Source organism: Papaver somniferum, unplaced genomic scaffold (genome assembly GCF_003573695.1).
Source record: "Papaver somniferum cultivar HN1 unplaced genomic scaffold, ASM357369v1 unplaced-scaffold_117, whole genome shotgun sequence".
Classification (NCBI taxonomy): domain Eukaryota; kingdom Viridiplantae; phylum Streptophyta; class Magnoliopsida; order Ranunculales; family Papaveraceae; genus Papaver; species Papaver somniferum.
This window is the reverse complement of record NW_020620714.1, coordinates 9985145-10057233: the sequence shown is the minus strand read 5'-3', so window position 1 is coordinate 10057233 and position 72089 is coordinate 9985145. Positions and strand designations below refer to the sequence as shown.

Here is a 72089-nt window from a genome sequence, read left to right as displayed (position 1 = left end):
TTGGTTGTCTTATTTTAGTGAATCAAAACTCATGTTAAGAGTCGCTTGATTATGTACTAGAGTTAAACTTCGTATAGGTTAGCTTGAAAGTATTAGGATATGAGAAATTACAAGTATTGAGAAGTCTTGAAGATGTGAAGAAGCAAGGAGCTACAACGACAACAATCATCCTTCCACTTGAGGTTAGTGATATTTTACTTGAACTGTTTCATTCCCTAACGTATCTTTCAAGTCGTGCATATTGTAAACATAAATGCGAAGCATATATGAACTCTAGATAGACATAGTATTAAGGAATACAATACGAGGTTTATTGCTTAACCATTAAACTTTATAGATTAGACATCGCCATAATCATTCGAATGCTATTGTGATTATGTATGGGATGAGGTGAGGATTTCATCCTAGGGAACAATGTTTACATGTGTTCTAAGAAAGTAAGTTCATAAACTTGTTTGTGAACTGGAAAGGAAATTGCCAGGAGTTATTGGTTTTTTTATTCATTGCATATCTTATGAACAACCAATATGTGTGATAGAGTATAACCTCTCACAACTTGTTGTGTTCTTGGTAGAACTATTCACAAAGTCCTGACTTATGTATTGGTATAACTTTTATTAGTAAAACCAATCTTAAGTAATCACTTATGGTATGATCAGATTATGTCTGACCTTGGGGAAAGGGAACAGATCCTATTAAGGGAAAGGGAACCGATCCTTATAAGGGGTGTTGTACATCAAGGGGAACCGATCCTTGTATGGGATGCAGCAAGGTTTATAGCAGAAAGGGGAACCGATCTTATGGACATGTGCAACACATATAAGTTAAATACCATATATATGTGTGGAACCGATCCTAGTACCTAGTCAACCGAATCTTTGGGAAGATAGTGTGACTATGCGTAGTACTCACACGGAGGTAGAACCGAAACTTGTTTTGGTAGAACCGTTAAACCCATGATTGTGATTGAATGTTGGTTTGATCAATCACATAGTTCTTGAAAGTCAGATGAACCAATTCTAAACTTGTTTGGAAGTGTGGAAAATCGGTGTCAAGATTGTAAGTGTGTAAGAGAACTTACAAAGTAAAGATGTCGAAAAACTTTGAACACGTGTGACTGTTTATTTCTATAATTGTTCAAAGATATTCCTTAACGACTAAGGGAAGAGAATCCCAGGATCGACATAAGTAAGTTAAGAATCTTTAATTAAGGTTATTAATTTTATTTTGTAGGGAAATTACAGAATTAGTAATGTGCATTTACTAATTAGATTTTCCGAGAGATTTCGATCGTTATTTTTGGATAGAGCATTTCCATGAATTATGGAAACCGAATTTGTGCTTTAATGAATATCTTGAGAATATTTTCGGTTTTGGAAATTCCTTGGTGTCCAAACTTCCTTGTCTATAAATACACGAAGTTTGCCTTTCTAGCAAACTAATCCTTCGTAACAACAGATTTACTCTTTTGTTGTTGTTACTGGTGTAGCCGCCTATCGGAGAGGAGAGCAATCTAATTAGGTGAAATCTCTTACGGCCGCTCAGTTTAAAGTCTTCTTTGGGATTGAGAAGCTCTAGCATGACCCGTTGGTGGGAAACTAGATAATTGGGGTTTATCTTTGTTTTCGATTGATTTGATTGACTAACGGTGGTTGAAATCTTATTGCACCTAGTTTGTTTATTCTTGAGATTCTTCTCTTCTGATATAATATTCACTCAAACTAGTTCAGAGTTTCGACAGGGATCTTTAGACTGTTGTTAGTTCTAAAGACGATCTTGTGATAATCCATTGTTAACAGACTCCGTTCTGGGCGTGATTGATCACAAGAGATTCAAGTGATTGTGTGCAGGTTTGTATTGAAGATTTAAGAAGATTTGAAGACAAAGAAGATATTGAAGATCTGACTTGGGTTTTACAATCTTTGGTGTGCACAATACTTGTTTCGGTAAAAAATGATCCAATTAATAATCGGTTTATCCTTGTGGTAGATTGGACTGATTAATTGAGTAGATCGGCATCAACACGGTTCTTCGTATCAAAAGTGTTATTGGCTTAATCTTAATCGATTACCTTTGGATGATTGAACATAAGATAGATTTAAACTTGACGAAGGAGTTTATGTTGAGATAAACGGAAGAGCCTTTGTCCGACTCATATCACTTGGTTGAATAGAGTTGATACCTTATTCCTTTACTGTTTGTAATATGAACCAAAGGGGATTGATCCAAGTACGTGACTTATTTATAAGTTGGAGGCGTTGGAATACAGACGGAACTAGGTGAACTATAGGTTTAGTTACTTGGTCTCAACTATACGAAGTTAGTGTAATTTTGTGTAGCGGATTAATCCTGTGAGTATTCAATTCTGGACAAGGTCCCGGGGTTTTTCTGCATTTGCATTTTTCCTCGTCAACAAAATCTTGTTGTGTCTTTTACTTTTATTTTCCGCATTATAATTGTTTTATTATAATTAAAGTAAATTACACAAACGTTAATTCCTTTTTACTTGATAAGCAATCCTATTGTGTTTGGTTAAATCCGAACCTTTGTATCAAGTAAACATACTTCGTTGTTGTATTGTCTCGATCTCGGTATCCACAGACGATCACAGGAAGTGTGAACCGATTAGTTATATTGTCTCGACTCAGTCCATAGACAATCACTTTCGGAAAAAGGACTTATAGGTAGGAAAAGTTTTAGCTTGAGGTATATAAGGTACCCTCACCTTTTCACACCATCTTAGAAGTTCCCCAGTCACCCCTTGTCGTGTGATAACTAGTAACTGAGTCGTTTGGTGACTGAGCCATTGATCCCCGAGCGGGTCGTTTGTTTTCACCATCTTAGAAGTCCCAGTCACCCCTTGTCGTGTGATAACTGGTAACTGAGCCTTTTGGTGACTGAGCCATTGATCCCCGAGCGGATCGTTTGCTTTCACTATCTTAGAATATGGGTTGAAGAATGAAATCGAGAATTGGAAATTGATACTGTAACCGAGAGATTAATCTCCCACGTTGGGCGCCAATTGTTTGAGGGTGAAAACAGTTTCTGCTGATTTTGGTAATTTCGAGTGTGTGGGTGAGAAACGAGTCTAAACCGTAAACAATGTACTGCAAGGGAGTACTTTGATTCGAAAGACCAATCTGTAAATATCCATCCTAAACCAAGAAATGGTCGTTCCAGACTTGCTTCGGTCACAAAGTGAAGGAGAAGGGTTGGTCTAGGGAGGGAAGCGAAGAGAGTGTTGAGACCAGAATAGTTGATTCGGGAAGATTAGTTGTTTAACGACTTGTATCAAAAAGTGGAAAGCTAACAGATGGGAAAGCTAACAAGTGATTCCCGAGTGTTGTATTCTCCTGACCAAAACTTGTCTTTGGTGGAAATAGGTGAGGCCTATTTATACAACTCGCAACGAAACGTACCCTGGTCTCGTAAGAAGTGGAAACGGTTGAGTAAATGGAAGAAAGCGGTAACGGGTAACACCTGGAATTGAGGTTTCCATAATGAAGGAAATATTTCACCATTACTCCTTGTATTTACTAACCGCCTCACTCTTATGACACTTTCTTGTAACGGGCGTAGCATACACCGTACGCTGTAAACCGCCAGACCAATACCCTGATGAGCATCCCCCAGTTTGTAACATGTTTTGATGTATCGAGTGTTTTCATGGAAAACGTGTAGCATGTTTCTATTGTTTGGAAAGTTAAGATTGATAGGCTTGCCGGTTCGGTGGTGACCTTCGACGGCCGATAATTTGCATCTTGAGAGGAAGGTTAGCCGTTGATTGTGGTTACCTTCCGTTGGTAGCCAGTGGCGCGACCACGGTGCTGGCATGGCTTGCGAATGCTCTTGGCATGGCTAATTAGGGTTTGGTGACGTGACCAAAGAATTGGCATACCTAAGTGTGTGTCGTGGCCAAAGAGTTGGCAGCGTAGCCAAAGGTTGCCACAAGTCGTTTGGTTTAGTGGCGAGCTTGTACGGCTGAGATTTGCATCTCAGAAGGAAGGATAGTCGTTGATTATTGCAACCTTCCGTTTGGCATCCAGCGACATGGAGGCATGGCCGACATGGCTTTGGCGTGTCCAAATTAGGGTTTTGGCACCGTGGCCAAGAGTTGGCACCGTAGCCAAGAGATTGCCACAAGTCGTTTGGTGGAAAATTTGTACGGCTGAGATCTGCATCTCAGGAGGAAGGATAACCGTTGATTGTTGCAACCTTCCGTTTGGCATCCAGCGGCATGGTTGCATGGCCGTCATGGCTTTGGCGTAAAGTGGAGCCGCTGGCAGTGTGCGGCTTGGAAGAGAGACGTTGGCAGCGTGAAGCTTGGAAAGGAGTCGTTTGCGGCTTGGAAGGTAATCGCTTGCGGCTTGGAAGGGAGCCGCTGGCAGTGTGCGGCTTTGTCTAAATTAGGGTTTGACATGTTGAACCCCTAATTAGTGCCCTTTACTATAATCGTTGTAGATTTCCCCTACGGACTCGGATTTTGACGGTCTGCTCTGATCGGAAAAGAATTCTATATCTCCCCGCGCGGGAATATTTAGGTTTTGGGCTCGTTTAGGTGGTGAAAACAGCCCGACATTAAAACTCAGGAAGAATCAGGAGGGATGGCGGTATGGCCAAAGTTAGGTTTTGGTGGCACAAGCCAAAGAATTTGGCGTTGTGGCCAAAAAAGTCGTCACAAGTCTTTTAGTTCGGTGGCGGACTTGGACGGCTGAGATTTGCATCTCAGGAGGAAGGGTAGCCGCTGATTGTGGCTACTTTCTGTTTGGCATCCAGCGGCATGGAGGCGTGCCCGGTATGGATTTGGCATGTTTTAGGCGCGTCCAATTTAGGATTTTGGCATAAACCGTGGAATTTGGCATTGTGCCAGAATTTTCCACGCGTTTGGTGGCGAACTTGTACGGCTGAGATTTGCATCTCAGAGGGAAGGGTAGTCGTTGATTGTTGCAACCCTCCGTTTGGCAGCCAGAGGCATGGCCGGCATGGCTTTGGCATGTTTTAGGCTCGGCCAAATTAAGGTTTTGGCATAAACCATGGAATTTGGCATTGGGCTACAAGTTGCCACGCGTTTGGTGGCAAACTTGTACGGCTGATATTTGCATCTCAGAGGGAAGGGTAGCCTTTGATTTTTGCAACCCTCCATTTGGCAGCCAGAGGCATGGTCGTCATGGTCGTCATGGCTTTGGCATGTTTTAGGCGCGGCCAAATTAGGGTTTTGGCATAAACCTTGGAATTCGGCATTGGGCCAAAAGTTGCCACGCGTTTGGTGGCGAACTTGTACGGCTGAGATTTGCATCTCAGAGGAAAGGGTAGTCGTTGATTGTTGCAACCCTCCGTTTTGGCAGCCAGCGGCATGGAGGCATGGCCGGCATGGCTTTGGCATGCCGTTGGCACGGCGGTGCGGCTGGCATGGTTGGGCTTTTGGCGCATGAGGTGTGGCTGGCATGGTTGGCATGCCGTCGGCACGGTGGTGCGGCTGGGATAGTTGGCATGCCTTTGGGGCGGAGGTGTGGCTGGCATGGTTGGCATGTCGTTGGCACGGTGGTGCGGATGGCATGGTTGGCATGCCTTTGGCACGGAGGTGCGACTGACATGGTTGGCATGTCGTTGGAACGGTGGTGCGGATGGCATGGTTGGCACGCCTTTGGCGCAGTGATGCGGCTGGCATGGTTGGCATGCCTTGGGCGCGGAGATGTGGCTGGCATGGCATGCCATCGGCACGGTGGTGCGGCTGGCATGCCTTTGGCGCGGAGATGTGGCTGGTATGACATGCCATTGGAACTGTGGTGCGGCTGGCATGGTTGGCATGTCTTGGGCGCGGAGATGTGGCTGGCATGGCATGCCATTGGCACGGGGGTGCGGCTGGCATGGTTGGCATGACTTTGGCGCGGAGATATGGCTATTAAGGTTTTGCGTGTCGAAACCCTAGTTTAAAATATGTGGCACGCGTGATTTGCACGTTTGGCTAGCATGCGCGGTTGGCATGTGCAGAGATGATGCGAGTCAGTACCGAGGACTCTGCCATGGAGCATGGCATATAAAAAAGGTACCCCGATAATTTTACTCAGACATGTTGAATGGTTCAATAAATGTGCGGATGGAGACATTATTACTCAAGTGTGACGTCACTGTCTGACTAAGGTTTCACGATTTTAAACTTAAGCTAAAAACCACCATCAACAGCAGGAAAATACAAGTAATTAGCAATTTTCATCCCAATTACAAAATCAGCATACTTAAAGCGTAACCTTCGAAGATTTTAGTTGGTAAAGCCCAATTATAAAAAGTACATTTAACTGAGGTGATAAATTGGCATGAATTTCTCTTTTATCTCCATAAAGCCTTGTATTCTTTTCGCATCATGTTGTCCACCAACCTATAAAAGGAATAAGTCTTCACATTTTCTTTTTCAAAACAGTACTCTGTTTGTTAAGCCATTCCCAAAAACTGGATTTAAGACTATCTTCAAAAGCCAGTCATAGCCAAAAGAAGACAAAAAGTAATTCCAGAGCTTGGAAGTTTCCGAACAACGGAGATCTAGATGAACATTTATCTCTTATGCAACATTACAACACAGGCATCTATCAGAGTTTACTTTACCATCTTTGAATAACAAGTCCAATGTAGGAGGACCTTTATAACAAAGAACCATACTCGGAAAGAGACTTTTAGAGGAATCTTGATGAGGAAACACAGAATATCCATCAACATCTAGACATTTATATAACAATTAGCAACATTAGAATCCCCCTCATGCATCAATTTCCTATCATCCTCTAGATTTGAATCACCTAATATAGAAATGGGATCTTCAAGAGCTTGAAGTAATAAAAACACTCTTCCCAATTCGTTCTCAATTAGATTCCTTTTGAAATCAAAATCCCAAACATAATCTGATGAAATACAATCTCTTACGGTTGCTGGTTTCTTTTTGGAAAGCATGAAGAGGGAAGGAAAAGTAGTTTGCAATCTATTGTTCTCTATCCATCTATCTTTCCACGATTGCACCTTACATACATTATTTAGTTTAAATATAGTATTTTGAATAATATGATTCTTGGATTTCGGAATGTCTGCCCATAAACTATAAATCACAGATATAAAAGTAGAATTAGGTAAAAAGAATTATAATTACCTCCAAATTTCTCAAAGACGATCTGCCTCCAAAGAAATTTCTTCTCAGCCCCATGCCTCCAAATCTATTTGCAGTGTAAAGCTTTATTGACAAGTTTTAGTTTGTTAATACCAATATCGCCTCTACTTTTTGGTAAACAAGCTTTAGCCCCAAAAAACAATTTTTTTTGTAGATGTCGAAGATCACGCATAAAATATTTAATGATCTTCTCAATGTCTTGTAGAACTGCAATACGCATTTGGATGTGGGTTAATTTTTAAATTGGTAGTTTTTACGAGGTGGACGCGCGTGGAACATCACCCATCCGTTGGACACCTAATCCTGGCGATAATGTTAGTATTATACATATATGAAAGTTATTACAGATACTTGGTAGATAATATATATAGTTTCCTATTGAAATGCATTGAAGTTCCTTATAGATATTTCAAAAGTATCACTTTTGGATTGATCAGAAGCCTCCATATCAATAATTTTTTTAACTTTGGTTGTTGAAAAGGCGTAGCATTGCTCTTGTTATGGTGTAATTACTTAGATTTTAAAAACCTAAGTTTTAAAACCAAGTTATATTACTCATATTCAATATTTACTTGTTCTCATTTACTTGTATTCTTAAATCCGCAAATCACTCATATCGGATTAGATGTGGCGAAATATCAAATTTACTATTTAGATGGATTGGACATGGATGATATCAAATCCGTGTTATACCCCTCCTTGCTCACCCCTAGTCATATGGATGAACATATTTGATTCACCAATATGATAATATTTAAGTGTCTACTTTTTATTTTTAGGAGCTTGTGGCTATGGATTAATTAGTGTATTAGCATTGTCATGTTTGTCTAAATCAATCTTCTTCTCAAGTGGGGATTTAGAGTTTCTTCACGAGCATGGTGGTGGCGGCATGGAAACTATCGTAATCTTTTGTGGGCTGAGTCGTCATATAATCTTGGGCTACTACCTGTCGGGATACTATCGGTTTAGTGATGGCTAACCGCAAAAATCAGACTAAGAAGTATACTGTAGTAAAAAAAAAATCTAACCAAATTAAGGGTCGGGCAAGAACCTCAGTTAGTCCTTCACTAAGACCATAAATTCAACCGTAAATTTATTGGGCGATAATGATAATGAGCTATAAAAAAGTAAGTACGATTTTTTTCTTTTGTTGAATGAAGCAAAAAAAAAGTATGATTTTCTTCATGATCCAAAGGTTGTTGGACGAGCATAATACCCACATAGTCATTTAATACAATTTGGCACAGAAAAATGAACACAAAATTGGTTAAAAAGATCAAAATCAACAATTTCTGGGTGAAAAAGACATCTAGATTTTGATACTGTTTAAATGGACAAAAATGTAAAAATAGCCAGGATGTAAACAGTTCCATCCTACCCATTTTCAAATACTTTTTCTTATTTTTAATTTACATCAGGATGCATCCAGTTTCATCCTCGCTATTTTTTAAGTTTAAGCCATGATGAATCCAATTTCATCCTTGCTATTTTTTTGGTGTCCATTTCACCCATACTTATTTTTACTCGTCCATTATAATCATGTTTTAAAAAGATTTGGATAAATGACCCATTCTCCGAAAAATGAAGCAGGCATATATATACCTAAATCTGTTGGCGTGTATATCTCATGTTAGCTTGTGTCTATCTCATAGTTTGCTAATCCTTCTGTTAGCTTTTGTCTACCTCATAGTTTGCTAATCTTGATGTTATTGTCTAATTTCCTTCCCTATAAATACAATTGATTGTATTTCGCGTAATTATTTGCTAAAAGTTGGTAATTTCTAAAATCATAGCCATAAAGAGGCACGCTCTTTTTATACGCATTAGGTTATCAGTATCAACAACATCCACAAAATCGGTAATGTAATGTGGCACTTGCATAATGTTTATGAACTATGATTTTAGGCATACCAAAAACTTTCAAGGCATACAAAATAGTTTTCCCATCCTAGGTGACCTTATAAGGGGTGTCTATTGGATAGTTCAATTACCTATATACCCTTAAACCTAAAATCAAAATATAAACTATCCTAAACATTTCTTCTTCTTCCTCCAGCCAAACCACCGTCCTTTTCTCTCAGATTTTTTTTCATCACTGTAATTAATTATCGATTCGTGAAAATTCGATCATCGGTTAAATTGAACTATATAATGGATCGTGTAAAGAAAAAAGCAAACGTCAGGTGTTCTAAATCCTCTTCCAATCCATGAATTAAAGAAGAAGAACCAATTGAAGATGAAGGTGTAAAAACTATAATTGAACCAGAAATTGAATCGGAAATTCAACCATTTGAAGCTCCAAATATTGAAATGAGGATAAGAAGGTATTCCCTACAAACTCAATCTTTTATTTGTTGTTTTTCATGGATTGAATGGGTTAAATTGCTAAAAACTTAGGGTTTTTGACGGTTACAGTAGCGGGTTCGGCTGATAATTAAGTTGAGTTTTGAGCCGAACTATTCTTGAAATTTCACCCTGAAAGTGTCTATGAACAGTTCCGCTAAACCGTAAATGTCAATTTTTATCCGAACCCCAAAACGTGTATTGAATATGTCCCAGAACAGTGTCAGGTTCGGCTAATACCTTGCAAACCTTCCCGGCCGAACCTAAGAAGTGAAATTTACCCCAGGTGGTTGTCAGGTTCGGATGACTCGATTAGATCACTTTCAAGCCGAACCTCTCTCTGTAAACACTTCGAAAATATTGATTTGCAGGCTCTAGGTTCGGATAGCTCGTGTTGTTGAGTTATCAGGCGAACCTTCTCTTTGCACACTCAAATTTTTCGATCTTGTTTTGGCCATAACTTTTTCGTCCGATGTCAGAATGACATCATTCTTTTTGCGTTGTGTTTGTCTTTTCATTCTCTTGAAGTTGAAGATAAGATCTAATTGATTTTAATAAGTTTAATATAGACCTTGGTATTCTCTATCATTAGACTTCACTTTCTTAACACTTTTAGTAATTTTCACTTTTTTTTGTTTGGTTCATCCTATGAAAAGGCTGCACAATAGAAAACATATGTAATAAAAAGCATAACCCCTAAATGTGTATGAATTTAAGTGTTTCATGGAAAATCAGTATCATGTTCGGCTGATGTGATTTCTTGAATATGAGCCGAACTTGGAAAAATATATAGTTCGGCTAATACGATATTTAGAGTGAGAACCGAACCTAAGTCTCAGGAATAAGTTCGTCTTGTTATTAGACTTTAATATAAGCCGAACTAGGATCTTGCAAATAGGTTGGAAGTTGTAAAATGAAGGTTCGGCGTATAACATTAACAAACTCAGCTAGCCGAACTGTTCATCACTTTAGTGGGTTCGGCTTATATTTTTAAGCCGAACACAGTCCTGGTTCGCCGAACCATGATGAAAAATACAATTTTTTAATGATTTCAAGCTACAAAAGTAAGATTAAACATAAAATAGAAGTGTACATGTGTGTTAGAAGCATTGGGTTCCTCATCTATGTATTCATCATCTGGATTTGGCTCATAAAAATCATCATCTTGAGTTTGAGTTTGAGTTTGTGTAAAATCATTCTCATAATCTAAGAAATCAGCCATTTCTGGATCATTGTTGTAGTTGATATGTATTTTCCTAGGTTTTTTAGATGAAGAATGACCCTCCTCATCCTCCATTGAATCAAGAAGAAAAATTTTCTCACTTTCTCCTTCTCCTTCTCAATAAAACTTTGATTTTTTTTTCCCCAAAATTTTCATCTAAACAAACCTTTATAATTCTGAAAATTATCTTAATCACTAAACAAAAATTTTAATCACTAATCCAGATTACTAACACTAATACGTAAAGGGTAGATTGGCTATTAAAAAAAATTGGTTAAGGAGATTTCTGATTTTATTATTTCATATCCTTTTTTGTTTTTATTCAGTATGCCCAAAATTATAGTCCATGTTTTTTTACGTTGCTGATGCTGACTGATGTTATCTTCTTACATTAAAGCCCAAGCCCGAAAGATGACATGGATTAGATATGATTTTGTGTTAAGCTAGTGTACCACACTATACATTTACATGATGGGGTTTGACAAGGACATAAGCACCTTTATGAGACGAGATGGCTCCATATTGGTCCTTATAGCACGTTCCTTATACTGTATGTAATATGGCATATCTGCTTCTGACTCCCTGCATAAGTTTATCTATTTTAGATTTATTTAATGAAACACAAAAGCAGATTTTTATGATTTTAAAATGTGCACTAGGAAGGAGCTATACCGAGTACCGAGACACGATATTGCTGTTGAATATCTGTCGAGTACTGAGACACGATATTTCGGTGAATACCGGTGAAATATCGGACAATATCGACGAAATATCGGCCAATACCGGTAATATCGGTATCTCGGTGAAACACCGAAACCGGTATCATTGGCAATATCTCGGCCATCTCGGTCGAAATTGACTACATTGATTGAAATACTGTGTTTCCCACAAAATCCACATTTATTTATATGATGCCGTGTTAAGACTACTAACCAGGAGTATCCACTTCGTACTAAGCAAAAGTAAGCAACCAGGCATGTGTGGGAATTGAACCAGCTGCGAAAATGATAAAACCCCGTTTCATATCAAACTAGTCTCGTACCCACAGATGCTCACCGCCACACAATCTCAATCTCACGACAGCAATAATATCACCAAATATTAACTTGGGCCCCATCTGTACCTCTAGGTGTCTCAATGGTCATCACCTTTGACCGGGTCAACTCAGTCCGCCCACAGATCCAGAAGAGGGGTTGTTTTGATACTACATAAAACGAAAATGATTAATCGACAAAAGAAAGCAACCGAATTCTATACCGTGTGAGAGGGGTGGATGAGTTGGATACCTAACAGAGATATATAGTTCAAACCCTTCTTAATGTACAAGATTTAAATCCTGTGATGGTTCAAGATCTCATAACAGAAAAAAATAAATGGGATCAGGAAAAATTATCAAAATTTTTCCATCCAAAGGATTATAGAAAAAATCAAAGCCATAAACCCAAGGAAACAGGAACAAGACATAATAAGATGGCAATATCATCATTCAGGAAAATTTTCGAAGAATATGTACAATTATCTAATTAAACAAGATCAAGATTATGAAAACCAATTGGACTTTCCTTTGAACAAAATTTGGAAGATTCAGGAAATTCCAAGAATTAGGCTTTTCATATGGAAACTAGTTCAAAAGGCTCTCCCTACTTCCTCCATACTTGGAGCACATAATTCAAGCATTGACACATAATTCAAGCATTGACACTCATTTTCAGATGTCTAATGGGCAATTACAAGAAACAGAGCATCATGTATTCCGAGCCTGCCCGTTTGAGAAAGCAATTTGGTTCGGTCTTGATCTAAATAATATTAATACAAGAAACGGTACATACTTGATCACCTCTTGGGTTAAAAACTGGCTATCAGACCCAGAATTAATGCAAATTATAGGGAAAATATCTACCATTCTTTGGTTTATCTGGAAATATAAATGCTCTGTGGTCTTCGAGAAAATTTCCCAAAATCCAGTAAATCTTATTGATCAGATAAATAGATATCTGCAAACAATTCCCATCACTATTACTCAAAAGGAGCGGAAATTAATAGGTGGGGCCAGAAAATCCTTCTTGGTCTGGTCTAATATCGGAGTGGATAATTTTTATAGACGTCTCCTATAATAAAGAAGATCTCTCAATGGGTTACACTTTTATCCTTTATTCAGTGGACCATGAGTCCATTATGCACGTTTCAGCAGGTTCGGAGTGGGCTTCTTCATCTTTTCACGCAGAAACAAAAGCTCTTCTGAAAGCGGTTACTTGGTTAAAAGATAACATTTTTTCTAGCATTTCAATAGTCACTGATTGCAAAGAGTTAGTAGACAACATAAACCAGGTAAATACAGAATATGCTTGGACAACGGAAAACAATCTAATGGAAGCGAAGTTTATTCTAAAAGATCTTCTTTAAGCTCAGATTAAATTTATAAAAAGAAAATATAACTCGGCAGCGGATTTCATTGCTAAGGAGCAAGAATAAAAAAGTTACAACATATGTCCAACCAATTGCAACAAAAAGTTCCAACTACTAGCATTTCTTCAAATGTTTTTGATAAAATTGATATTATAAATCTTATGTACTACATATGCTAGTTATATAAGGTATTTTCTCGGTGCAATCTTCGATGCACCTCTTTGGTCAACCTAGAGTCATTTTACATAAAAAGTAACTTTTCAGCTTAACGACGCCAATAATAATTGAAAAAAAAATGTTAGAACTTTTCTCAGAATAACTTTCATCAGCAGAACAAATAAATAAAAATAAATTAATTAATGCTTTGTAAAAGTAGAAAGGTAAGCAAACATATTTTTCTCTTGACTTTTGAAAAGTTGTTTTTTTCATGGTTATCAAATTTATAAGCAAAAAGAAAAAAAATTACTTGTTGGAAGATAGTGTTGGATATCATAAACACATGTCATCCCGTAAATCCGATGCAAAGAGATTTTGCTTCGCAAAATTAAAATTATAAAATGAACTATTTTATTTCTAGAAGTTTTTTTTTTTAAACGAAAAAGTTTAGCCTTATTAAGATAGATATCCGAAAATTACAAGTTGAGCCCTCATCAGAAAATGAGGAGAGAAATAATATAAAATTACAGAGTTCTGCTATTGACAATGGTTTTCCTATGTAGTAATAGCGCGTTCGGATACTAGAAGAAGAAGTCAGAAGCAAAGATATTTCGCTTCACAAAAAAATCAACCTTTTTGCTTCTAAAAGTCATTCTCAAATTTCACACCCAAACTAACTTTATACTTTTTGAAAGTTACTTTTGGATATGTATCTAAACGCGCTAAAAGTCTCTAAACGAAATAGTCCTAAATCATTTTGGTTCATGTTCCCAAATTAAAAGGGAGCTTTTCAATTCATTAATTAAGGTTTTTGCATTTCTTTCTTACGTGATGTTAAACTTTTGTTCCTTCCCCCAAATCACCCAAACAATAGTGAAGCGAATAACATACCATAAAAGTAAAACAACGAAGGATGAACTCCCGAGACCTCGTTCGTTTCTAAATTTCCATGATAATAGATATTTCTTGAGGGAACCAGCATGTATCCATCTCTTATATCACCAAATAATCATGTAATGACCCGTCGTTTCCACCGATATTGTCCCCACTTAGCCACTGTTGCGACTATCCGATGGTGTGGGTTTTCAACGGGCATCGCTATGATAATCCAACAGAAGCTTCCCGGATGGTCGTACCTATATTACTCCCACCCGAGCACGATTAACTGCAGAGTTTTCTGCCAACTCTGGAGCCAATTATGCTGAAAAGTCCTCGTTGTTAAGAAAGGACAAACCATTACTTATATTCCATTCGGCCAACCACTGTTGAATATCGGGCTATTATACTACCACCTTAAATCCGGGTCTTCCTCAACTTTGGAATATATCCAAGCCCAGATCTCTGATGTTCCCTGCCCTTCATGAGACAAGCACCTAGAGCAACCCCGTCCAGCGTACCTTCCCACTCTCGACAGGTGAACCCTCGTCGATTCTGATACCATTTGTAAGGACCCCTACTTAGACACTGCGGTTATCCAGTAATAACTTTCCGGGAGGTCACCTATCCCTAGATTGCTCTCGCCCGAGTACGCTTAACTGCAGAGTTTTCTGCCAACTCTGAAGCCAATTGTGTTGAAAAAGCCTCGGTATTAAGAAAGGACAAAACATTACTTATATTCCATTCGGTCAACCACTGCCAAATATCGGGGAATTAAAAATCCTGTATTGAGTATTAATATTAACATCGGAAAAGTAAATGGTTGACTTATTCTTTTTCAACTGTACATGTGTAGCACATCTATATATATTTGTATGTTACATATGCTTATATTAAGATTATCTATTGTAGGTATCGCATTTTAAGCTGTTCTTCAAACAAACAAATAAACTTAACGGGGAACATGCTTAATCCAGACCCTTTATGTGGAAAGGGGTCTTGATTTTGTGTTTCCTGTGAGCTGAACTAGTCATTGACCACTTTAACTACGAATTTGTCACCTGCATTCGGAATTATCGTATCTTCACTATAGTTCAAACTTGGAGGATCATCTACAACAACATTACTTATCATATCCTCGATGAAAGCTTTCTTATTGCTAGATAATTCCTATGCTATTGAGAATTGAATCTTCAGTTCTAATCCATCTTTTTATTTGTCCCACCAGAACATGATTGAGAAGCCATTGCGGATGTTATTTGGAGACATTTCCTCGAGTGTTTCTTCTTTTGTATTCCTTTTCACAACCCCCAATTTGCCATTAACGCTTTATTTGTGAATCTCAAACTTTTAATAACAAGACCACCATACTCCTTTGGTCAGCAAATTCTCTTCAATGTCACCCATAAAATCTTCTTCACCTCTCTTTTTGATTCGCATAAAATTTTTCTCATTAATTGAGAAACTTTCTTTTCAACATTTGTAGATATATGATACAGGGACATGTTGTTAGTAAATTTTTTGCTGTGGAGCCAGTCTTTTTTGAAACCTTTGTATATATATCTCCTAAATTACACCTAGCTCCAATAAGCATTCCAAGATATTTCATAGGTAGCTTTGACAACCCAAAATGTTTGTTATATCTTGTATCTTTCTATCATCCCCAATACTAACTACCGGATATTTGTTAATGTTAATTTGTAAACTAGTAATAACTTCGTATATCTGCAATAAGATAACTAGATCATCTTCCTGCATCCAACTAAGAATATACTATTGTATCATTGAAAAATTGAAGGTATGAAACTAGCACTCTATTGCTAGTGGTGAAACCTTTAAATATGTTTGACTCCATATATAGTTCAACTCCTAAGTTTAGTGAAAATTTCGGCTACCATTATATACAGGAATGGTGAGAGTTCCAGAGTCACCTTGACATATGGCTTTTTAAGGGTGGGATTTTCTTGCTGAGCTACCATTGGTCAGAAGAGAACGATGTGTGGAAGAAACACACAAAGATATCCACTTTTTCCATTTAGACCTAAAATCAGATGTAGCTAAAACATAGTCAATTGTGCACCAAATCACATTATTGAAGGCATTATGTACATCTAATTTGCATAACACACCCAAAATACCTGATTTGGTCCGTTTGTCCACCAATTTTCCAACAATAATAAATCCGTCTAATATTTGGTTTTAGAAGTCATTTTGAAATTGTGTCGCCAAACTAAGCACTTCTTACTTTAGTCGAAAAGTAACTTTTCAAGGTGTATCCCAACACCCTCTAAGAACAAGTGCTATGAGTTGAGAACTCTTATTCAAGATGAATGAGTTTGATCAAATTAGGTGGTACTATGGGTAGTGGAGATGTCCCCTTTGACCCAAACTTTTTCACACACTCATTTAATTGAAGGGGTATCAAAGAGTCTAGACTAAGAAGCACATGATCAACCGTTTGAGAAAAAACTTATGTTGAGTGACACATATAATCAGCCTCCTGACTATATGTATATATATAAATTATTTAATGAATTTGGGAGACACATGATCAACCGTTTGAGTGAGATTTTCATCCAAGAAGGCACAAGATCAACCACTTGAGTGAACTTCTTATCCAAGGAGGCACATGATCTCTTGGATGAATTTTTCTTCCCAAACGACACATAATCAACCTTTTGGGTGGAAAACACTCCTTCGTTCAGTCTCTCCCTCGCTGAAAATAAAAATGTTAATTCACTCAGTGCCCACACCCGATTTGGTAGTGAATGTCACTCATTCTATAACCCTTCCTAGCTCTAAGAACAACCTCAGCTGTTTCTGGAGGAGTCGAAAAATAATTTTTCAAGATGTATCCCAACACCCTCTAAAAAAAGCTCTAACAACGTCTTGCGTTGCCTCTCGAGGAGCCGGTTGCCAAACATGCTCTTAACCAGAAAAGGAAACAAAAAGATCTTCTCCTATATGAATCCAACGCGTGTTACATAGTAATCTCCAAAAACTAACGGTAGGTAACAGTCTAAACCGAGTTCCCACTTGCTAGGTAGGCCACTGCCTCGTCACTTAGCCTCACAACAACAAAACCCCAGACCCACACAGAAGTTAGGGTTTTAAAACACAACATCTCTCACTAAACAAACCCCTTTTTTCTTTCTTCCTCTCTGGAATTCCATTTACATGTTGCGGCGCCGACAAATCTAAACCTAATTCACACATTTCATCAAAAACTTGTTATGCATCATATCGAATTCCAACCTTAGATTGATCGATTGATTGAAGCTAAGATTTAATCGATTGATCTGGTGAAGATGGCGGAAGGCGGTGTAATTTGCACTGAGCTGATGCAAATCGATGGCGGGGGTGGTGGAGAAACTGTGACTTTTTCACAGAGGAAGCTTGAGTTTCATCTAGCTAGAAAACCGTGTAATGTTTTGAGTTCTTCTACGAGTGGGAGTGATTTTCATCTGGAGACATTGAATCCGGGTGTGGATTGTTCTGCGAAAGGGAGTGGTGGTGCTGGGAGTAAGAGTTTGGTTTTGGTTGAGAAGAGATCTGATGGCGGTGCTGGAGATGGTGCTGCTGAACATGGGTTGGATTTGGAGCTGTTTTCTGGGATTACGTTTCGGAGAATTGTGAGTTAGGGTTTAATTTTGATGGGGTTATTTATTTATTTATTTAGGGTTTATAATTGTATTTGATTTGGTTAAGATTTCGTGGTTGATCTGTTTGTTTTATGCATACATTTGATGATCTTACCTAAAAAATTGATTTTTTTGAGCTGCAGTAGTTTTTGTGACTAACCCCTGAATCGGTTTTATGGGTCTTAGTGTAATTTTGATTTGATTTTAGGTTTATGGATGATTTTTCCAAATGTGGGTTGTTCTTAATTTGATTAGGATTTTGCTATTAGGGTTTATGGAAGGTTTTCCAGTGAGGGTTGGTTTTGTTTTTAATCTGCTATTGATTGTTTTGTTGTGAGTCTAACAGTGGATGCATTTACAGGGTGCTGGTTTGCAGAATCTGGGGAATACATGTTTTCTCAATTCCGTATTGCAGTGCTTGACATACACTCAGCCCTTTGCTGCTTACTTGCAAAGTGGGAAGCATAAATCATCTTGTGAGTGTTAATCTTTTGTCAATTTTTTTGATTGTGTATTTTACATATCAAGGGGGTAGCGGTATGGGCTGTGTTAAAATTGATGGTATACTAATTGTGGTTCACTATTTCATGTGCAGGCCATATCGCTGGTTTTTGTGCTATGTGTGCCATTCAGAACCATGTTAGCCGTGCTTTACAATCGACCGGAAGAATATTGGCACCCAAAGATCTTGTTATGAATTTAAGATGTATCCTTTTAATGTGTGCCGATATTCACTTTTTAATATGTCATGTTAAATCATTTTATGACGGTGGTACTTTGGTGGAAACTGATTCACTCGGTAAGCCCAGAATCTACAGTTTAATACTACATTGTCAAACCCAAAATGTTTGATTATGACCCGCCCATCATGTAATATAAGCACATCATTCTAATTCATACATGAGACCTTGTACTTCTTAACCCGGTATCAGGCATATCTCGAAATTTCCGCAATTCTAGGCAGGAAGATGCACATGAATACATGGTTAACTTGCTGGAGTCGATGCACAAATGCTCCTTGCCTTCTGGGGTGCCGAGCCAGTCATCTGGTGCTTATGAGAAGAGCTTGGTACATAAGATCTTTGGTGGTCGCCTAAGGAGTCAGGTAACTGATCCAAGGATTTCTGATGAACATTTCTCTGTTCTGAGGCTTAGACCACCTTTTTAACTCTTATGTACCTGCTCAGGTGAAATGTACGCAGTGCAACTATTGCTCAAATACATTTGATCCATTTTTGGATTTAAGCCTTGAAATCAATAGAGCCGATTCACTGCGCAGAGCACTCCAACACTTCACTGCCACAGAGCAGTTAGATGGAGGGGAAAAGCACTACCAGTGTCAGCGCTGCAAGCAGAAAGTTAGGGCACTCAAACAGCTCACAGTCGACAAAGCTCCTTATGTTCTTTCTGTTCATCTGAAGAGGTTTGGTTCACATGTTCAGGGGCAAAAGATAAACAAGAATGTCGAATTTGGTCCCACTATGGACTTGAGACCATATTACAGTGGTCCTCATGTAAGTGGAATATTTGTTGTTTGTTATTGTTGCAGTAAATTAATATTTACTTTCGTTGGATGTTGATTACCAATTTATTTTGGATTGATTATTCATACCTTGATGTTGCAGCAAGGTGATTTAAAATACACTCTATACGGTGTTCTGGTTCATGCCGGCTGGAGTACGCGTTCAGGCCATTATTACTGCTTTGTTCGCACATCTACTGGGATGTGGCATTCTCTTGATGATAACACGGTATAGAAATTGACTCATTAGAATAACCATTCTTAATCCTCTTTGTTACCACAGTACCTGTTGTTAATGTTCATTTCTTAATACCATTTTCTGATTATATTTTTGAAAATGTACAGGTTCGTCAAGTTAGTGAAGAAGTGGTGTTACAGCAGAAGGCTTATATGCTATTTTATGTCCGTGATGTAAAAAGCCTCGCTCCCATGAAGCCAAATAATGCTATGCGCAAAGAGAACATGATGTCAAGTGTGGTTGGAACGAGAGATAACCTTGTCCCCAAAGCAGGTCTAAAAGAGAATATATCAAATGGACCTAGCATGAACCAAGCTTCTTTACATCAAAATAAAATTCAAGAAATGGCAAAAAGTTCTCCCTCGTTGAAGGACCCTCTGAGACAAGTCTCAAATAAGGAACTGCCAAATGGGCCTTCTACTTCACACTCCACTGGTGTCAACAATGTAACAAATTGCTTACTGGGATCTGCTCTATCAGGAGATAAAAAGATCGCTTCTCCAGAAGACAAAATTATTGCTAGCACTCTTGAGCATAAGGTTGCTAATAGTGGGGCTGAGGTCATCTGTGAAAGTTTGTCTCAAGGATCTGATAAGAATTCCGGTTTATCAAATGCTGCACCACTTAACTGCAATGGACTTCAAAAATCTTCTGTCACAAGGGAGGTAAGAAACCATCTCGTTTGCCTCTCTCTCTCTCTCTTGTGGACATGTTATATGTACATTATATCTTACATACTCATGTTATTTTGTGTCTAGGTTGGTGTTGATGGAAAGCTTGCTACAGGAAATTCGTGCACGAGGGTCAGTAGTCTCGAAACTGAGAATGCTAAACTGGTTGCGCCTTCACCTCAAGTAGGGGATAAGAGCAATCAGGTATGTAATTTTTTTGTTTGTGTTTAAAGATTGATGGGAGGGCCTACTCTACTAAATCTGAGACTGCTTGTATTTCAGGACAAGGGTATTGTATTAGAGATGAGTTCCAAAGATAAACTGTTCCCGAAGCAAACAGAACCTGCTCTCAAAGTAAAGGAAAATGGGTCAATGAAATTGGGCGGCCAGTTATCCATGGCAAATGGGTGTGATCCAAAGAAATCTGTTGACAGCAAACATCGCCCAAACAATACCCTGAAGCCAAAGAAGAAGCTTATGAAATCTAGGCCGCTGAGCTTACATCTTGGCTCAAAACTAATGCTGAAGGCATCTCTAAAAAAGAAGAAACTCAAAAAGAAATCCAGGAAAACCAGTGAAGTTGATCTCAGTTCAGTTCGCTCTGAAAAACAGAAAGATAACTCTTCTCTGGGTTCTTGGATCAGTGATTTAAAGATTGAAAAAGTAGTAAAAGATAGCAATGGTGATTCTAATATCAGTAAAGATGGTGAAGTTAGGGAGAGAGCTTTTGTGAACGCGTCGGTGGGCTTACATCTTGACTCAAAACCAATGCTTGAGGCATCTGTAAAGAAAAAGAAACTCAAAAAGAAATCCAGGAAAACCAGTGAAGTTGATCTAAGTTCAGTTCTCTCTGGAATACAGAAAGACAACTCTTCTTTGGGTTCTTGGGTCAGTGGTTCAAAACTTGAAAAAATAGGAAAAGATTGCAATGGAGATTTTAATATTACTAAAGATGGTGAAATTAGAGAAAGAGCTTTTGTGAATTCTGCTGTTCTTGCGACTGAAAATTCATCAAAACAGACTTCTAACTTAACCCATGAAGGTACTAAGTGTGATGCCAGAGAACCTGATTCTTCACATGAGAAGACTAACAATAAATCTCAACAAGACTTGGAGAATATGCTTACAAGAGGTCGCAGCGGTGAGCTTCTTTTTTCTTTTTCAGTTCTTCCTTTCATTTTTATGCAATCTTGCCTGTATGTACACAAGGATTCGAATCTTGATTTGAAAAACAATCGTTCTAGACGAACCGTGTTTTGGACAAGCCAAAAACCGCACGCTCACAGAATGTGAGCCCCGCCCTTCAGAGACTTGCAGGGGGTGCTGGTTTTTGGAGCCCACCTGTGTGTGAGCGGTTTTTGGCTTGTCCAAAAGGCGCAGTACTTAGAGAATTTTTGTTTGAATAATACCTGTGCATAAATTAATTACAGGAATCGGACAAGTGTTTGCTTATTTAGGAGATTTTTGGTGCTTTTTAATCTAGAGTTTTCATGGCTTGTAATTATTGGTGTCTAGTAGGGAGCAGTATATGTCAATCAGACCAAATTCCACAGATATTGTTTAGATAAACCCAGGTGTTGTTATTACATGGATAGGATAAGATAAAATCAACTAATAAGGATAGGTTCTAGAGCAGTTATTACGTGGATAGTATAAGATAAAATCAACTAATATCTTGAAGGTTCCTTTTTTGAACGAATTATTTTATCTCTGAAAATTGTAAAGATCTGAATATCTTACTGCTTATTATTGCAGTGGATCCCTGGGATAAGGCAGCACCCCGATCATCTTATGCTCCGAGATGTAAGACTGAAGAGTCCATTGGTTATGTCCTCGACGAACGGTAAGTTACTTCACACCTTTAATATAGTATATCTGTTGTATAGTAGAGTTGTTTGTGGCAGCAGCATAAGCCATATTATTACTTTAACTAGACAGACCATTTTAGTAGCTTCTGACGTGCTGTTAATATCCACTACATTGCTTAAACTAGATAGTTTTTAATACCTGAAGTAGTATTTCGTGGAACCTAATGGCTTGCACCTTAATTGATGATTGGTTAAATCTCGACAGGATGAGGTCGACATGAATAATTTTACTTCACTCGATTATTATCTGATCAAAAGGGGATAGCGTACTTAATCTTTGAAACTGTTTTTGTTTTCATCACATTGAATATCCAGTTTACTTAGGGGTGCACAAGATCCCGGTGAAAAAGTGGTAATGTTAAGACTTTTGCACTTGAGGCGATGGCCCTTCAAAGACCAATAAATCTTTCCTACAGTATTGTAAATAGGGAAGAAATATCTCATATTTCCCCTAAATATACTTACATGGATGAAAATAGGGCAGAAATATCACATTTATTTCTCTAATTACAGCAGGCTTGAAAATAGTGTAAGAATGCATACACGTGGATGCATTTACAAACTTGAAAATAGCGATGAATCTTCTAATTTTGTTTCTGTGAAATTACTTGTGCAGGGATCGAGAATATTATCAGGGAAAGAGGAAGAAGGTAAGGGAGAAGAAGAATGTATTTGATGGAACAAATGTATTTCAGCAGCATGCATCTGAAAATGGCCACCCCAATAAAAAAGCAAGAGGGATGGACAAAAATAGCTCTGCTAGCCGACCTTACAGGATACCAGCAAAAAATAAATAGTGGTGATGTAGAGCAACATCTATTGGTTATTTGCCTACAGAGGTGCAATAATATCCAAAAGATTCTTTTTGTCTTACTGTAACACTTGTCCGAGATTTTCAGACCTAGCTACTTCTAAACAGATGAGGAATTAGGGGAAGTGAAATTGAGGATATGTCTCTGTTTGTGAGAATGTATTTTTAGTATCTAAAAACAGAGACATTCTTTTGTTTCGTTGGTCCTTTTTATTTATTTTCTTTTCTTTTCCGCGGTAATTGATAATGTCTCTGTGAGTTTTTAAACAGAACAATGAGTGAAAAGTGGAATAATTGCTTTTTGCAAAGTTGTATTAACTAATAGATAATCTTAATCTCTACAAACTGGATAACAAAAGTAATGCTGTTAACTGATTGGAGTAAGGAAAGCTGTTCCAGCAGGCTGAGATCCAAATCCATTAATCCATTCATGCAGCATTCTAGTGCTGGATTTTTATGCTTCTGTTCAGATCTCAGGTGAACCTCAAATTTTGGACCTTCCATGTTGCACTTACGCACGTGGGATCCAAAACATTAACTATTCCTTGTTTGACTTCGAAATGCAATTGTAGTGCGTGGAAGGTGACAAGCCACCTGTTCTGTGTTATTGTAGTACTTTATTTGATTTATGCAGGCTTTGGTGTTAAAGTCTATGCGATGCAACGCTGGAATTCCTCGTGAACAGCTTTAACTATTTCGTACACAATAATACAATGTGGGGTATGCACTATAAAGTGAGTTGAATCCACTGGATAACTTCAGAACTCAGGCAAGAAATTCAGTTTGAGATTAGATCTTGAATCCATAAAAATGTCATCTGGATTTGGCAAAGAAGCTTGGGAACCATTAGCTGAAGCAGCAACTGCCTCTACAGAGAAAAATGGTGAGACTAATTTCTAAAATCTACCTGCATCTTTTCATTTCTTTTGTGACATGCACATGTATACTTATCAGCTCATTATGATCTGTTTACTAGGGAGATGTAATATGATGATGATAGCAGCAGGATCAACTGCAATAGCAAATTTGAATGAAGTTATAGAACCTGATAAAGTTCTAACTCAGAGCCAATTTCAAAATTGGAAAGTCTACGTGAAAAATGTTTTGGTTAGCCGGTGTCTTTAGGATGTTGGGGGTGCAAGTGATCCCATCCGGACTCGTGATTACCTGTGTATAAATTGTTCAGCGTAAGTAAGGCGATAAGAATGTCCTGCAGACGAGAGATGTTGCCTTACACTCGTATCGCGATTTCTAGATGAGAAAAATGGATGAAGGACACATCCCAAGCACCTGCGATAGCTATGTTTGCAGCAGCTTTTAAACTACCTGGTGGCAATGATAGAGATTAAGACTTCAATCGGCTTTCATTTTCTTTATGGATTCAGATGCAATTTCACTCTTTGATTCGTGCACATCTATCTTGAAGTATGATTGTCACAACTCTTATAGCCACAGTTATGTTTGCAACAACCTTTACAATACCAGATGACATCAATAGAGATACTGGCCTTCCGGTGGTGTTATTGCATTTATAGGATCGGATGCAACTTCAATCTTAGCTTTTGGTGCACATCTGCGTTGGTGTATGCGTGTCTCAACACTTATTGACACGGTGATGTTTGCACTCAACTCTTGTTGCCACAGTTATGTTTGCAGCAACTTCTACAATACTTGGTGGCAGCAATTGAGATATAGGCCTTCCAAGGTCTTTATAATGCAGTTTCACTCTTCGCTTTGTGCAAAAGTGTCTTGGCGTATGATTGTCTCAACTCTTAGCACCACAGTTATGTTTGCAGCAGCTTTTATGTGGCAACAATTGAGATAGATGACCTCAAATGCAATTTCCTTTTTTGATTTTGTAGATTGTAGTTAGCAATGTTTCATTATATGTGAAACGAATCATGTTTCTATCAATTGATGAAATTTGGTCCATGTTGAAAATGTTAGAAATCTTTATGGAACAAATACAACTTGGATTCAGTTATGCTTTTCCAGCTTCATTAAAAATGCAAGAAAGTAAGAATACACCCTTTTACTGCTTATAGTGTTAGCTGGGTTAAGTAAATACTCCTTCTGTTTCTGGAAAAGAGATACTATCACTTTTACAGTTCGGCTTGGTTTTATTTTTAGATCCGTTGAGCATCACGTTTCTCACTGTAATATCTTGCACCCTTCATAATATCACTTCCCAAACTCTAAATGCCACTTTCATGATATTGAAAAAGCACAATGTTTTTTTTTTCTTTTTTTTTTCTTTTTCTTTGAGAACTTGCAATAGCATTTCATTGCCGGATTCTTATGCAGTTATGCTTTTGGTTAGAACTCAGGTCAACCGTTAATCTAGAACCTAGTGCCTAAACTGGATATTTCTTGGATATTCATGGTGCGCTAATCACGTACATAGGATCCAAAAGACAAACTATTTATTGTTTGACTTCTGCTAATCAATTTCACATAGATCGATGATATCACGACAACGCCACGTTCAAGAAAGGCAAGCGCGAGGAAGGTGATAGAGGGGACATGTTTTTCGTTTGCTGGAAAGTGCGAGGAAGGTGTTTAATTACTGTAGTATCATTTCTGCTAGTGCTAAGCATGTGAGGAATGCACTATAAACAGAACTCAGTTTTAGACTAGATGCATCTTGAATCCATAAAAGTGTCATGTGGATCAGAATACGGCGGAGAAGCTTGGGAACCATTTGCTGAAGCAGAAACTGCCACTAACAGAGAAAAACGGTGAGACTGATCTTTAGATTTACCTTTTATTTCCTTTATGCAAATATGTATATACTAATGTATTATGGTTCCTTCACCAGAGGGATATGATACAATGATGATAGCCGCAGAAGCAACTGCACGAGCAAATTTGGATGATGTTATGATAAAATTAGAAGCAATTTTGGAAATTGGAAAGTCTACATGAAAAATGTTTTGTTAAACTAGTATTTTTGTGATGTTCGGGGGTGGAGGTGATCAGATCCGGATCCGCGACTATGTTCTTAACGATTGTCATGGTTATGATAACCGTAAGAATGTCATGTAGACCAGAAATTTTATCTTGCATTTGTGTCATGACTTCTACCTGTGGATACAGACTCACGCAAGAACATAACCAATCAAGGAGAATGGAGAGACATGGATGAAAGACATGTCCGAGCTTCTTTGGTGACAAGACCGAACCATTATCAACCTATAATGGTGTTAGTCTTATTGCCACAGTTATGTTTGCAGCAGCTTTTACAGTATCTGGTGGGATACAAAGGACTTTAATGGTTTTCATTGTCTTTATGGATTCAGATGCAATTTCCATCTACACTTCGTGTACATGCTGCGTCTTTGTTTATTTTTCTATTACAGATAAGTTATAGATTGTGGTTACAAATGTGTTCATTAGATGTGAACGGAATCTTATTTCTATCTTCACCGAAATGCGAGAAATAGATAATATCCCCTTTTACTTCTTATAGAGTTTTGGCTGAGAAGAGTGAATGCCATACAAGGGTACTGCTGCTAACCCGGTTGGGCTCAATGTTTTAAAGCCTCAAATCGTGTCAACTGTCAAGCCCTGGAATCATATACAAAAATAAGATTACAAACAGCTTCTTGGACTGACTAATCCTAGAGCTGTTCCACCAGCATTTAAACACACAGATTGCGCCGGTTTATGATCAAAGTTGGTGAGCTTTACGTTCTGCAACTTGATCCCGCTGCATGGGGTTGTAGAGCTGCATCCGAATTTTATAGCAACAGGTGATGCTGATGTTCCTCGAATATTTTGGTATGTCACTCCACTGATTTTGACACCCGAGTTCTAAGACCATCAAAGCAAAAGTGAAAGAAAAATTAGTCTAAAAAATATGTTTGAGAACTCACAATAAGCAATTGATATGTATATATGTTGTTGATGCTTATTACCTGATTGGGGCACCCTTTATCTCCAGGACAGTAGTTTTGATCAATGATAATAGGGTTCAGGACATCATTCATTACAATATTCTGATAAAGAACGTTTTTTACAAAACCATTGCTTGGTCTTGCCCATGTTTTGATCCTTAAACCGTTTTGTGATTTGTTGAATGTTACGTTTTTCACTGTAATATCTTGCACCCCTTCTTCGTTCAAGTCCCTCGCCAAACTCCCAATACTGCATTAAAGATATTGAAAAGAGCTCAATAATTTTTGTTCTGCAAATTTGTAATGCAAGTTTCAATGTTCATTCCAAACTAGAATGAGGCACCCATATGACTTACCTTATACCATGGCCAGGTCCACATTCTATGCGTTTGATCAGTATGGTTTTAGTCCCTGGACCGATTGATACACAATCATCACCAGTTTGGATACTAGAATCTGTGATGGTTACATCATTCGACATTTGTACGTGGATACCGTCTGTGTTTGGGCTATCTTCAGGTGCGATAATCTTCAAATTTTTCATCATCACATTGTCGCACCCATTGAAGGAGAGGTGAGCTTGCTGGCTGTCAATTGATGTTAAACCATTGATTACGATATTTTTTGAACCAGTAAACAACATCGACTGCACGTATGAACATAAGCCAAATTAGAACCATTAGTTGTAATTTGTAAGGCACTACGAATTCCGAATTTTCCGAAGGATACCCATTTGCATACTTAAAACTGAAATGAGATGAACTTACCCTAGCACCTTGGGGGCAATTCCGGCCAGAACGTTTACATGCCCAGTATCCAGAACCATGAGCGTCAGTAGTCCCACCGAGAACTGTCAGCCCGGTGACAGAATTGAAAAGTATCCAGCTACCAGTGTTACCGACACCGTAATAATTCGTTGGTGCAACTAGTGTACCATCAATTTGAAATGTGATTTTACTTTTACATGGACCACGGAATACTACTTGGTTAATCAAATACGTTCCAGGAGGAACGTAAATCGTTGAAGGTTTGACTGATTTACAAGCAATATCCCATGCTTTGAGTAGTGATTTCGTGGATGATGTTTTTCCTCCATCAGGTTTCGCTCCAAAATTTTGGACATTGTAAGTGACTGCATTTGTTGGTAATGGGTGAAGGATGAAAATGTTGAACATGAAGAGATTCAAGCCGAGTCGAAGAAGAATAGAAGTACTCACGAACTGGTTAGACATTTTTGTTCGGTACTTGGAAGAGTGAGAAAGAATTGAGTTAGTTATGATCGTTTTGGAAGAACTATATATATAGCATCATAGTTTTCTTAATTTCCAGAATATTGTACCTTATTTCATGCAAAAACAAAAAACAAAAAAGATTGAAAACAAGTTTTTACAAATACGTGTATGCTTGTTAGGGATAACTTAAAATTTTCATGATTTGGTTAATGAATTTAAAATATATTACGAATCATGAAATCTTGATATTTGTTTTTGTTTGCTTCAGAATCTACAAATATTTTGGATTCTTCTCAAATTTTCGTAGAGAAACAAAATTAAAGTTTGAAGCGGCCATGATAATGGGACCCACTGAGTTACTAGGTATCCAATATATTCTTGATATCAAAACCAGTATCATGTATTACTGGGGAAAGAATCTTGCATCAAAATGGTTGAAGCCTTCAATGAGCTAACATTAAGACCTAGCCGCATGGGCTTACTTCCATATATCATTATAGACTGGCACAGTGGGCACTACACCGACTGGGGAAGCCTCCGAGAGTAATCTCGCCACCTGTGAATTCTTTTTGGGCATAATCGGACATTTCTATTTTTGTATCAACGAAGGATTTGATACTGACCAGTTTCGAACTCATTTCAAATTAAAACAATGATATATACGATTTTATCTCTAAGTTTGATATTAACGAGTTTCGAACTCATTTCAAATTAAAACATTGATATCATCACCCTACGATTTTATCTCTAAGCTACGATTACATCTGCGATCGAATTTGTCACCATTTCATCAAAGTATATTTTGAGTTCAGAGTTGCGGCGGAAAAATACTACAGTTAATAACCCCAGAAAAAACAATATTCTAACACTATACCTTTTTTTTCTTTGCCTGACTTTTGTACGATGGCGTACCACTACAAACTACCGTTTTCACTCCTTGAATGCTGGGATTCTCTATCGATCAACGCAACGCGCGGAGCAAAACAGTGGCGAGGATTTGTGGCATCAATTACGGCAATAATCATTAGTGTGTCCCACATAAAATACTGAAGAAGCTTTTAACCTCTAATCATATTTTCAAATCTAGTAATTTGGCGTCTTCTTATCTAGACGTCACCTTAATCCGCTGCAATTGATTTGCTTAATTAAGTCAATAGTGATCAGTTTCATCTGCTGATCTGCACCTTAGAAAGATTAGGCAAGAAGAATCTGCTACCTATAACCTATGGACATACGCATGTTACTCTGGTCGAAAAAATGGGGAGAGATCAAGTATAAATTAACAAGCCAACATGATATCAGTCTAGAATTTTTTGTTCTGCCATGTGAAAAATTGCAATTCTTACTCAAAACAAGGATGCAATGAAATAATCTCGTACATGAACAATTCAAAAGGAATACTCGGATATTCTTTTCTAGATTAAAAAAGATATAGGTTTCTCTGGCCAAAGGTTGAAGGCACACACCATCCATATATATCCGAATATCCTAAAAGTGGGTTTGTTTGCATAATTCACGATTTCAAGGATTTATATATAATTCTATGGATTACAAATTCCGGAATTTGTGTAAATCTCCCGTGTGTTTGATAACTTATTTAAAAAATTCTAGGATTCATAGATTTTTTTTGTTTTAAAGTCCATATATTTTTTGGTATTATTCTCAGAATTTTAAAATTGTACATATATGAGATTTAAAGTTAAAAAGTGTTGGTCCATAAATCCCTTGATAAGTTTCCTAACAATCTTAGGGAGAGGGGGTCGACTCCATATGAAGAATTTGCTGGAAAACTAATTCCCGTGAGAAACATGATTTCAAGAATTTGGGCAACCTAACATACCGAAGAAAACGTAATTCTACCAAAAATCTCATGGACCCAAAAACCCCACCTTTGAAATTTTGCATCCAAACCCACCGTAAGCTACCTGAAATCAAGTTCCACGGAAATTGGTATTTATTAGACTGAAATGTACTAAAGAAAAACACCAAAAAGGAATTTTCCCAGTGGTTCATAAATTACTAGGTTACCATTTTTTAGTAATTATCTTCTCTATACACACAATGGGTTGAATAACCTTTAAAAAAATTTTCTTAAGTCAAATGTACATGTAAAAGAAGATATTGTTCAAATATCCTAGACTCAAAAATACTTTTCAAATATCCTATTTGGTTATTTCACCCAAATTTAATAATTAATTTTTATAGCCACGTACTAAAATACAATTGTATTCATCTTTCGATCGACAATCCCTTGTTTATATCCCACATGCAAATATATCTTGCGATATCCTAGTAAATTTGAGTATTTGAACGGAACCAACATGATGCCTTATCGATCAAAGCGAACCAATAACTGATGGGATATGACCAAGCAAAGTAGACACCACAGAGTTAGCCTGCACAAGAGGAAGTTTAGATAATTTGAAAAGAACACAATCAATACAGTCCAAACAAGTGCCTATAACACCTACTTCAGTGAAACGAAAAATGTCATCAATAAAGAGAATCACATCCCGACCCGAAGCATCTCTGAAATGCTCAATAACAGTCAGACCAGTAAGTCCAACACGAGCACGAGTACCAGGGGGCACGTTCATTTACAAGAGCGCACTTGCTTTCAGCCTAGAAAACAGAAGAACATGGTTCAGAAACAACCACAAGAACATAAACTAACATAGAACAAGATTACAGGTTATGGTGTAAAAAAACCATACCTGCTTGTCTGTTAGCCTAATGGAACCACTCTCAATCATTTCTCTATAAAGATTTTTTCCCCGTCGAGTACGTTTTGTCATGTCCCAACCTAAGCTTAAGGGATACCCCTGTTAAGGACTATCCACTGCCGGCTGCCTTAACATCTAGTTTAACTTTACTGTTTTCTATCGTTGGTAATTATTAGGAGGCGTGTGTGAGATTGGTGCGTGTGCCAATCATGTTTATCTCCTGAGTCTCTCTCTGTAGAAGAACATTATTGAATATTGAATCTGAAAATACTTTTCATTCTCCCTCTTAGCTCTTGGGTTGTTCTTGAGACCAGTTTGTATTGTGGATCACTACAATTGATATCAGAGCACTCGATCCGAGGACCTGATACAATGGTGAATCAAAAAGACTTTGAGTATCTTCAAAAAAAAATTACTACTCTCATCAAAAGTCAGGAAGAATCGCAAGATAAAGCAGAGGCACTTATAAAACGACTGGAAGATGTTCAAGAGCAAAACTCCGCAAATATAGCTCAACTGATAAAGACAATGAGTGGTACGGGAGCTATTATAACACATGAGGTAGAAAAAGCTGTGAATAAAGCTAGATCGGAAACAGATTCCGGTCAAACTCTAATAAAAGATCCAATATGGGAGGTACTAATAATAACTTTCTTTTTTCAAATCAGTTTTCACATCATCATAAGCCTCAGGTTGATTTTCCTAGATTTGGAGGGGTTAATTGGCAGGCCCAGAAAGGTGTGTAAATGAACGTGATAAAACGGGGCCTACAGTAATACCGCAAGTGCACGGTCGTCGGTTGTAGCTCGTGCAAGTACGGGTCGATCCACAGAGATCGGGTGTGTTTTGGAAATGTTTTAGCTATTTGGGTTCCTAGATTTTGCTTTGGGCTTAAAAGCCTTTTGGCTTAAATTGGGCTTTGAGTGCTAATGGGTTTGTTCACAATAAAATGAACTGAGCTTGGGCTCAGTTGGTCTTTTGAAGTACAAATGGGCTTTGGCCTTAAACTTAGGCTTTTGATTAAGCCTGAATTGGATTGGGCCTTAATGAATTTGGGCTTTGGTCTTAAACAACTGGGCTTTGGTTAAGCCCACAGTTGACTGAATTGGGTTTCAGTTTGATGGGCCTTTGGGATGAAATGTATTGGGCTTAGCTATTGAACTAGACCTTTGGCCTTCACTGAATTGGACTTTGGCTCAGTTGGATGGGATCTGAGCTTGGCTGCAGGAACTGGACTTGGCTTGGCAGGAGAAGAAGTGGCAGCAGCAGCAGCCTGGCAGCAACCTTGGCAGAAGCAATAGCAGCAGCAACCTTGGCAGCAATAGCAGCAGTACTGCAGCTACACAGCAGGTAGTAGCAGCAGCAGGAGCAAGAGAGGCAAACAATGCAAAGCAGCAGTGCAATGCAGTGAAAGAAAAGTGCTGCACAGCAATAGAATGCAGCAGTGCAATAGAATGTACAAGATGAGAAATCAATGCAGCAGCAATAGAAAATGCACAGCAGTGCAGCAGCAACAGAGTTGCAGCAGCAGCTGCAGCTGCTCAAGCAGTGAAGAAAATGCAAAACAGAAAAGCAACAGAGTTGCAGGGCAGGGAAGAAATAACAAGGCAAAAGCAATGGAAGAACTAAACAGCAGAAAACAAAACAATGCACAAAAGCAAAACAAAATAAGATGAACCAAGGCCTAAGGCCAAGGGCAGGGATGTGGTGAAGAAACTGAAATGAAGCAAGGCTAGGCAGAAAACAGGCAAACAAATAGAATGGGAAGAAAACTAGCTTGCTATGAGCACTAGTTTCTCCCAATGCTCAATCAAAGTGCAACCTAAGCATACACAGGGAATGGCAAGAAAATCAGTTTGCTTTAAGCACTGATTTCTTCCATTACACAATCAGTTCATTGCTTCAAATGTATCTAGCCTAGCATTCCTTCAAATGACAGTGAATTAAACATGACATTACACAAACATTACATGGCAGTGAGCAACACTAACAGGGACTGAAAACAAGAAATTGAACATACACATTTAACATATGCAGTGAAACAAACATTAACATTTTAACATTAACATCAACATTTTAACATAAACAAACTAACAAACACAGCAACAAACAAACATGGAAACTGAGCTGAAACTCAACTTTGAGCTGAAATTGACATTTAACAGAAATTAACAGTTAACAGGACATGAGAGTCCTGGATGTAGGCTAGTCCAAACATACATTTTACATCATACCCACAGTCTATTTATAGTCCCAAATTCCTAAATTATACAATTAGGGTTCTTCCCCAAAATTTTCCCCAAAGTCAGTGAAATTAGGGCTTTTAGAAATTGGAGAAATCTCACCTAATTCTCTGAAATTGTTGTCGACCCATCCTTTCTCTGACTCTCCTGTATCACCTCCATGCATCAATTGCTTCTCTAGGTTACCTAATTCATCAATTTTTCACGCCTAGGGTTTCAGGCAGAGAAGTGTGAAAAAGTGAGGAAATAGGGAACTAGAGGGCTAGGGAACAGATGGTATTGGTTGTTGGGTGATAGGGTGATGATGGTGGAGGTGTGGTGGTGGCAGTGGAGTTGGTGGTGATGATGGTGGTGCGGCAGTTGCAGGGTGATGATTCTGCAGAGGGGGGTGGTGGAGAAGAAAGGGTTCGATGGTTTGGGAGAGAAGGGTGTTTGGTTAGGTGGATGGGTTCGGTCGCTAGGGTGTGAGGCGGCTTCATCCAATCTTGATGTTCTGTGACGCTGAGTCACTGGATGCGAAGCTGGTAGGTAGATCGGACGGTGATGTGAAGTGAACCTTGTAGCGACCGTCAGATTTTTTGATACAACGAAATCAACGATGCCAGATGGAGTTAGGTGTTGTAGTGTTAGGCGGAGATATCAAACTTTGATGCACAGCAAGGGAGAGACCGTTGGATTCAACTACCATCTAATCTGAAGGCTTGGAATTTCAGCGCTGTGGTGCTCGGCAGAGACATCAGATTTTGATGCTCTATGAAGGAGCGACCGTCGGATGCTTCTGAGTACTGATCTGATGGCTGAGAACGGAGGCGCTTTTGTGTGTAGAAAATGAGGTTGTGCGCACCATTCTTCGCGGTTTCCTTGCGTAATTTCTCCCGGCTTTTTACTACTTTTCTGCTCTTTTCGCTCCGCGACTCATCCGAACTTTATTTACTACCTAAAAATGCAAAATTAATTAATAAAAATATTTATTCTTGAAAACAATGAAAATACAGAATATGGGATAAAATGTAGAATTAATGCATAAAAGATGAGTTAAAATGCCAACAAAAAGGGATAAATATATACAATATTTGGCACTCATCAAATACCCCCAAACCTGAATTTTACTTGTCCTCAAGTAAAACAAAACTAAGGAAATCCTAACTATACCACTGTCGCTGGTCTCTCGAATGCATTTAGCGTATGCACTAAGCCTTTTAAACCACTAAGTGTCCCTAGTGGACGAGTTGAAGTCTCGTGAAGGTTTACCAGAGGTGTGCCTACAAAACCTAAGGACAAAATATAAGCTCATATTCCATCAAACGTGACATGTGCAAAACAGTTAAGCTCACAGCAAAAATGGAGATGTCAATCTAGCTATCGAAGGCACAATCCTAGCACTGATAACAATTAAGGACATGTGATAAGAGTGTAAAGTGTATCTACACATGTGTAAAGAAAGATCTGAAGTCATGACTACTAATCACCAAGAGATAGTTTCTCAGGCTAAGAACTGAGGTCGAAATCTAGCTAGCTGTCCGGACTTTACGAGAATTGTGAATGAGTTGGAGGTATTTCACAATTTCTCGCGTTGTACATCAATGGCATACACCCTCCTTGCTTATTACAACGAAATAACAAAAGATGACTATTTACATGACTCTTATTTACATTGACAAATCTCTTTTTATTTTTGGAACAAGAGATGATGGAATTGATAAATACTTGAATTTTTTTGTATTTTTCTGATTTTTTTTTTTTCTGAATATATACATCGTTTTTTTTTTTTTTTTTTTTTTTTTTTTTTTGAACAAAGAAACACTTTTGATACATACAAAAGGAAAAAAAGATTACATGACACTTTGCAAGAGGTAGCCCTTTTTGATGCACCCAGTTAAATTCGATGGTTGTCTTTCTTAATGTAACCTCCACCTTCTATCCCAACCAACCAAAGAACAAGCTAGTCCAGTTTCGTTCAGTATTCTAAAGTGATTGGCAATCGTAACTTCCTATCCAACACCTTGAAGATCGAGGCCATACATGTATTGGTAGATCGTGCGCGTGCAAATTTCTTATCACTATGTGAATTGTGCTAGAATCAGGGTGCCTAAATATCTAGACTAAGACTCCTAATAAAAATACATATTTGCACAAGAGTCAGCATTTCAAGGTAAATGAGCTCCATTTTTATGATTTTTTTCAATTTTTCAATTTTTTTGAATTTTGAATTTTTAATTTTTTTGGAATTTTTCAATTTTTTCAAAAAGAAGAAGGAGTTCGTTTTTAATTATAGCATATTATCGTGGCATCTACTCTATACCCCCAAACCTAAACTAAACATTGTCCTCAATGTTTCAAAACATGGAAAGAATTATAAAACAATATATGGAAAGGGACATGATGAGTAGAGTAAAAGGAGAGAGAATACCCGATTTCGGCGAAAGCAGAATTAAAACTCGGTTTATTCAAGGCAAAAATCCAACATATTTCAGCCGAGATCATATTGGATTAGAAAAATATATACAAAAGGAACAAAAGGGTTTTAAAGAAATTTTTATCTACTGGATTATATACAAAAAAATTCACCATACACTAACAATCTAAAGAGTTGAGGATCAACCCAAAAGACGAAGTGTAGACATTTCAACAGCTTCACACAATAATAACAGGAAAGAAACGCAAGTGAAACTGTGAAACAAAATGAGCTACCCCCAAACCTGGATTTTACAGAAGATATAGTTTTGAAAACAAAATCGCGCAGTTTCGGGGGTTCATCATGCAAAAGGTCTAGCTCAAAATGAACTGTGCTAGGGACGGGCAAACATGCTAATTCCAACTGTGGTTCCTCAAATGTATTATATTTGGAAGCAAAATAGTCCAAAAGGACTTGGGAAGCACACAGTTCCAAACCTAGGTTAGGCATTTTCAGAAAAATTGGTTTTACAATGTTGGTACAAACCAAATCTAGGTTGGGTGGAAGGCCAACAGATTGTGACTCATGTAGGAGAATAGGCATATCATTATCAATCAAATCAAAATCTTCTAACTCATCTACACATGTCACATCATGCTCACAATCATCAATCAAATGGGCAAGATTACAATCAGAATCATCAACATCATCAACAAATTTATTCTCATGCATCGGCAAATCAGGATAAATATCACAATGTGACCTAGGTAGAGAATCAGACACATCAAATATATTTTCATGCATATTAGTGTCTACAGAAGATTCAACTATTCCTTTGTCATGCTCATCTTCAGAGAATAATTGTACGAATCCCATGTCAATATCAAAATCATATGAATTACAATGAGTATTAGAAAGAACAACATTCATGAAGGTCGAGGGCGAGAAGCCATATGTTATTGAACCAACAGGTTCCACAATATTTTCATGTTCTTCTAGCATATCATCATAATCATCATAATCATCATCATGGTAGCATGCATATTGGTCCTCATTAACAGTGGTGGTGTCATTAGTCGATTCATGTTCCTCTAAATTAGGTTCATATTCAACATTATTTACATGATTGGGACTAGACACTTCATTAGGGACAACATACATTTCCTCATGAATTTCCTCCTTTTGTGGGTGAAGCAAAATCTGATCTAAATGTGCATGAATTCGTGCTGTAGATCTATCATAATCTTGCTTACAGAGTCTTAAAGCTTCTGTGGTGGAGTCTAAATTCATGGGAGTACAAAATTCTTCATGTTCAAATTGTGGTGAATGGTACATGTGTGCATGGTCACTAGGGTTTTCAAAATATTGATCGCAACCCTCAAAGGATTGATTATGGTCCCAATGACTACCATTCTCACAATTCATGGGCATTTCATACATTGGATTTTCTCTTGATGGCCTAAAATTATGCAAAATATGACAATGCTCAACAGGGTGGTCTAAACTACCACATGCGGGACATGCATAGATTTCAGGTTGCCTAAGAAAATTAGATGTGACAGATTCCTCATGCGATTGCATTTCTAAAGCTGTGATTCGAGCTTCTAGTTGATCCATAAGTGATCATTGGGTGAGTGAGGCACTAGCAAAATGTTCATTTTCACGTTGCGATGAATGATGCATGTATGAATAGTCATTAAGGTTCATGTATTGAGGCTCGGGACTTTGAAAATGTCCATAATAATTCCTATGACTATTGACATCATGGTCCGTGGAAGGTTCATAACGTGAAGTTTGTCCATAAGCAAGTTCTCTAAGAGTTTTATTTCCATCTCCAGGAGCAGACCAAAATCCAGACATGATTGGCTCAAAAGCTAAGCAACTATGTTACAAAGCCCAAAATTTGGTTTTTAAAGGGTTTGGATTTTTGGGAAAATTTTGGTTTTGGTGGGAGACATTTGGTTCAAAATGGGAGCAAAAGATTTTTTTTTTTTTTTTTTTTTTTTTAAGAAAATAAAATTTGGGTTTTTTTGAAATTGGGAGCAAGCCCACTGTGCAAGCCTCTAATGAAATGAAGGCTGCGGCCTACGAAAATCCAAGTTTTAATTTTTGAAAGTTTAATTTGGCCCAGTTGGTTAAGGCCCGACGTTTGTTTTAAAACTCTGGTTTCGATGTCCACTTACAAGTCCACAATCAGTTATAAGCTCAGCTGGGTTTAAACCCAGAGTCCAAAATGCAAGTCCAATGGAAGAATTTAAACAAGCCCACACAAAATAAATACAAGCCCACAAATTAAACAACAAGCCCACAAATAAATTATTACAAACCCAAAATAGAAAAATAAAAAGCCCAAAAAAATTGGGTTAATTATTACAAGCCCACAATTAAATATTTGGAAGCCCACAGGTTGGGTTCTCTCAATGAATGGGTTTAGGCTTACCTTTTTAGCACAGCCCAGCTGCTCTGATATTGTTGCAAAAACCCAGTTGGGTTTTGGTTCTTTTCCTTGGTGGCGTCCCAGCAGAGGAAAAACAGGTTCAGAATCAGCAGGTCCAACAGCAAATGAAATGAAACAGATGCAAATGCTATGAAATGAAATACAAAATAGCTAAGAAAAACACAGATAAAACACAGCACCAATCCCCGGCAGCGGCGCCAAAAACTTGGCAGGCCCAGAAAGGTGTGTAAATGAACGTGATAAAACGGGGCCTACAGTAATACCGCAAGTGCACGGTCGTCGGTTGTAGCTCGTGCAAGTACGGGTCGATCCACAGAGATCGGGTGTGTTTTGGAAATGTTTTAGCTATTTGGGTTCCTAGATTTTGCTTTGGGCTTAAAAGCCTTTTGGCTTAAATTGGGCTTTGAGTGCTAATGGGTTTGTTCACAATAAAATGAACTGAGCTTGGGCTCAGTTGGTCTTTTGAAGTACAAATGAGTTTTGGCCTTAAACTTAGGCTTTTGATTAAGCCTGAATTGGATTGGGCCTTAATGAATTTGGGCTTTGGTCTTAAACAACTGGGCTTTGGTTAAGCCCACAGTTGACTGAATTGGGTTTCAGTTTGATGGGCCTTTGGGATGAAATGTATTGGGCTTAGCTATTGAACTAGACCTTTGGCCTTCACTGAATTGGACTTTGGCTCAGTTGGATGGGATCTGAGCTTGGCTGCAGGAACTGGACTTGGCTTGGCAGGAGAAGAAGTGGCAGCAGCAGCAGCCTGGCAGCAACCTTGGCAGAAGCAATAGCAGCAGCAACCTTGGCAGCAATAGCAGCAGCAACCTTGGCAGCAATAGCAGCAGTACTGCAGCTACACAGCAGGTAGTAGCAGCAGCAGGAGCAAGAGAGGCAAACAATGCAAAGCAGCAGTGCAATGCAGTGAAAGAAAAGTGCTGCACAACAATAGAATGCAGCAGTGCAATAGAATGTACAAGATGAGAAAGCAATGCAGCAGCAATAGAAAATGCACAGCAGTGCAGCAGCAACAGAGTTGCAGCAGCAGCTGCAGCTGCTCAAGCAGTGAAGAAAATGCAAAACAGAAAAGCAACAGAGTTGCAGGGCAGGGAAGAAATAACAAGGCAAAAGCAATGGAAGAACTAAACAGCAGAAAACAAAACAATGCACAAAAGCAAAACAAAATAAGATGAACCAAGGCCTAAGGCCAAGGGCAGGGATGTGGTGAAGAAACTGAAATGAAGCAAGGCTAGGCAGAAAACAGGCAAACAAATAGAATGGGAAGAAAACTAGCTTGCTATGAGCACTAGTTTCTCCCAATGCTCAATCAAAGTGCAACCTAAGCATACACAGGGAATGGCAAGAAAATCAGTTGGCTTTAAGCACTGATTTCTTCCATTACACAATCAGTTCATTGCTTCAAATGTATCTAGCCTAGCATTCCTTCAAATGACAGTGAATTAAACATGACATTACACAAACATTACATGGCAGTGAGCAACACTAACAGGGACTGAAAACAAGAAATTGAACATACACATTTAACATATGCAGTGAAACAAACATTAACATTTTAACATTAACATCAACATTTTAACATAAACAAACTAACAAACACAGCAACAAACAAACATGGAAACTGAGCTGAAACTCAACTTTGAGCTGAAATTGACATTTAACAGAAATTAACAGTTAACAGGACATGAGAGTCCTGGATGTAGGCTAGTCCAAACATACATTTTACATCATACCCACAGTCTATTTATAGTCCCAAATTCCTAAATTATACAATTAGGGTTCTTCCCCAAAATTTTCCCCAAAGTCAGTGAAATTAGGGCTTTTAGAAATTGGAGAAATCTCACCTAATTCTCTGAAATTGTTGTCGACCCATCCTTTCTCTGACTCTCCTGTATCACCTCCATGCATCAATTGCTTCTCTAGGTTACCTAATTCATCAATTTTTCACGCCTAGGGTTTCAGGCAGAGAAGTGTGAAAAAGTGAGGAAATAGGGAACTAGAGGGCTAGGGAACAGATGGTATTGGTTGTTGGGTGATAGGGTGATGATGGTGGAGGTGTGGTGGTGGCAGTGGAGTTGGTGGTGATGATGGTGGTGCGGCAGTTGCAGGGTGATGGTTCTGCAGAGGGGGGTGGTGGAGAAGAAAGGGTTCGATGGTTTGGGAGAGAAGGGTGTTTGGTTAGGTGGATGGGTTCGGTCGCTAGGGTGTGAGGCGGCTTCATCCAATCTTGATGTTCTGTGACGCTGAGTCACTGGATGCGAAGCTGGTAGGTAGATCGGACGGTGATGTGAAGTGAACCTTGTAGCGACCGTCAGATTTTTTGATACAACGAAATCAACGATGCCAGATGGAGTTAGGTGTTGTAGTGTTAGGCGGAGATATCAAACTTTGATGCACAGCAAGGGAGCGACCGTTGGATTCAACTACCATCTAATCTGAAGGCTTGGAATTTCAGCGCTGTGGTGCTCGGCAGAGACATCAGATTTTGATGCTCTATGAAGGAGCGACCGTCGGATGCTTCTGAGTACTGATCTGATGGCTGAGAACGGAGGCGCTTTTGTGTGTAGAAAATGAGGTTGTGCGCACCATTCTTCGCGGTTTCCTTGCGTAATTTCTCCCGGCTTTTTACTACTTTTCTGCTCTTTTCGCTCCGCGACTCATCCGAACTTTATTTACTACCTAAAAATGCAAAATTAATTAATAAAAATATTTATTCTTGAAAACAATGAAAATACAGAATATGGGATAAAATGTAGAATTAATGCATAAAAGATGAGTTAAAATGCCAACAAAAAGGGATAAATATATACAATATTTGGCACTCATCATTAATCGTAGATCTTGGATTAGAAAGTGTAAAAAGTATTTCCAGCTCCATCCCATGGATGAAGAAAAAAAAGTACACATGAATTCCTTGTACTTAGAAGATAAAGCTGATGTGTGGTTCCAAGATTATCAAGAGGGTAAGGAAAAAATAATATGGGAGGATTTCATTCTAGGCATCACCTCTAGATTTCAAGAGTTGGGTTATGATGACATTGTAGGTGAATTCAATAAACTGAGCCAATCTGGTACAGTACTGGAGTATCAAGAGATATTTGAAGAACTGAAGGATTTAATGATTGCCAAGAACAAATACCTCACTGAGGAATATTTTACTTCCAGCTGGATCAGTGGGTTGAAGGAAGAGCTAAGGATAGCTGTACAGATGTTTAGCCCTACTGTATTGAGGCAAGACATTCACTTATCCAGAATGCAAGAAGCACTCTTAGAAACTACTACAAGGAGAAGCAAAGTAAACCCCAAATTACCTCATATACACATACCCAGCGGTAATAGAGCTATTGTGATTTCTCCAAGGTCCAGTACACCCTCACCAAGACAAGGGAACACAACTAGTTCCAAATTACCCCCCATTAGAAAGCTGACATATGCTGAAATGAGGTCCAGAAGGTAAAGGGGTTTATGTTATAACTGTGATGAGGTCTTCAGCAAAGGGCATACATGTTTGAAGCAACAACTGTTTATGTTAGCAGCTGATGATGAGGATTTTACACAATATGAAGAAGAGTCACCTGAGAGCACACCATTAATTCAGGAGCTAGCTGAGGAAGATGTAGAGATATCATTACATGATCTCTCAGGTAATATCTCTCATAATACCATCAAGATTAAGGGTAAGTCTAGAAACAGGAAGTCACTCACTATACTCATAGATAGTAGAAGTACCTATAGCTTTGATGAGCGATTAATTCTTACATATTTACTACCCAAAATATATATTGTTGGTGCTTATTTTGGTATTTATTGTGTTTTTGTAGGTAAATAAATAAAATGGGCTCTTCCAAGAAAATCGGCTAAACCTAGGATACCAAGAAGAAAATATGGACTACGGAGTACAGGGGTCGTGGATACTTTTGGATCTAAATGGGATAGGCCCAATTTAAGTTAGTGAAGGAGATGATGTGCTGAAGTTGGTTTAAGAAATTAACATGCTCGGGCATTTTGGTCTCGTGGATTTTAGGATGACGGACTTGGTGATTAGTTCTCGAAGGATTTAGGAGGTATCACGTAAAATGAAAAATCCTACTCAATAATTAATGTACGAGGTATGTCGATATGGTGGAGGAAGAAAGGAAACTAAATATCTTTTGCAACTAAAGAAGATTGATTTTGAGCATAAGATCAGTATGTGCTCATATAATATTTTCTTTCCCATGAAAATAAAAGCAAGTGGTCGGACATGTGGCGAGTCTTTATTAGATGATATTGCGTATTCTTAGACAAGTGGCACACTCCCATTGGACATGACATGTGGAAGAGAATTAAAAGAGGAAGGTTAGATTTTGTTGAAATATATATATTGATGTCGAGAACAAGAAACCAGGGGAGTTATGGGAGAGCCGGTGAGCCGGTAGCCAGTTTCACAATTTTCTTTTATGTCTTCTATTTAGTTTCCTTTATAATAATCAGGAACTAGAATCACATGCTGGGATTATGGAGGAAGCGTTGTTCCAATAATAAAGTGGTATTTTCTTATTAATTTATTATTGCAATTTCTTTATGATTATTTGCACTGAACTATAATTGATTATAATATTTTGATTAATTAGTCGTGTTCTCTCTTGATGCTGCATGTTTAGCTTAAAGCTCTTGATGTTCCATACTTGCGATTAACAATTAATATTTTGGAAATCTAATATTGGCAATATCTTAGAATCAAATTGAACGTATGAATTGCATAAATATTGTTGTTAACTGAATCACTTAAAAATTAATCAATGGTGGAATCCATAGTCTCAATTCTTTCCATAATCTTAAATAAATCAATCTTCACAAGTCCGAGAGAACGAAAACCTTATTTACCACTATTTAAAATTACATAAATTTTTGGCGCCGCCGACACAAATTTGTTTATAGATTTGTTTTTAGGTTTGATTTTATTTGTTTTTTTTACGCGTTTTGGTATTTTTGTTTGCTTTCAAATTTGGAGCTAAGCTAAAGGAAAAGAGAAAGTGCTGAAAAGAAGGGAAAAGCCCAAAAAGGAAAGAAAAGAGAAATCCAAAAGGAGTGAAGAAGAAGATTTTGTAAAGAATTTTATTTTTATTTTTTTAGAAACTGTAATTAAGGTTTTTATTTTTGGGCATTTTTTTTTCTTCTTTTCTTTTGGACATTAAAAATTGGACTTTATTTTTAAAACCCTACGGAAGGGTAGTTTTGAATAAACTGTTTGCAGAGAAGGACGACGATTACGATATCACCTCGGCCCCTCGGGTTCGTACATGACATAGGAGTCGTGGCCCGAGTCGACTTCAACGGTTCACCGCCCGTGTGGAACGGGAGGTAAGAATTCTAAACACCCGCGAATCCCCTGTCAACGGTTTACTGGATGATTTCGTATGCATATATGTTGAGGACCTGAAATCGGATTTAATTTTCTAGTAAAGGAAAAGGCCTGGCCAAATCAAGATAAGGACTCGTATTTCATCACCTTTTCCTTCTTGCCCTCCTTAGGAACACGTAACCTACGCGAACGTAAGCCTTAAAATTTGGACTAGAACGAGACCGATAGGGTAGCGAGCTTATTAGGAAAGTCGTTCTGAAAATATTGGTTACTCTTTTGAGAATACTTTGAAGTTCATGATGGTTTCTGTGAGTTGAATACGCCGCCTTGTAACGCCGGTGAGGCCTTGGGTATCAAAGCTCCACTAAGATTCCCTCGTCTCTATTCAACTTACTTTAACTCGGATTGATCCCAGAGAGGTTTGCTCAGATTGTAACGAATTCCTTTTCGAAAGAATAAAAGTTGGTCTAGAAATAATCTAAGGGAGCCATCATGATTTTGGTTTGCTAGATAAAATAGGCTTGTCGTGGTCGAGTCAGCCTTCTTTGTGTTTGTTTAGAATTCCATTGCAGTTAGGATGTCGAACTGGTATAGCTAATACAATCAAGGGGTTAGTCGTGGGAGAGTTCGAGAGATTTTAATGTATTTAGGATTTCTCCTGTTAGTCCTGAGGGAGTTTGAGGGAGTCTCTCCAAATCTCTGTTAGTCGTGGGGGAGTTTAGAGGAGTCTCCTAAACTCTCTAGAAAACACCTGTTAGTCGCTGGGGAGTTTAAAAAAAGCTCTTGAACTCCCTGTTAGTCATAAAACCCTATAATACTAGGGAGTTGGTTGCTTTGGGGAGTTCAAAGGAGTTTTTAGTGTATTTTGGTCTCACAACAAATCTCTCAAAAGAGTAGAGATTTGGGAAGGAGTTTGGTGCGTAGAAAACCATAGGAGAAAGAAGAGGAAACGTTTTTTTCCAGGTATGTTTTTTTTCTTCTTTGATCTCCATGATTGTTTATAATAGTTTGATTTGTGTACTATTTTGATTGTTTTTCATATCTTTGATCTCCATGATTGTTTATTTTGATTGTGTGTATAGTTTTTTTTTGTGGGTACTCTCTCTCTGTCAAAACCCTAATTTGTGGTTCAAAAGATCTTGGTAAGAAATTGCATGATTTGATTATAATGATATCTTTAAATTCAACCGTTGGAATATGATGAAATTTGAGTATGTCGTAGTTTACCTTGTTATAGAAGTATAGTAAAATATTCACGCGGATCAGGTCACGTTTGCTACTGCAAAGCTTGCACAATATATGACTATGGTCTGCTGAGTTTAAATCCCGAATAGGGGACTGATTCCTATTTATCTCATTCTCCGCTTATCGGAAAAAGTTGAAATTTTAGTATGATGTTTGTATATATGAAGGTTACCGACTTTAGAAATTTCATGAAGTTCTGATCAATTTAGGTACACCAAAGTGTGAGAAATCCGGAACTGAATTCTGTATGCACGTATTGAAAGTAGTCGGGTTCTGAGTAATGTATCTTTTTAATGAACCGTTGGAATGCTATGATTTTTGAGTGTGTTGTGGAATATTGAGTTGTAAGTGTACCGTAAAAATGTAAAGAGGATCAGGTAAGTATTAGTACTGCAAAGATTGGACAATATGAAACTGTGTTTCGGTGAAACAGAATTCCTTTACAGCTATCTTCATAATTTGTTATGTCATCATGCATTAATTGGCTTGCTACTTTGCATGGGTGTCATTCAGAATCACTATCACTTGTTAAGTCCTCTTATTTAGACACATATTTCTCTTATATTCTATATGCGAAAGTTCAATACAGTGGCGTACTTCATTCCGTATTGGCGTATTTTAGCCAATCCATACGGTGCTTTTGTTGCAAGGAGTTGCTAAGGGATTTTCTTTGATTAACAATTTGTCTAAGTAGCTCTGCGTGTTAGTACTTGTAAATGACGATGAAATTTTGACACAACAAACTCAAGAACAACAACGTCAAGAAGCTAATGCATGGAGAAAGAGTATAGCGGATGATATGTGGGAAAATGTTCGTGAACAAAGGGAGTTAGAATTGTATGGATACCGTTAAATTGAAGGGAAAATTTTTTATCTCGTTGCACAAAATAACATACTATTGATACAGAGATATGATCATTTTCATTTATTTATTTTTTTTGATTAAAGATCAATGTTATTTGCAAATAAGGGTTTATTGTTTCTTAAAATAGAATGAGTTATGAGTGAACTCTCTCAAACTCCCCCAAACTCCCTCTAATAAACTCTCTCAAACTCCCTACACTCCCCCAAATTCCTTGAACTCAAAAACACAAAACTCTCTCAAACTCCCTACACTCTCTCAAACTCTCTCAAAATCCCTGAGATTTAAAATACACTCAACTCCCCCGAAATCACTCGAGGATTAACCCCCTGAATGATTATTCGACTGAGCAACATGAACATTATTCTTTTTATGACCATAGTGTGAATAGTGGTTGGGAACACCAAACTTTTGAAGGTTATGGGTTATACCATGGTGAGCCCAATTGCTATTCACATGAGGCACGTAAGATACTTGAGTCAACTCGTAAGTTACATGAGTCGACACATAAGTCAGCGGACACAGATGACTTAGTTATAGACGAAAGAACTGTAACAATGGGTGAACCTTGTTTAGAAGATAACCTCAGGAAGTTAGCTGAGTCAACATGTAAGTTAACTGAGTCAACACGTGAGTTTGCTGATTCAACACGTAGGCTTGAATTAGAGACGGAAGAAAGAGAAGCTCGAATTACTCGTGATTGCCAATACATTCTTTCTTATATCACCCGTGAAAATGAGGATAATTTTTATCATAATCAAGATGAAGAGGTTAGAATTGGTAACACTACTTGTTTAGATGAGGTTTGATCATTTTCATGTTATTATAATGATGATTATGATGAGGATAGTATTGATGAAGAACATGAAATATGTAGGCATAGTGATCAGGAATTTGTTCTTCCGATTGAGCTTTATAATGATAGTTTTGTTTCTAGTACAAATCCAAATAATTTTAATAATTATTCACCTATTCAAAAGGACGAGGATTTGACTAGGGATACCACCGTTTTAGACGATGTAGTTCATGATCCTTTAGCCTGCAGTGTGTTGGATAATCCATTATTACATGTGCCTATCAGTGAATCGGAGGAAGTAACTTTGATTAACACCTTAGTTAATGAGCCTTTACTAGAAGCTTTCTCTGATAATCCTTTATATGATTGTGATGATGGTTTAGAGGAACAAGTTTATTTTGAGTCTAGCGATTTAGAAACAACAGTCTTAAACAAAGAAAGTGAACTCGTAAAAATGAGTGAGGATGCACCTGATTACAACTTAAAATAATCAATTTACCATTTTCAGGAATCTAATGATTTAGAAATTAGGGAAATTGTGACTAGTCTACCTAGAGACACTGAAAACTCTAAGTTTGAGGGTGATTATCACTTTCCTGGTGCCTTACCTTTAACTCTTAGAAAGTTCCCTCGTGTAGGACTTGATATTTGTGCCTCAACCATCTTACAAGATTATCTTCATACACTTTCTCCTGAACCTAGTTGTGTCCATAAGAGATCTCAGTTGTTAGAAACCCAACCTCTGGTTGATGTGGTTAACCCAGGCTATGATACCAAAATTGACTTTGTTTTCCCACCAAAAACTTTTCTTCCAATTGTGGGAACATATGATTTTCAGATGTGTCGGTTATTAAGTTTTGAGACTAAACTTAATTACTTTAGGAAAATAGATCGACACATTTTCTTAAGGAAGACCACCTCTTTTATTGTGGTCAGCTGTGTGAGTCAAATCTGATTGACTTAGAGGATCCCCAATTATTCAGGCTTTTGTTATGCGCTTCTAAGTTCTTAGTTGAGTATTTCCAGACTCTCCAGCCTGATCTTCAGAATTCCTTTGAGGAAATCCAACCGATGAAATCTTTTTATTTAGAACCTTTTATAGAGCCTAAACCTGAACCACAACTAGATGTAGTTGTCTTAAACAAGGGTATGTTCGATATATTCTTGGTTTGTTGTAGTTTCCTCTTCTTGTGGTTAGCACTTTTTGATCCAGATGACCCACAATTATTCCGGCTGCTGCTTTATGATTGTACGAGGTGATTAATTCCTTCCGATGTCTGGCTGAAGACTTTAAACTTAGCACTTCTTCGGAGGTAACCCAATCTAATGCAACACGGTAATATCCTTTCTTAACTCTTTTGCTTCGAGTGGTAACAGTTTCTCATTGTTCATGCTTTTAATTTTATCTTTAGAAGGACAATGTTAGATTTAAGTTTGGGGGCATGGGAGAAACTTTTTAGTTGCAATAAAGAAACTCCAAATCCTAGAAATTTATGTTTATTAAGGATGGCACTAACCAATCTAAGTGGATGGGAACATCTTGGTTGTAGGAGTTGAGGAACCAATCTGATTAGATGGAAACATATAAAGAGTCTATTCATAAAAGCACAGAGCTCAGGTGTTAAAATTAAAAAAAAAATGGGAGTTTCGCCATATCTCGTTGAATCCTAATATTTCTGTTTTTATTTTTTAAAGTGATTTGGTGGCGCACACGATTCAAGTTGTTACCATTTCTAGGGTGAAATAGAGTGATCGAGATACCACAAAAAAAAAAAAAAAATTGAGACCAGACCATTAAACTAACCGGAATAAATTCAATAAATTCGACCACTGGTGCCCTTGTATATGCCACTTGTGTTGACCTAGAGTTAGGTTTATCGGCCACTGGTTCCCTTGTATTTGATAGTTGTGTTGATATTAGTCATACCGGTATCTCAGTCCATTAGGATAGGTTCATCTTGGCAGAGGTCTTCAGACAGATATGGGAAACACCGTTCACTTTAAACCATCTATTTTTCTCTTTATTCATCTTCTTAATCTTTCCATGTGATTGGTTGACTCCGGTTATGATGTCTAGAAACTATCTGAGTAGAGCTCTATCACTTATATATGAATTATAGTATGCTGAGTGCAAACTCGTGTACAACAATTGGAATTTCGCATCAGGGTACTTCCTCCTATAGTCAATGTTTGTATGCCAACCAAGGAGATTATTTAGTGCCTTTCAAGGTTCTGCGTAGATAGCTAGGGTCTGGAATAAAGGTTTTGTGGGTACACCTCTGGTAAACCCTCCCGAGACTATAACTCGGTCACTAGGGCCACCTAGTGAGTTTTTATTTTCTAGAATAAATTTTCTCGAGGACTAGCAAAATATAAGTTTGGGGGTGTGATGAGCGATTAATTCTTATATACTTACTACCCAAAATATATATTGTTGGTGCTTATTTTGGTATTTATTGTGTTTTTGTAGGTAAATGAATAAAATGGGCTCTTCCAAGAAAATCAGCTAGGATTCCAAGAAGAAAATATGGACTACAGAGTACAGGGGTCGTGAATACTTTTGGATCTAAATGGGATAAGCTCAATTTAAGTTAGTGAAGGAGATGATGGGATGAATTTGGTTTAATAAATTAATATGCTCGGGCATTTTGGTCTCGTGGATTTTAGGAAGAAGGACTTGGTGATTAGTTCTCGAAGGATTTAGGAGGTATCACGTAAAATGAAAAATCCTACTCAATAATTAATGTACGACGTATGTCGACATGGTGGAGGAAGAAAGGAAACTAAATATCTTTTGCAACTAAAGAAGATTGATTTTGAGCATAAGATCAATATGTGCTCATATAATATTTTCTTTCCCATGAAAATAAAAGCAAGTGGTCGGACATGTGGACAGTCTTTATTAGATGATATTGTGTATTCTTAGACAAGTGGCACACTCTCATTGGACATGACATGTGGAAGAGAATTAAAAGAGTAAGTTTAGATTTTGTTGAAATATATATATATTGATATAGAGAACATAAAACCAGGCGAGTTATGGGAGAGCCGGTGAGTCGGTAGCCAGTTTCACAATTTTCTTTTATTTCTTATATTTAGTTTTCTTTATAATAATGAGGAACTAGAATCACATCCTGGGATTATGGAGGAAGCGTTGTTCCAATAATAAAGTGGTATTTTCTTATTAATTTATTATTGTAATTTCTTTATGATTATTTGCACGAACTATAATTGATTATAATATTTTGATTAATTAGTTGTGTTCTCTCTTGATCGTGCATGCTTAGCTTAGAGCTCTTGATGTTCCATACTTGCGATTAACAATTAATATTTTGGAAATCTAATATTGGCAATATCTTAGAATCAAATTGAACGTATGAATTGCATAAATATTGTTGTTAACTGAATAACTTAAAAATTGGCCAATGGTGGAATCCATAGTCTCAGTTGTTTCCATAATCTTAAATCTTAAATCAATCTTCACAAGTCCGAGAGAACAACAACCTTATTTACCACTATTTAAAATCCCATCAAGCTTCCTAGACCCAGAGATAGCTAGAGTTAGTGGCCAGTGCAGTGAATCAACTACTGCATTTCAAGTAGCTGTAGCTGATGGAAACAAATTGGTAAGCACAGCTAAATTCTCAAGTTTTCCCTAGAGTATGCAAGGCCATCAGTTTGATTTTGATTTGAGGCTGTTACCCCTAGGTGGTTGTGATATGGTCTTAGGAGTTGACTGGATGAAGACTATTAGCCCTGTGCAATTTGACTTCTCCAAGTTAATTGGAATCTCAGACACTACTCGAAGTATTTCCTTGATAACAGGTGATGCAAGCTCTTAAAAAGTGAGAAGAAGAAGCAAGTATTCATGGCACATTTATTCTCACTCGGAGCCATTGAATCTGACACCACTATACCTGAACCCCTCAAGCCTATCCTTAACTCATTTGAGACAGTGTTCAAGGAACCCAACACCCTACCTCCACACAGAAACCATGATCACTACATTCCACTTAAACCACTTTCAACTCCTCCAAATCAAAGACCCTATAGAATTCCCTATATACAGAAGGAGATAGTGGAAAAACTGGTACAAGAAATGTTAAATGATGGAATCATCAAACCCAGTCACAGTCCTTTCTCTTCCCTAATTTTATTAGTTAAAAAGAAGGATGAGACTTGGAGATTTTGTGTATATTACAGAAAGGTAAATGAGATAACTATAAAAGACAAGTACCCCATTCCAGTTATTGAAGAATTACTAGATGAGCTAAATGGATCAAAGGTGTTTTCTAAAATTGATCTGAGGGAAGGATATCATAAAATAAGAGTGGCAGTATCTGATACACACAAGAATGCTTTCAAAACTCAACAAGGGCACTATGAGTTTCTAGTTATGCCCTTTGGATTGTTTAATGCTCCTGCAAGTTTTCAGGCCTTGATGAATGATGTATTCAAACCCTTCTTGAGGAAGTTCATATTAGTCTTCTTTCATGACATTCTGGTATACATCCTTGACATGGAAACTCACCAACAACATCTCACTTCAACACTGTATCTCCTTAAGGAACATTCTATCTATGCCAAGTTAAGCAAATGTTATTTTGGGAAGTCACAGATTGAATACCTGGGTCACATAATTAATGGAGAAGGAGTAGCTGCAGATCCTGAGAAGATCTCTTGTATGAAGAACTGGCCTACACCAAAGACTATAAAAGAGTTGAGAGGGTTCTTGGGTCTTACATGGTACTACAAGAAGTTTGTAAAGGGGTATGGAATTATTTGCAAACCTCTAACTGACTTACTTAAGAAAAATAACTTCACATGGAATGAGGCAGCCCAACTGTCATTTGAACAACTGAAAGAAGCCATGATAACCACCCATGTGCTTATATTACCAGATTTCTCAAATCCATTTGAGATATGCACTGATGCTTGTGACACATGGGTAGGAGTTATACTGATGCAGAACAAGAGACCAATTGCTAGCAAAGGAATGAGAACCAGGTTTCTAGCTCTGTCAACATATGAGAAGGAGATGATGGCAGTGGCCATGGCATTGACCAAGTGGAAGACTTACTTGATGGGGAATAAGTTTATCATATATACTGACCATCAGAGTATTAAGTATATTCTAGAACAAAGAATTCACGCATCTCTACAGCAGAAATGGCTTTCAAAACTCTTGGGGAACACATATGAGTTGATGTATAAAAAGGGTACTGAGAATAAAGTAACAGATGCCTTATCCAGGGTTGTAATGACTGAGGACTCTAACTGCAATGCCATATCTCAGAGTCAACCTTCTTGGATAGAATAAATACAATACAGCTACTCAGAAGACCAAATGACAAGTGACATTATTTCTAAGTTACTCATTCAAACTGATGCAGCAGAGGATTATAGCTACCAACAAGGAGTGCTGAGATTCAAAAATAGAATTTATGTGGGGTAAGTGGAGATCTTAGAAAGAAGATATTGGAAGCAATTTATACTTCAGCCATTGGAGGACATTCAGGGTCTCAAGATACCTATCAGAGGGCCAAGTTATATTTTTATTGTAAAGGAATGAAACAACAAATACTGCAATATGTACAAGGATGTGACGTTTTCCAGCAACACAAGAGTTTCAACACCATGCCAGCAGGGCTCTTGCAACCACTGCCAATACTAGATTCAGCATGGAAGCATATCAGCATGGACTTCATCACAGGGATGCCCAAATCTGAAGGAAGAACAGTGATCTTAGTGGTGGTGGACGGATTTACCAAATACATCCATTTCTTAGCTCTTAGCCGCCCCTATACTACCTCATCTGTAGCCAAGGTATTCATTGACTCAATATTTAAGTTACATGGGTTACCCAAATCAATAATCTCTTATAAAGATAGTGTGTTCATGAGAAACTTTTGGCAAGCCCTATTTTCAAAATTGGGAACCACTTTACATATGAGCACTGCCTACCATCCTCAGACAGATGGACAGACAGAGAGAGTAAATGCATTCTTAGATACTTACCTAAGATGCATGACAAGATATAGGCCTTCAAAATGGGTTACATGGCTCTCATTTTCTGAGTGGTGGTATAATACTTCCTATCATACAAGTTTAAAGCTAACTCCATTTCAAGCATTGTATGGGTTTGCACCGCCTCAGTTTGGCTTTCTATCCTCTCAAGCTGGAGTACATGCTGCAGTAAAAGACTATCTACAACAAAGACAGTTGATGAGTCAAGTATTGAAGGAAACTCTAGAGATGACACAACACATGGTCAAACAACAAGCTGCCAAGAAAAGATCTGAGAGGTCTTTTGAAGTAGGAGACTGGGTATATTTGAGACTCCAACCATATCGCCAAACTTCCATTCAGCTGAGAAGAAATTTAAAGTTTGCATCCAAATTTTATGGTCCTTACAAGGTACTAGTTAAGATAGGAGCAGTGGCATATAAGCTGGAGTTACCTGCCAGTTCAAGGATACATTCTTTAATACCACCACTTCAACTTGGTGGGGGTATTAAATCTCACGCGTAAACACGTATTTCACATACGTACAAGTTGTTGTAACCCTTTCTGTTCCTTCTATTCTTATGCTATAAATACCTATTCTGTAGCCAATTAGGTTGAGTCTTGATTGTAAAGTCCTGTTCTACAGATGTACCTATTCCTTAGTTCCTTCTGTTTCGTTTTCTCTTATATTTAATCCAATGTAATTCATATAAATAGTACTCAATGAAACTCATCTCATAAGTTGTGAGAAAACCTTAAATCAATACTGCTTTACACATCCACTAGGTTCATCTTTTTAACCGTGAATATTATACCCGTTGTGCAATGGATTGGATGTGAGTATATTTTTAAATACGGTCACTTGGATGGATTGGAAGCGGGTGGTACCAAATCCATATCTACCCATGTGCTACTCACCCCCGGCTGGGTGGCCAGGGTTACATTAGAAATTGGGGTGGGGTGTGTGCAGAGGGTGGTGGGTGGTTAAATATAAGTGGAAATACTTCAAAAAGCGAGGCTTTGCACGAAATACTTCCCACCACGATATACACGAATTTGTAGTCACATCATAAAGTTCTCCTGTATGGCATTTATCTAGCTAGTTGGTTGAGAGTGGATGAAATCAATTATGGAGCTTTATAGGGGGATTATTACGAATTTAAATGAGTAATGTTCATCAAGTTATCAAACCGTCAGCACATACATCACCCACAAAAAAATAAATTACATATTTTCTATAAGATGTCAAATTTCGAAAACGGTCCTCAACCATTATATATGGTTGATGTATCTTGTGTCAGGATTTGCTTATGGAATCACTGACAACCGCGGAATAACGGATATTGAGATATTATGATGAATAATAAGTAAACCAAGCATAAGCAACTATAATAATACGAGAAAGATAAATCAACGTCGTGTGAATCCCAGCAAACCCTTGGTTACACCGCAATAATTACCCGAGACGATAACTTTGTCTCTTGTTCCTCACCAATATGCTCTCACAACGAAACCCTAGCTTTAGCTCTAAAAGCTATACAACAAATTTCTCACCAATCTCTTAATCGTTTTCTACGCAATACAATTCTACAAGGCCTAATTACCTATTTATATAGGTTACAAACTTGGCCACCAAGAATCCTAGCCGGTTTAGGAAACCCCTTCCCTAAATAACCACGGCTAACTTTAGGAAATAATAATTAGTCTTCAATAACTAACAATCTCCCACTTTGAAGACTCATTTATCGTCTTCAATTCTCCTTTTCTTAAACTTTGGATTGACGGTGCTAAAATATCTTCATGTCAGTGCGGCTCCCCTCCCAGATCCTCATTCTGAGAGACCAACTAAAGCCTTGCAGAGCTTTAGCTTGTCTGATGTAACTCCCTTGGTAAACATATCCGCCAGATTCTTCAAACCAAGAATCTTCTCTAGCTTCAACTTCCCTTCTTCTAAGAGATTCTGAATGAAATGATAATGAATATCTATATGCTTCGTCCTAGCATGATAGGCTGAGTTCTTGGCTAAATGTATAACGCTTTGACTGTCGCTAAACAAAATACTATCTCGTTGTTCCTTTCCCAACTCATCTAAGAAACCTCGTAACCAAATCATATCCTTGATCTCTTCTGTGACTACTACGTACTACTCTTTCGTAGTGGACAATGTTACCAACTTCTGTAACCGTGAGTTCCAACTCACTGCAGCTGACCCCATAGTATAAACATAACTGGTCGTACATCGCCTTTTATCTACATCACATGCGAAGTCTGCATCCACATAACCCCTCAAGATAGAACCACCTTTTCCATAACACAATGGTACATTTGTGTTACCTCTCAAATACCTGAGAATCCACTTCACAGCTTCCCAATGTTGTTTTCCTGGGTTGCTTGCATATCTACTCACTACTCCCACTACATGTGCAATATACGGTCTCGTGCACACCATAACATACATTAGACTCCCAATAGCCGAAGAATATGGTACGTTAGCCATGTACTCCTTTTCTTCATCTGTCTTCGCACATTGCATACTTGAAAGACGAATTTGACTTCCAAGTGGAGAACTAACTGGTTTAGCATTCTCCATATTGAAACTTTTCAACACTCGTTCAATATATTCAGCCTGACTAAGCATAAGTACACCCTTAGCTCTGTCTCTTATGATCCTCATACCAAGAATCTGCTTTGCTTCACCAAGATCTTTCATAACAAACTCACTTAGCATTCTTCAAATTCTCAACTTCTTGTAGAGATGTTCCGGCAACTAACATATCATCCACATACAGTAATAATACAATGTAGTCAGAACCGCAACTTTTTGAAGTAACAACAATAATCTGCATTACACCGTGAGTAACCACCTCTATGCATGAAGTTATCAAACTTCTTGTACCACTGTCTCGGAGCTTGTTTTAAACCATACAAACTCTTCTTTAGCTTGCACACCATCTCTTCCTTTCCTTTTACTATGAATCCTTCTGGCTGCTTCATGTAAATTTCTTCATCTAGGTCACCATAAAGAAAAGATGTCTTTACATCCAACTGTTCAAGGTAGAGATCTTCAGAAGCCACTAGATTTAACACTACTCGAATAGTAGTCATCTTCACAACTGGAGAAAATATCTCGTTGTAATCAACACCAGGTTTTTGCTGGAAACCTTTCACAACCAACCTCGCCTTGTAGCGAATATCTCCATTTGCTTCAGACTTCATCCGATAAACCCACTAGTTATGCAACGCCTTCTTACCTCTTGGTAATTTTACTAACACCCAAGTGCCATTCTCCTCAAGTGAATTCATCTCATTTTCCATAGCAAGTTTCCACTTGCATGAATCATCAGCCGCTAGTGCTTCTCTAATATCTTCAGGTTCACCTCCATCCGTAAGTAATAGATAATTCAGAGCATACCTTGAATTCGGTTTCGGATTTCTTGACGATCTTCGTACTTCTTGTGGAACTGTAGGAGTAACTCCCACTGCAGCAGAAGTCCCTTCTTGTACTTCTCCGCCATCAGTAGCATCGTGCTCTTCTTGTACCACACTTTTTCCAGAAACGTCATCAATATTGATATGCAACTCCTTATCGACGTTGCTTGATCCGACATCTTCAACTTGCGTCTTATTCCTGTCCTTGTAAAACTCATTCTCATTAAAAGTGATGTCTCTACTTCGAATAACTTTGTGACCCTCGTAGTCCCGAAGTTTATACCCAAAAGCATCATTTCCGTAACCAAGAAATATACACTTCTTTGCTTGAGCACCTAACTTAGACCTCTCACCGGGACTAAGATGAACATAACCAACACAACAAAAAACTTTCAAATATGAAAGATTTACCTTTTTGCCGGTCCAAACCTCCTCTGGTATCTTCATATCTAATGGACTACTAGGTGTCCTATTGATTAGATAAGCAGCCGTCTCTGTTGCATGTGCCCAGAAGGTCTCGGGCAAACCAGACTGTAACCTCATGCACCTAGCACATGCACTCAACGTCCAATTCATACGTCCTACTACTCCATTCTCCCGTGGCATCCTTGGAATTTTCCTCTACAAACGAATTCCATTTGTAGCACATAACTGTAAGAATTCTGTTTTGTCATACTCACCACTGTTGTGTGACCTTAGACACTTCAACTTCAGACCAGTTTCTGTTTCAACCAAAGCTTTCCACTTCTTAAACACTTCATACACCTCGAACTTATTCTTCATGAAGTAAAGACACACCTTCCTTGAGTGATCATCAATAAATGTGACATAATATTGGAACCCGCTGTGATATGCAACATCAATTGGTCCCCATATATCCGTGTGAACCAAATCAAGTTTCTCACTTCTCATGGCTCTGCCGCCTCTGCTGAAACTAACCCGTTTTTTCTTTCCAAGAACACAGTCTTCACAAAAACTCATATCAATAGAATTCACCTTAGGTAGATATCCTCCCGAACATAAAATCTTCATGTTCTTCTCACTCATGTGACCTAATCTTCAATGCCATAAGTTAGTGTCTTCACCACTACTAGCCACTGCTAAAGTAGTTCAATCTGAAGTCCGGTATAGAGTACCGACTCTAACTCCACGAGCTAATACCATAGCTCCTTTGATCACTTTCCAATTGTGTTTCGTAAGCACAACTTCACAGTCATCATCACAAACTTCGCCCACAGACACCAAGTTCTTCTTCAAATTTGGAACGTGTCGTACATCCTTCAATTTCCATGTCGAACCGCTGACTTTCAAGATCACATCACCCAAACCAATGATGTCGCATGCTTCACCGTCACCTAAGAATACTTGGCCATAATATCCTTCTTTATAAGAGATCATAATACTCTTACACCCGTTGCATGGAAAAAAGCTTCCGATTCTATAATCCAAGACTCATCTTGCTTGCCCTCAGAGAGTAGTACAAAACCTTCCGTAATCACCTTCTTGTTATCAACAAGGACCTTCACGGTTCCGTAGCTACACCTACGTTGACCTCTTCTTGATTACCTTTGTTTCCACCATTAATAGCACCTTTGTTTTTCGGAAAATCATGCTTGAAGTTTCCTACTTTCTTACACGCCCAACACTCAACAGCACCTCTAGGCCGGGATTGAGATCTCCCCCTAGACTTTCCTCTAGACTTCCATCTGGATTTGTTGTTGTTGTTCCTATTTGAACTCCTTCCTCTATCTTCTTCCTGCAAACTTAAGGCCGAGCTTGAAGTACTAGAACCATAACCTTGTTCCATTCTTCTTTCCTCTTCAGCGATCAACCTTTGTTGCACATCATCAAGCTTCAACTTCTCTCTCCCTACGGAATTGCTAATGGTTGTCCTTGCAGTCTCCCAACTCTTTGGTAATGACGACAACAACCGCAAAGCTTGAACTTCATCATCAAAAGTAATACTAACTTTTGAAAGCTGAGAAATAATAGATTTAAACTTCCCAAGATGTGCTAAAATCGCTTCTCCTTCTTGCATCTTCAGATTATATAGTTGTTCACACAACATAATCTTCCCCGAGGCTAATGACTTTTGATACAACTTTTCAAGTTTATCCATAAGATCTTTCGTACTAGTTTCCTCTTGTACGTTATTGTAGACTTCTTCCGTTAGGCATCTACGGACCACGGCTACACACTCGTGATCAAGAGTTGTCCATTCATCGTCTTTGCATGCTCCCTTTTTCACAACTCCACCCAATGGATCAGCAAGGTCTTTCTCATATAGGTAGTCTTCCATCTGAGACTTCCAAAATGCAAAGTTCTTCCCATTAAAAACTTTAACCCTAGCTACCGTATTTTCGTTATTATCACTTATAACTTCCACTCCAATCGTACTACGATAAACCCTAAAGCTCTAACCCGAGCTCTGATACCAGTTGTCAGGATTTGCTTATGGAATCACTGACAACCGCGGAATAACGGATCTTGAGATATTATGATGAATAATAAGTAAACCAAGCACAAGCAACTATAATAATACGAGAAAGATAAATCAACTCACAAGACACAAGATTTATAGTGGTTCGACCAATATATACAACTTGTATATATTGTCTACGTCCACTTTGAGCCGCACCAAATCAAATCCACCATGAAGAAAAACGATTACAACGTCGTGTGAATCCCAGCAAACCCTTGGTTACACCGCAACAATTACCCGAGACGATAACCTTGTCTCTTGTTCCTCACCAATATGCTCTCACAACGAAACCCTAGCTTTAGCCCTAAAAGCTATACAAGAAATCTCTCACCGATCTCTTGATCGTTTTCTACACAATATAATTCTACAAAGTCTAATTACCAATTTACATAGGTTACAAACTTGGCCACCAAGAATCCTATCCGGTTTAGAAAACCCCTTTCCTAAATAACCACGGTTAACTTTAAAAAATAATAATTAGTCTTCAATAACTAACATCTTGATCATAAAAGAAGAAAGCTATAACATGAGAACCAACCAATATGAAAAATATAATATTAACTTTGGTGGTGCATGAATGAAGCCTAGATGTTAGGGTACGTAGTCGTACATACGAAGGCTAGATATTCCTAGATAAGTTCTGCTGCTTCATTTCCTCCATGCCAGCATCTTTATTTCTCGCCATTTTTAATAACGTTTCCACGCATTTACCACATCAGCAAATGTTTTTGACGAGGAGCCACCTTCAGCCAATGTGCTAGTCGCAACACATTTAAGTTCTCTCATGTTACTCCTAACTCTCTTCCCTTCTTCTCCTTCCATAAGTCCCTTCACAACTTTACAAATCTCATCACGTCCTATTATCCCACCTTTCATTGGTTTCGGCCTTAAAGCTACCTTCACATCATCTGTAAGCAACACGGCAGTCATCGTCTGCTCCGCAAAGAGTGGCCATGCAATTAAGGGGACACCATGCACGATGCTTTCAAGGATAGAGTTCCACCCACAGTGGGTTAAAAACCCACCGGTTGATCGATGATTAAGGATTTCAATTTGCGGTGCCCATTTAGAAATAACCAACCCCGACTTTCGGGTTCTATCCAAGAATCCTTTTGGTAAGACTTCAGAAGGATCCTCAACACCTTGAATTCTCAAGTAAGATCCACCTGCATCCTTTTCAGGACGTCTTAAAAACCACAGAAACTTTTGTTCACTCATTTCAAACCCTAGAGCCAACTCAGTTAGTTGCTCACTAGAGAGAGTTCCACCGCTGCCAAATGACACGAACAGAACAGAACCGGGTGGTTGATTACCTAACCATTTCAAACAATCTGACTCATTAGATCCGTCACAGCGTACACCAGTTCTAATGAGCGGTCCAATTGCATAAACCGGTGGATTATCCCATTGTTTCCCATTCAAAGCCTCAATAGCATCATGTTCAATTTCCTCAAAGCTATTTACAAAGATGCCCCTACTAAAATTCAACTCTTTCGACCATTCTAAAAACTTCGTATAATTCTCTGTCTTCCTATCTTGAAATGCGATGAAAAGATCGACCCCGCGGATTGGTACACAACCTGGAATCTGAATCGGGTCAGGTACGTCTCTAAACTCACAAGAGTAATCCTGGTCCAGTTTGGATGAATGGTAAACCAAAGACAAAAACAGAGCTGATGATGCAAAGAAAATATAAGCCTTGATATGAAATTCATCAGCAATATGAATAGCATTCGTACAAAAACTGTCAACAACAAGAGAGACGACTCTGTGAGTTGAAGCAATGGTTCTAATTGAGTCAGAAAAAGAAGGGAGAGAGCGATTCACTGTTGCAAACATCTGAGCAAGAACATCATGAGAAAGGTCATTCAAATCAACAGGAGGCAAAATGATTGTACTGATAGCAATTGGTAGAGAACCAAGAGCTAATTTTAGTGCTTTAAATGGAGAATTAGTTTCTGTTGGAATAATTATCGTGGCTGAGAAACCATGATCAAGAACGAATCGTTTAGCAAACTCAATGATTGGTATGAGATGACCCATACCTGGACTCGGCATGATAATTACATGGGGAGGTAGAGTTTTTTCCATGTCTGATGATGAGAATTTGATAAAGATGATGAGAAGGTGAACTGAATGAAGGCGATTTATGTAGAAACCAAAATTACAGTACGATCACAGAATTAACATGAAAAAATTTGTTCTGACTTCTCTTAATTTTAATATACAAAGTTTGAAATTTGAATTAATTGTCTTCCAGTGGTTTCATGTTTAAGATAAGCTTTCACTCGTAAAAACAGCTCATCTTACATGCATGCACTAATTAACCAAAGAAAGGAAAAAATAACTAAACCAAAGAGAGCAAAAAACAAACAAAAATAACTAAAAACAGAGGGAAAAGGACCCAAAAAGGACGAAAGCATTTTAACAGTGAGATTACGTGCTACGGACGGCCTATAGTGGGTCTCATAGATTAATTTGAAATTGTGATTACTGTAAAATTTGGATCGCAAACCAAATGCAAGATATATCATGATGAATTTTCCTTCGTGCTAACTATATAAATATCCCTTGTTTTGATAGGCTTCACAAATATTATTATCACATAATAAATATATCTTTTTATAAGCCCATCAGGGATCCATTAACATTTATTTTGTTTCCATATTCACTCTTCCTCATTCAATACGTTTTTAAAGAAAAAAATTTCTTTAATTTTAGATCTAAACTTCTTCCACCTTCTCTCATGAAAACAACCACCACCACCGAAGCTTCTGCAACTACCACCACCAGCTCTGTCGCCGCCATCGCCACCACCACGTCCTCCACTATTAACTGCAGATCCATCACCATACTTGATTTCGATTTAACTCTGATAGATTAGTAACCTTTTAAAGAAAAATCATTCTATTTCTTTTAATTTCAGATCTCAAAATCGAATCTGCACCAACATCATCTTCATTGCAGCCACCAACACTAACACCACCATTTGTATCTCTGACGCCATCACCATTAATTACCACCACCACCATCAACATCACCACCATCACCATTTTTATCTCGATCTCCACATTTTTTGTTTATTTTTTCCCTAATGAGATTCGAGAGAGAGGTTTGAGTGAGATCATCAACAACAACAATCCATCACCGATTCACAACAATTCGTTTGAACCAATAAACTTCAGATATAAATTTGATAATTTCGATTTCATTAAATTCCCAGATCTGGGAAATAAGTGATATGGTATGAAAATCGAGTTTTGAAGATAGATAGATGTGATCTTAATACCAGTCGACATAAAGATTAAATGGAAAGGTAACCAATCAATTTAATTTTTAAACTAGTATAAATTTCTTGTGATTTTGATTTTGATTCAATAAAATTCAGCGAAATCAATAATTTTTATATGATTGTTTTTCAATTGTTTACTGGTAATGATTTAGGTGATTTGTGTTTATTTGGTGTTGTAAAAGTGGCACTGGATGTTGTTGTAGTGGTGGTGGTGGTGATTGTTCTAAGGACCCCCAAGCTCGTCAACGCTATTAGACTAGTCAAGAGACTATTATCTGATAATAATTCGATTAGTTTAACACAAACGTTAATTAATAGATTAATCTAACAACGACCTAGATACGAAACTAGTACCGTTGGATATGTCTGGAAAAGTTATGCACCGGATACCGGACGAAGGAGATATCATTGGATGGATATAAAGGGGGTAAAATAGTCTTTTGTTGTGTGGACCGACCCTGACTAACCATAACTATTTGGAGGGTGCAATTATCAGTTGTCCTTGGTCTTATCGGGACAAAATCGAGTAGATATACTCGAACCTCTTTTCTTCTTTTCTTTCTTATTCTTCTTCTTATTTCTTATCGTTTCTCTTTCTTCTTCTTCTCTTTCTGTTTTCTTCTTTCTTCTCGTTTTCTTTCTTCTTCTCTCTGTTTTCTCTTCTGTCGATTTCCGAGGGATGGAATTGGGTTTTGTTTGAGGGAATTAGTTGGTGAAGCTGTGTAGATATATGAGATATAGTTGTTGTGAATTATGAAGAAGAACAAATAGAGATGTCGGGTCCGTGATTTAATCAGGGAGATTTAGAAATTAGGGTTTTTGTTTGATTTCGAGTTTTTATTGATAAAGAGTGTTGGGTTGTTGAGAGTGATGAACAAGGAGGTTTTATGTTTAATTTAGCTATGGAGTTGTTTTAATGAAGGAGTGAATAATTAGGGTTTCTGAGATTTGAAATCAGTTAAAGATTTATGAGCAATTGAACATGGAATTAAGTAATTTAGAGGGGATTGTTGTTTAATTGAAGATGTGTGTCTCTTTTGATGAAGAATCAGTGAATTAGGATTTCTGGAATTGAATTAGGGCTTGTAAGAAGAACGCAGAGATTCTCTAGAAGATGAAATTGAAGGTCTAAAGAACTGATTCGAGATGGGTTTACTCTTAATTGATGTCAAAATAAAGAAGAATAGAGGAAAATCAGAGATAAATTTAAGGGTTTTGAAGGATGATTGGAAGTGGGTTTGACCCTAATTAGAAAGTAGAAGATTGAGAATTTGTTTTAGGGTTACTGGGAATCAAAGATGATGATGGGGATTGAGGGATTGGTGTTAAAGTTGAGGCGTGTTGCTGAACTGAATCAAGGTGAGGAGGAATTTGATTTCAATTGTTTCAACAAGGTTAACTTAAGGTAATTGTTCTTCTTAAATTGAAGTTGTAGAGTTTTGTTCTCTTTTGCTGGGTTTTTATGTTTGTTGATGAAGCTGAGAATTGAGAATAGTTATGAGATAGATATGTGTTTGAGATTATGGCCTGAATTAGAATGATGCAGGGGATGGTTGAATTTGCAGCAGATATGAGGTATTGTATTATAACTGGTGATGGTGCTGTTGTGTTTTGCCTGGCAGTTGAAGTGAAGAACATGTATGAGATGTGTAAAGGTGGTGGTTCTATAATTGTTGGTGGTGTTTAAAGGATTGTAGTGATGAATTGAACTGAGATTTGCTGGTGGTGATGGTTTGTTAGGTTCTGAGTTGTAGATTCTGGTAATATGGTGTAGTGAAGTCCGGTGGTATGAATTATAGGAATGATTGTATAGATATTCTTGTTGAATAGAACTGAGTTAGCAGTGAAGGTTTTTTAATTGGCAGAGATTGGATTTGGGTCTATGAGTATGAGCTATAGATGGAGAGTTGAGATAAGTCTGGTGGCAGATAAATATGAATCAGTTAAGAGTTATAATTATTGTATGAAGTTACTGTGACAGTGTATGAAATAATGAAGTTGCAGGTGGAGTTGAGTTATGTAGTGGTGGTTATGTAATAGTTGGCGGGATACAGGATTTTGTTGGTAAAGTGAATTGTTGGATGTGTAGCTATGAAGGCAGTGGCAATGAAGTAGAGAATGTAACTGCAGTTGTAAGGATAGGTTTGTAATTGAGGTTTAGAGGAACTGGAACAAGTGGAGTGAGTTACGTAGAGAGACAAGGAAGTATGATGGAGTGGAATGTGATATGATGATAAAGAGGAAATGAGGCTTACACTGCTAGTGGTTATGGTGTGGAGTTTGAAATTAGATTGTAGAGTTCAGTTGAAGTAGTCTACAAATTGGTTGCAATTGATGGACTGTGTGTGTATATTGAGGGTGGCTTAGTACTGCAATTGCATGTAAATATTAAATGGCAATTGTATATTTTGAATTCTAGAATTCTGTTATTATAAATGGTTTGTGTTTTGATCATATGAATAGAATCTGCTAGGTTGTATTCTTGGAACTGCAATATGATTAGGATATTAGTCATCCCAGTCAGTCTAGCTGATTTGTCCGACTCAGTATCTGACTGAGTTGACTCGCGCGACAATTCGTTGATCACTTGACCAGTGACCCTGGACTTTGACCTGACGTTGACTGTTAATTGACCCTTTTGACCGTCAGTGACCGTTATTAGATCCATTTGGACCAGGCCTTAGATTAATGGGCTGGAGTAGTGGACTGGGCTTAGGGCCAGTTTTCTTCATTAGACTTTTGGACCTCTTGTGGTCTGAATTAGCCTTTAGCTCCTTCTACAAAGTTGTACATACTCATTATACTTAGCTAATGGACTATAAAAACAACCCAATTCAATTAGTAAACCTTAGCTATGCTAAAGATAGAGAATGAAAAGGTGTAAAGTCATAATGGGCTTAGAACCATTAAATAGAATTGTATGATTCTTGTGCGAGCCTTTTTGGCCAAACTCTTAGAGTTCTTGTATGATTAACAGTTAGTCTACTAACAACGATCGATTCAAAGGATGAACCAGTGGATCGCGGATCTCGAAGTAGGCGTGGCTTGTCATCAAAAGAGGTGGGAATACATTTGACTCTTTGGTAACCATTATTGTTTTTCTTTACAACAGTTCATGTTTAACAAGCTCATGTATTTATGTTCGTGCGTTCTATGCATTGTTTAACTTTTTTTACGATGATTCTCTTGATACTGTTAATCTTTCCATGGTTTGGAAAGGACCTGTAATGTGTTGTGATCAATATGAATTGTTAGGGGAAATAAGAATTTCCACGTGTGGTATATAGGATACGCTCCTTCACATTTATACCTAGAGATTTTATGATATATTGGTCGACAGTTTGCGAGTTCGGAATTGTCGACATCCATATTTACGATTAGGTGCGGATTTGCGAGTTCAGAATTGCACAACCATAGTATACATTGTTTGAAGAAGGAGTTTGTCCATATACATGTTTGTTTACTTCTGTGAGGATATGCTCTTTCACATTTATATCTACATGAATTCAGCTTTTATGCTTATATCGGTCGACAGTTTGCGATTTCGGAATTGTCGACATCCATACATACGATTAGGTGTGTATTTGCGAGTTCGGAATTGCACAACCATAGTATACATTGTTTGAAGAAAGAGATTGTCCATATTCGTGTTTGTGTATCTCAGTGACTTGGTCACTATTCAATGTCTGGGAAAAAAATTATTGTTATTCTTAATCTTGTTTATGGTTACTTAAAAGTTAAATGTTAATTATTCCCACTTTCAGTTTTCAGAGACAGATCAGAATTGCGCAGCGAAAGTCACAAGTGTTGACTCCGTTAATTAGTTAACTTATGCTATGTTTATTATGTTGTTTATTGTATCTGTAAACCAATTGACTATTGTATATATATCATTTGAGATAAGTTCATGTATATATATTCTGAGCGGGGTTAGTTATGGGATAAGTTTTGTAACAGATTTCTTAATTGAATGTTTAAGTATTTGAATTAGATTCGTAGTGCCTCTTTACTTAGTTAATCTCTTGGATTAGTCAGCTGCTAGCTTAGGTGTAGTTACAGTGAAGGTAGTAAAGGTATTCAGTTTTTATGGATCAACTACAGTTGTTGATCCCATTTATGGGATCAACTCCTATTTGTTAACAACATTTCCTTGGATTAGTATAATCATGCTTATAATTTGAATCATGTTTGTTGCATTTTTTTTGTATGCAGTTAGATTTTTAGGTTGTTGGTGGATCATTTTGATGTTTTTTCGTTGATGTTTTGTTTCATGGTGGAAAAATCTCTGGACTTCAGTTTTTATGGGATCAACTACTATTGTTGATCCCATTTACGGGATCAACTCTTGTTGTTGACAACATTTTTTATGGGATCAACTACTGACTCCTATTGTTGACAGAATTTCCTTTTGATTAGTATAGTCATGGGTGTAGTTTAAATCATGTTTGTCAAAAATAAAAATAATTTAATTTCTTGCTGGTTTATGCTTGTGTATTGTTATTCGACTTATGGTAGTGGTGGTGTTGTTGGATTTTATAGTTGTAAAGTTCTTCAAATGTTGAATTTGTGATGCAATGGTAGCATGATTGAATCCACGTCAGATGATGCGTGTTCGACTCAAGCCAAGTTCACTCATTCGTTTATATCATTTTTTTTGTCAAACTTTGGTTGTTGCAGGCCAAAGATGGTTGTTGCGGATATTTTTGATTCACTACTCTAGCACGAAAAGGCTTGATGTGTTGAAGCTGATTCACTACAGCTTTTTTTGCATGTTTTTTAGGTTTCATACTAGTTGGATGTTTTTTTTTTTGTTTTTTTTTATGCTTTTTAGTTTGTACTTGTTACGTTTGTAATGACATACATTCTGATTTATTTTTTATGAATGTTATTCTTGTGTTTCTTAATGATACGTCATTTTGCAGGTTCCAGGTTTATCGGTTTTTACAGGAAACCGACGCATATAAATGGTGTCAACTCCAACTGTTGATCCCATTTTTTGTGGATCAACTTCCATTATTGATCCCACTTAGTGAGATCAACTTTGGTTGTTGACACTATAATCTGGAAACATTGCTCTTGAGTTCCGACTTTTTGGGTCAACTTCCATTGATGATCCCACTTCCATTGTTGACACAAATGAACAAAAATATTTTCTAATTATTTGTTCTGAATTTTGATGGCGGGGGCGGTGGTGGCGGCAACGACGGTGGTGGGGCAACAACGGGTGACAGCATCGACAATGGTGGTGGTGGTGGTGGAATATTATTGGCGGTTGTGGTGGAATGGCAGTGGCGGTGGTGGTCATGGTGGAGTGGTGGTGGCGGCGACGAAGCTGGTGGTGGTGGAATGGTGGTGGTGGTGGTGGTTGCTGTGAAGTGATAAAGAAAGAAATTTGTTAAGGGATAAGGTTTTTAAATGAAAAATAATATTATAAGTGAGGGTATTAATGTAATCTATTTTTTAGCGGATAAGGTTTTAAATAATAGGGTATATTTATTATTGTATAAAGATATATTTGTTGAGTGTCAAAATTAACGATATTTAATTAATATACCTTTTTTTTGTAGTTCACGGTATAAATTTGGAATCACGTGGTGAATTTATATTTTGATTTAGGGAAAGATAAAGATTTCGGCCCGAGGAACGCATTTCGCGCTATGCACACCAAGTGTTGGGCCTCAATTATAGATTTTGGGTCATGGTTCATATTTTGCTCACCATGCACCATCTAAGTTGTCATGCTATTTTTGCCGGTTTTTATTTTCATTGTTATTGATGAAAGAAAACTTGTATTACTACTGTATAAAGGTTTGAAACGATGGGTATAAATTTCTCCCGATATTGGAGGTCAGCCTTTACAAAAAGTAAAAAATTCTCTCAATATTGTTTAGTTGTTTGGTAATGAAAAACCTAACTCCATTTCTTTCTCGTGTTCTTTATATTTGTTCTCTCAATATTTCTTTTCCCTATAGACTAATAAAAAAGGGAAGATAAAATCTAACAGTAGTTTCAAATTCTTCCAAAATCTCATCGTTGTTTCAAAGTCTTCCACAATACCATCATTTTGGAGGTATTGTGGCCATGCAGGACCATCTCTAGCATCTAGATGACAACCAGCTCAAGAGTTTGAGTGCCTTTTACTGCGATTTTTTTTAATGTGTATATAATTTATATTTTGTTATACGGTCTATGGTACATGGATGTGCGGTCCATTAGATGACTAGGTTTTCCGTTTCATATCTATAAAGAATATTGTATGTATGTAATTCTCTGATGCCTCTTTATCAATAAGAAGTTCTTCTCCTTCTCTATCTTTTACTTTAACCTAATTGTTACTCCAAAACATTATCATGCACGAAGCTGTATCGCAGAGCTAAATGTGATCGATTATTTTTTTTTTTTTTTCTACATGGATGATTTGCATCAACGCAGTAGTGCAATTATCGACAAGCTAATGTTAAAATTGTTGGAATCAAATCAGCTAAGTTGAATCTACTTTTTCTCCTATATATTTTTTTGTTTTCACTGTTTTTTTATTTTGGCATATACATTGGCACTACAAGAAAACATGGCATTAGCGATGAAATTCATGGCGACACATAGAGTTTCGTCGCTATATATAATAAACAACGACCATTAAAATTCTCGTCGCTGAATAATAATTTCAGCGACAAGTTGAAAAATTCGTAGCTAAGATGGTCGCTAAATCATATAAACAACGACCTAGTTTAATATTGTAGCTAAATCATGTAAACATCGACCTAAATCAATATTATCGCCAAAATATAATTTTGGCGACGATGTTAATGGTCGCTAAAAGACAAATTCAGGGACGTATTTCAATTTTGTAGATGAAGGGTTTACTTTTAGCGATAAGTTAGACTGAAATTTAGACACATAGCTATGACGAAGTCAGATTTTCTTCTTCGAGCAAATCCTACGTGTCGAGTCACTCTCCCAAATGGCATACAATTAGGTGTGTAGTGAAAATGTAAGTCATCTCCGGTAGTAACTTCCCTCCTTTCATATGCGTTGTTTCTTCTTCAAAATGGCTCTACCTACTCAATGCTCTCAAACTGTGTACCCCCTTAAAACCATAATCCGGATAAAATTTTAACACCCACACAAAATAGAACACAACTCCCTTAAACACGATCTCATATTCCCTCTTTCACCTCCCGTGAAACTGATTTCATATTTCCATTTTCTCTCTTAACTGCTAAAAAACATGATCTCGTATTCTCCTCCCTCTATTCATTCCAAATCATTACAAAGCTAGGGTTTGAATTCCATTCTCTCGATCGCAAAAGAAAAATAGAAATCAGAGTTTTAGTTTGGGTTTCTATCTTCGTTTCTCCTTCTGTCTCTCAACCGAAACTCATCTTCTCTAGATTTAAGAAAATCAATGAATTGAGAAGAGGATTCTGCTATGGATCATTAGATGCTTGGCGTAAAGAGGTAATGGGTTTTCTTTGATTTCATTTTCGAATTGAAATTAGGGTTGCTTTACCGAATTTATTTGTTGAATGAGCTTTCAAATGATGATGTAGTTCATTGAAATCGAGGAAGATGCAGCAAACAATCATCATGGACTCATGTTTAACAGGTGGATATTGTGCAATTTTAAATTGGGGTTTTGAATAAAATTGGGGATTTCTTCCTAACTTATGTGTATACTCTAATTCATGATATGAAGTGAGTAGGTGTTAATTCTTTTCAGTCATGATACTATGTTTAATGTCTAATTCATTCAAATTAGTTTCATGGATAGTAGTGAATTAGATTTTTTTTTGTGAGTCTAGAGAATAGGAGTATGAGATGGATCGATGAAGAAAAAGAAGAATCATATAAATATTGAAAAGGGTGATTGTTATTCTGAAGCCTTTTCAATCTGCTGCGAATGACATCGTATATGAGCGGTTTTTTCAATTGTTCTAAATCGAAGATTTAAGTAATGCCAGAATCTTACCAAGGTAAAATCAATTTCTGAATTCTGTTTAAGTTACATATATTTCGTAGTTTGGAGCCTTTAACAGTTACTGGTTTTTATTTCTTTACAGTGTCAATTCGGTTGATGGATAATCAGATCATACGAATGGATAAAGTAATGCCCCTTTCTTTTATTCCATATACTAGTGGTCGGATAATAAGAGTCAGATAAACAGGTAGCCTTTTTGGTTGTCATTCCTTGATTAAGGTTGAAATGCTCTCCTGATTATAATTTCATATGTTTGTTATGCATGTCAGCGTCTTGTATGAATTTATTTGAGCCATACTTTCACCATTGAATTTAGTTTATCATTATGCAAAGATTCACTTTGACAAGATTCTAATGTGATAAATTCTATGAATACAGTCACTTGATTTCTACCTTACATATGCATACCATGTTTCAACAGCTATCTATAAGCATAGTAGGCTAGTATGGATGGCAATTAAATTAATTAATCTTGTTTTAGTGTTCTGTCTTCAACCTTGTTGTGAACTGTTATATGAATTTAATATGTGCTCCACCTTGAATATACATATTGCCTCATTTTTTTTGGATTCTTATTAAAGTTATACCAAGTCGTGGAATATTTCTTTGTACGCAGATTTGACCAATGCCATCACGCAATAGACTAAAGAATAAATGGGTGTTGTTTGTTGTTTTGAATACTTGATTTTCGTTTTAAACTATTGGATTTAGTTAAACTAGTTCCTTCCGACTCATGGAGTTTTGTTCTCTTTGCACTGTATGAAGCTCGTCATGTTTGATAGTTTATTTCTAGATAGCTCGGCTCATGTTATAAACCCAACATTTTTGCTCCATTTTGTTTTTGTTGGATTGGTAAAATTTATTTCTATGTTTTACGTTTTCCTTCAATTCCTGTGGCATTGGTTCTAGATTTTTTTTGAAGCTATGAAACTTATCGAGCGTTTGTTGTTCAGTTTATGTTTTGATTCAAGTTATATTTGTTTGGTTATTGAATTTAATGTGTCTTTTACATTTGTTCCTTCAGCTGAGAAGTGCTAAAATCTATTGGATGTCAGGCCGTGGGATTAGGGTTGACAAGTCAGATAAGTCAAAGCTTGAGGATACTCCGAGGAGTGCGCGAAGGGGATGCCTTTCATGAGGAATGCGTAGGTAGCACTACCAATATTTTCTACTGCCACATTGGTGTTACTATATACCAAACCGTTGGAAGTTGCTGCATTTGAACAAGTACCATGGCTACTTCCTTTACTTGCAACAGCTGTGACATCAGGTTTTTACATGACTAGCTCGTGGGCAACGACGGTATGACTCGTAAGGTGATATGTCTTCTAAGATGCATTTGTAGGACTAGAACTTCTCCATATCCTACATATCACCTCATTATGTTTTTTGCACTAATTTGTTTTTATTCGTTTCAGATGCGGCTAAGCACAACATTTGGCGCTTTACATTCTTATTGTGGGCAAAATATCCTTTGCAGATGTTGTGATGAAAGAAGATGTCCTGAATGAGTTAGATCAAGATAAATGTGGCGTTGTCATTGGCTCTGCAATGGGTGGCATGAAGGTGACTTCTTGTACATTTAATTGTTGTCACTTGAGATTGAAGCTATAATGTTACCGTATAAGAAAACTAATCCATTTTGTATACCTCTTGCCACCGCCAATATGGGTTATGCCATGCTTGAAATGGACCTGTCATACTTTTCCCTCCATCTCCTGCACCTCTGTGATCAGTTGTCTACATCATGCTAGGATAATTAAGTTGACTTAGTGACTATGAGTTTCAAAGATAGTGATGTAGTCGATTATACCTTGGTTATATATATCTGTTTGTAATTTCAAAGACTTATTATGGTGTTTTTTATTCTCAATATTTTTCTGAGACACTGAACTTGATGTAATTGATTAGTGAATCATTAATAAAAACCGATCTTCAGCATTTTCTATTTTTCTTCTTTGTGTAAATTATTATTTTTCCGGTCAAAAAAATGCCTCAACATTGTACGCCAACAAAGAAATATGCGGCCTAAATGTATGGTTTAGCTACAGCAAGAATTAGTCGCTAAAACAGCAGATTTTCCGACCAAAAAATACTTGTTGTCACAAATAATTAAGCGACAGAAGCATGTTGTCACTAATAACAAAAATTCTGCGACCAAATTGTATAATGTCGAGGAAACAGAACCTTTCAGCCACGGGATTAGGTTTTGTCGCTGAAAAATATTTTCCGACGAAAATGAATCAAACGTCGCTGTATACGTTCTGCGACCTACTATTGCCGACGATTTTTGCGACAACAAATTATGGTCGCCAAAAACATTTAGTGACGAGATACCTAGTTTTGACGACGTTGGTATATGTCGCTGATGGCCGATTTTCTTGTAGTGTGGGTATAATAAATCTGCGGTGAAAATTGATTTAATTAGGATTTAGAAATTATTTTGATTAATTATTTGTGATTAGGAATTATTTTGATTTATTATTTTTGGTACTGGTACTAATCAGGATACTAATCATAATCAGAAATTACTTTGATTAATCTTTAATCTTTAGTCATCGTCTTTTGTAATTTGGGATTTTCTTGCGATGTAGATTTAGATCGGTGGGAAATCAATCCGTCTCTTAACGTTTCTCCTTTTTTTTAAGGAACTGTTCAGGTTCCTCCGAGGAGAAGAAAAGGTGCGAAAATAAATCTCCTACCCTCGGTTCAGTCCAACCCGAACCGGTTCGATCCCGTCCGACCCAAACCAAGTTGTTCAGGTCTGACCCAACTTGTTCCCTCTCCGGTTG

The 72089-nt window shown here is 37.6% G+C and overlaps 3 protein-coding genes and 2 long non-coding RNA genes across 5 annotated transcripts; 2 read left to right on the top strand and 3 right to left on the bottom strand.

Annotated features, from left to right (window-relative positions):
• Positions 1–17286: 17286 nt before the first annotated feature.
• On the top strand, positions 17287–23229 carry LOC113329574 (ubiquitin carboxyl-terminal hydrolase 23-like). The gene is made up of 11 exons (XM_026576432.1): positions 17287–17788; positions 18159–18273; positions 18393–18503; positions 18730–18902; positions 18985–19311; positions 19423–19548; positions 19665–20222; positions 20316–20432; positions 20511–21369; positions 21984–22071; positions 22713–23229. The coding sequence occupies exons 1-11, from the start codon at positions 17465–17467 to the stop codon at positions 22891–22893; spliced, it is 2979 nt and encodes a 992-aa protein (XP_026432217.1). The 5' UTR covers positions 17287–17464; the 3' UTR covers positions 22894–23229.
• Positions 23230–23596: 367 nt separating this feature from the next.
• Positions 23597–24839, top strand: LOC113330207. Its single transcript, XR_003350111.1, has 2 exons — positions 23597–23790; positions 23884–24839. It is a non-coding gene; the product is annotated as an uncharacterized LOC113330207 (long non-coding RNA).
• A 1640-nt stretch (positions 24840–26479) lies between these two features.
• LOC113330145 (polygalacturonase-like) lies at positions 26480–28034 on the bottom strand. The gene is made up of 4 exons (XM_026576997.1): positions 27571–28034; positions 27160–27449; positions 26825–27053; positions 26480–26720 (listed from the first exon to the last, which is right to left on the bottom strand). Exons 1-4 carry the CDS (start codon positions 27976–27978, stop codon positions 26499–26501), a joined length of 1149 nt encoding a protein of 382 aa, XP_026432782.1. The 5' UTR covers positions 27979–28034; the 3' UTR covers positions 26480–26498.
• Positions 28035–30005: 1971 nt separating this feature from the next.
• On the bottom strand, positions 30006–31188 carry LOC113330146. The gene is made up of 3 exons (XR_003350089.1): positions 30750–31188; positions 30507–30657; positions 30006–30431 (listed from the first exon to the last, which is right to left on the bottom strand). It is a non-coding gene; the product is annotated as an uncharacterized LOC113330146 (long non-coding RNA).
• Positions 31189–58714: 27526 nt separating this feature from the next.
• LOC113329829 (hydroquinone glucosyltransferase-like) lies at positions 58715–60118 on the bottom strand. Its single transcript, XM_026576654.1, has one exon. The coding sequence runs from the start codon at positions 60116–60118 to the stop codon at positions 58715–58717; it is 1404 nt and encodes a 467-aa protein (XP_026432439.1).
• Positions 60119–72089: the final 11971 nt, after the last annotated feature.

What these genes read in the sequence shown, in the direction of transcription:
- LOC113329574 (XM_026576432.1), top strand. Translation starts at nt 17,465, where the DNA reads ATGGCGGAAGGCGGTGTAATTTGCACTGAGCTGATGCAAATCGATGGC. An exon ending in ATTCTCTTGATGATAACACG is followed by an intron (nt 19,549 to 19,664) that starts GTATAGAAATTG and finishes GAAAATGTACAG; the next exon opens with GTTCGTCAAGTTAGTGAAGA. An exon ending in TAGGGGATAAGAGCAATCAG is followed by an intron (nt 20,433 to 20,510) that starts GTATGTAATTTT and finishes CTTGTATTTCAG; the next exon opens with GACAAGGGTATTGTATTAGA.
- LOC113330145 (XM_026576997.1), bottom strand. Translation starts at nt 27,978, where the DNA reads ATGTTCAACATTTTCATCCTTCACCCATTACCAACAAATGCAGTCACT. An exon ending in ATTGCCCCCAAGGTGCTAGG is followed by an intron (nt 27,450 to 27,570) that starts GTAAGTTCATCT and finishes TCATACGTGCAG; the next exon opens with TCGATGTTGTTTACTGGTTC. An exon ending in ATAAAGGGTGCCCCAATCAG is followed by an intron (nt 26,721 to 26,824) that starts GTAATAAGCATC and finishes TGATGGTCTTAG; the next exon opens with AACTCGGGTGTCAAAATCAG.
- LOC113329829 (XM_026576654.1), bottom strand. Translation starts at nt 60,118, where the DNA reads ATGGAAAAAACTCTACCTCCCCATGTAATTATCATGCCGAGTCCAGGT.